The sequence below is a fragment of the Hevea brasiliensis genome, chromosome 4, assembly GCF_030052815.1.
Source record: "Hevea brasiliensis isolate MT/VB/25A 57/8 chromosome 4, ASM3005281v1, whole genome shotgun sequence".
Lineage (NCBI taxonomy): Eukaryota > Viridiplantae > Streptophyta > Magnoliopsida > Malpighiales > Euphorbiaceae > Hevea > Hevea brasiliensis.
The window spans coordinates 15,585,947-15,658,035 of NC_079496.1; the positions used below are offsets into that span (position 1 = coordinate 15,585,947).

General features: G+C 31.7%; 4 protein-coding genes across 6 annotated transcripts; all 4 read right to left on the reverse strand.

Moving 5' to 3' along the window:
* Positions 1 to 22,823: 22,823 nt before the first annotated feature.
* Positions 22,824 to 26,575, reverse strand: LOC110641370 (G-type lectin S-receptor-like serine/threonine-protein kinase At4g27290). Of its 3 annotated transcripts, XM_021793067.2 has the most exons (7): positions 25,300 to 26,575; positions 25,034 to 25,159; positions 24,453 to 24,610; positions 24,148 to 24,358; positions 23,806 to 24,043; positions 23,519 to 23,669; positions 22,824 to 23,245 (listed from the first exon to the last, which is right to left on the reverse strand). In XM_021793067.2, the coding sequence occupies exons 1-7, from the start codon at positions 26,543 to 26,545 to the stop codon at positions 22,940 to 22,942; spliced, it is 2,436 nt and encodes an 811-aa protein (XP_021648759.2). In that variant the 5' UTR covers positions 26,546 to 26,575; the 3' UTR covers positions 22,824 to 22,939. The 3 variants fall into 3 exon arrangements, with proteins under 3 accessions (XP_021648759.2, XP_021648761.2, XP_021648762.2); XM_021793069.2 differs by lacking the exon at positions 25,034 to 25,159; XM_021793070.2 differs by lacking the exon at positions 23,519 to 23,669 and having other exon boundaries at positions 23,165 to 23,245.
* Positions 26,576 to 41,228: 14,653 nt separating this feature from the next.
* On the reverse strand, positions 41,229 to 45,002 carry LOC110641369 (G-type lectin S-receptor-like serine/threonine-protein kinase At4g27290). The gene is made up of 6 exons (XM_058145419.1): positions 43,535 to 45,002; positions 42,741 to 42,898; positions 42,450 to 42,660; positions 42,131 to 42,368; positions 41,899 to 42,049; positions 41,229 to 41,763 (listed from the first exon to the last, which is right to left on the reverse strand). Exons 1-6 carry the CDS (start codon positions 44,799 to 44,801, stop codon positions 41,458 to 41,460), a joined length of 2,331 nt encoding a protein of 776 aa, XP_058001402.1. The 5' UTR covers positions 44,802 to 45,002; the 3' UTR covers positions 41,229 to 41,457.
* Positions 45,003 to 54,775: 9,773 nt separating this feature from the next.
* Positions 54,776 to 58,313, reverse strand: LOC110641367 (G-type lectin S-receptor-like serine/threonine-protein kinase At4g27290). The gene is made up of 7 exons (XM_058146245.1): positions 56,633 to 58,313; positions 56,418 to 56,557; positions 56,182 to 56,307; positions 55,898 to 56,108; positions 55,559 to 55,796; positions 55,334 to 55,484; positions 54,776 to 55,210 (listed from the first exon to the last, which is right to left on the reverse strand). Exons 1-7 carry the CDS (start codon positions 57,888 to 57,890, stop codon positions 54,899 to 54,901), a joined length of 2,436 nt encoding a protein of 811 aa, XP_058002228.1. The 5' UTR covers positions 57,891 to 58,313; the 3' UTR covers positions 54,776 to 54,898.
* Positions 58,314 to 64,868: 6,555 nt separating this feature from the next.
* On the reverse strand, positions 64,869 to 68,255 carry LOC131179229 (G-type lectin S-receptor-like serine/threonine-protein kinase At4g27290). Its single transcript, XM_058145420.1, has 7 exons — positions 66,703 to 68,255; positions 66,486 to 66,596; positions 66,250 to 66,371; positions 65,934 to 66,141; positions 65,560 to 65,797; positions 65,342 to 65,492; positions 64,869 to 65,261 (listed from the first exon to the last, which is right to left on the reverse strand). Exons 1-7 carry the CDS (start codon positions 67,985 to 67,987, stop codon positions 64,950 to 64,952), a joined length of 2,427 nt encoding a protein of 808 aa, XP_058001403.1. The 5' UTR covers positions 67,988 to 68,255; the 3' UTR covers positions 64,869 to 64,949.
* Between the last annotated feature and the right edge of the window lie 3,834 nt (positions 68,256 to 72,089).

Sequence of the window (72,089 nt, forward strand, 5' to 3'; positions counted from 1 at the left end):
GGCATTTCTCTCGATTTTTTATAAATAAAAATGTCATAGAAGCTAAATCAAACCATTGATTCATTTGACTCTAACTCAACCTAATCAAATTGATTACTTTGAATCCCTAAACCCAAACTATGACAAAAATGAGCCAAGAGAGAAGTTTTCCCTTAAAAGCTTTTCATAATAAATGAGAAAGTGGTCTCAAGGGAAAGAAAAGTGCAGAGAGTGATCATTCTTGAGTGAGACTGTAACACCCCAAAAATTTTAAATTTATTATTTTATGAGTAATATTGATATTTTAATTTTATTTAAATTTTAAGAAATTATTTGAGATTTTTCGGATTTTAAAAATCGGGTTCGATTTTCCGAAAATATAAACTTTGATGATTTTTAAAAATAAATTTAAAGACCACGTGACAAAACTAAAAATATATTTGGAGTCTATGAATTTTTTTGAGTTTTCTAAAAATTTTTCAGAATTTTTGGACCTCGTTTTCGGTCCCAAGGCAGAGTAAAAATTCAAAATTTTGTATTCCGAATCGAACCGACCGAATCGAACCGGACCGGATCGGACCGATCGAATCGGACCGGCCCCTTCTTCTTCTTCTCTTTTTCTCCCGCGCGCGTTTCCTCCTTCCTCTCTTTCTCTCCCGTTTTCTCTCTCCTCCCTCCTCCCCTTGCCGCGCCGCCACCCTACCACCCCACCACGGCCAAGACGTCCCCACCGCCCCACTCACCGACCACTGAACGGAAAAAGGCGCCCGAAGTGATGCAACACGCAAGCACACCGCTTCGTCTTCCCGGCTAAAATCCGATCGATCCGGCCACCAATCGGACCGGGTCTTATGTCTAAATCCATCTACTCGTCGAGAGCTTTCCATAGACACCAAGAACACCGAAATCCATTGAGCGGTTTGTCCAATTTTTGCCCGGGAAGTTTTAGCCCATTTTGAATTTTGGGCTAGATTTCTCGCAAACCGTGAACCCCACGAGAAAACCGAGAGTACCAGAGCGCTCCACTCGTCGAGAGCTTCGCGACGATATAAATTTCAAATTTTTTCGACACCGTTTTTCAGTGGGTCCCAGGGAACTTCGCAGTGTTTTTCCGAGTATTAAATGAGCTTAGAAAATTTCGTAAAATTTATGTACTAACCCCCGTATTGTGGGCTTTGTGTAGGTATCTTCAATTCGTGGAAATTCAACAGTTGTCCAGATCTGTGAATTTCTGGCCAGACAAACCGACTATAGGAAAAAGTCTCCGAATTGAATCGAGGTTTTGGCTATCCCACCATTGTCAGACGTCCCGAGCGCGTCCCCGGAGTCGGAATCGGCAAAGGTAAACCCGAACCTTGCTTTTTCGTAATTTTTTAGTGCTTAAATAGGATTAAAAATCCATAAAATATTCGTGGTAGCTCAGAAAATTATGATTCTTTTTGCAATAGCCTAGTAATATTGCTAAGGACCGCGAGGCAAAGTTTTAGAATTTTTAGAGCTTGTTTGGGTAGTTTTTGCAAAAATAATCAATTATAATGACTAAATTGAAATTTTACATAATGTGATGGATGATTGATTTGATGGACCCAGGAGGGGCTGTGTGATGTGATTGAGTTGTGGATATATGGATTGTGAATATAGAAGTGTGTTTTGAGCCCTTTTGCAGGTTGGGTAGGTCCTAGGTCTAGGGGAGACTCTGCCGGATTTTCGGCACGACTTAGGACGTATTTGGTATTTTCATGATTTATATTGAGTCAATTGTATTAAATAATTGTAATATAATTGTCAGGTGAGCTGGGACAACCTTCTTCCTCCGCCCAGTCGCCACAGTGACCGTTGTCAAGTCTGTGAGTAAAATATTAATTTTAATTGTAATTTCACTATTATTATATGTTTAAGCATGCCCATGTATCACTTATATGTATATATCTATGTAGTTAAACTCTAGGCACGATTTATGTTGCATTCACAACTGTTAAAGTGCCATGGATGTTGTTGTGGTAATTTGGAGCAGTGTGCGTGCGTTGGCGTGCGTGTGATGTGGTGTGGGCTATGGATAGGACGGGTAAACACGACTTGAGATCTTCGCTGGGACCCGGTCCTTCGGGGGTAGTCACGGCTTGAGTTCTTCGCTGGGACCCCGATTTGGTATATTAAGCGAAAGTCCGGCTTGAGTTCTTCGCTGGCACAGGTTGGATTTAAGAGAGCTGTATAGGGGATCAGCTCTCATATATTATGATTGATATTATTGGGTGTGTGAGTACTCCAAATTACCTTTTTGCTGTTATAATGTGATAATATTACTGATATTGCATTTCACTCTATATGGTGCATTAGTTTTAGATAGTTATAGAGATTATGATTAAAATTGATATTTTACTCTCTGAGTCGAACGCTCACTCCTGTTCAATATTTTTCCAGGCCATAGGAGGATATTTTTGAGGTTAACTTGCTTTTCTTCTTCACAGGTCGTCTATTCATGTTTGTGTAATTCTATAAACATCTAGAATTTCTGCATGTGTTAGAAACATTTATTTAAATTGGGTCTGTAATATAAATTCTTATTTTGGACCTGTAAACTTATTATTTTATACATGTTTGATGGGTTGGATGAGGGAGCTGAGCTCCCATTTATTTTATGATATTTGAGTATGTGGAGGGTGAGCTGAGCTCCCCAATTGATTATTTATTATGTTTACAGGTCGGGTGAGTCAAAAACTCCCCGTTGAAAGGTTCATTTTATGGTCGGACTCTGTCCGATTGATTTCTTGAAATTGGGCCCAATAGGCCTTTGAGTTGGGTTAAGGAATAGTTAGGCTTACTATGGGCCTCGGGGGCTTTAGGCTGGCCCAGGTCCTAGTGCCAGTCCGGCCCATAGGTTGGGTCGTGACAAATGTGGTATCAGAGCTTAGGCTCCAGATTCTTAGGGAATGTTTGTCTAAAGTATTGGGAAGAGTCTAATAGGAGTCACATGCGAAAAATAGGGTCCACATTCGTCTTGCATTGTCATCTTTGCTTCTAGTTTCTGCTTCATATAATTATGTATAAATCTGAGTCTATAGAGCTGTGTAACATGTTGTTTTGAATATTGTGGGCTAATGCTACTGAATTTCAAGACAATGCGTAGAAGGTGAGAGCCGCCATCGCACTGTAACTAAGTGCTCGACGAGGTGTCAGCACAGGATGAGGCGCCTGCCCCGAGGAGGCAGGGTAGGAGGCCTAGAGCTGCTCAAGTAGAAGAGCAGCTGCCACCAGTACAGGATCAGTCTTTTATGGCACCGGGTCCCATGGACCACATGGCAGCTACTCTAGCTGGGTTACAGAGAACCATCGATTTGATGGTGCAGTATATGGTCCACCCTCCACAGCAGCAGCAGTCCACCGCACCAAGAGGGGAACCTTACAAACAGATCATCAATTTCAAGAAGTTGGTGCCTGGTACTTATGATGTGTCAGATGATGCATATCGGTTTTTGGATTCCTGCATGTGCAGAAAGTAATTGCGATTGGTGATAGAAGACTTATAGAGTGTATGCAGCATGTCATGGGGCCTATGCTTAGACAATGGATGAATGACTACATATTACCTCGAATGGAGGGTTTATCGTGGACTCAGTTTGTGGAACTGTTCATCAACCGGTTTGTACCAGAAAGTTTCAAAGACCTAAAGCAGTGGGCCTTTGAGGCCTTAAGACAGAATGGCAGGTCTGTAGATGAATATGCTACAGAATTTCTGGAATTGAGCAGGTATGCCCCTATAGCAGTAGCTACAGAAACTATGAAGGTGAAGAGATTCCTAAAGGGGCTTGACAGGAGGTATGCAAACCTGACCATGATCAGTCTTTTGATGTGGTAGTTGATCGAGCCAGACAGATTGATATTAGCTATGCTGTGGATGAAAGCGGAAGGGCAAAGAAAAATAGAGCAGAGGGTTCTTCAGGTGTTCCCCACATGGGTACTCCGGATAGTGGTGGCCAGAGTAATTACAGAGGAAGAAGTAGGAATAAGAAAAGTGGTTTTAGACACAAACCTCGAGGGTTCAGACCAGGGTACGAATCTAACAGTGGTCACAGTTCGGGGTACAGCAGTTCTGGGTCTGGTTCAGGATCCTCCTTGGCACCTTGTGCACAATGTGGAAGAGGACATTCAAGACCTTGTATGATGGGTTCAGGAGTATGCTTCAGGTGTGGCCGACCAGGTCACTTTGCTAGGGAATGCCCCGTGTTTAGTAAGCCACAGATGGGGTCACAGGGTTCTGTTGCAAATATTCCTCGTCAGTTGTATCCGGGTGCTTCTAACATGGCAGGCAGTCAGTTCAGTGGCCAACAGGGCCGAAGACAAGGGGGACATGGATTTGGACGTAGATCAGGAGGTAGGAGTCAATATTAGGGTTCTGCCACTCAGGGTAGGGGTCAAGCTCTGATTTTCACCCTGACCCATCAGGATGCTCAGGCTTCAAATGCAGTTGTGGCAAGTATTCTTCTGGTCTGTTCCTATGAGGCTCGTGTTTTAATAGACCCGGGTGCTACACACTCATTTGTCTCCCCTGTGTTTTCCATGAGATTGTGTAGAAGCCCTACAACTTTAGAATGCCCTTTGTCTGTAGCTACCCCACTTAGCGACAACATAGATGTAGATATGGTCTTTCCAGGTAGTCCAGTAGTAGTGGATGGAAAGATCCTCCTAGCAGACTTGGTTCCTCTACCAGTAATGGATTTTGATGTAATTTTGGGGATGGATTGGTTGGCAACTCAATATGCCACTTTAGACTACAGGAACAAAAAGGTGTATTTCCACATACCTGGTGTGGAAGAGTTTAGTTTTGATGGTGACAGGAGCATGGCTCCATATAATTTGGTGTCAGCAATTAGTGCTAGAAAAATATTGAGGCGTGGATGTCAAGGATATTTGGCATTGGTGAGAGATACATCTGTAGAAGGTGTTAACATGGAAAATTTTCCTGTTGTCAGAGAATTCATGGATGTCTTCCCTGATGAGCTTCCAGGGTTGCCACCAGAAAGGGAAATAGAGTTCTGCATTGATATTGTTCTGGGTACAAACCCCATATCAATGCCGCCTTACAGGATGGCACCAGCAGAATTGAAAGAGCTAAAGGAGCAACTACAGGAGCTTTTGGACAAGGGTTTCATACGTCCGAGCACTTCACCCTGGGGTGCTCCTGTTCTATTTGTGAGAAAGAAAGATGGGTCCTTGAGGTTGTGTATTGACTATAGACAGCTGAACAAGGTAACTGTGAAGAATAAGTATCCACTTCCTCGGATCGACGATTTGTTTGGTCAGCTCCAAGGCGTTAGATTCTTTTCCAAGATAGACCTACGATCAGGCTACCATCAGTTGAGAATCAGGAATGAGGACGTGTCCAAAACGGCATTCAGGACAAGATATGATCATTATGAGTTCTTGGTGATATCTTTTGGACTCACTAATGCACCAGCAGCCTTCATGGACTTGATGAAAAGGGTGTTCAAGCCATTTTTGGACAGTTTTGTCATCGTATTCATAGATGACATTTTGGTATACTCTCGGACCGAGGAAGAGCACGTGTGGCACTTGAGGATGGTGTTGCAGACTTTGACGGAGCACCAGCTATATGCCAAAATTTCAAAATGTGAATTTTGGCTAGAAAGCATCTCATTCTTGGGACACGTGGTTTCTAGTGAAGGCATTTAAGTAGATCCCAAGAAAATTGAATCTGTAACTGATTGGCTTAGGCCTACAATAGTCACTGAGGTGTGAAGTTTTCTGGGTCTAGTTGGCTACTATAGGCGTTTTGTGCAAGATTTTTCCAGGATAGCGGCTCCCCTAACTAAGTTGACTAGGAAGAATGTTCCATTCATTTGGACAGATGACTGTGAGGAAATTTTCCAGAAGCTTAAGGAGTGTCTAACCACTGCCCCTGTGTTGACACTAACTATGAGCAGTGAAGGATACACCGTGTACTGTGACGCCTCCAGAGTTGGCCTAGGGAATGTTTTGATGCAGAATGGAAAAGTAGTGGCTTATGTTTCAAGGCAGCTGAAGAGGCATGAGCAGAACTACCCCACCCATGATTTGGAAATGGCGGCTATAATCTTTGCACTAAAAATCTGGAGACACTACCTGTATGGTGAAGTGTGCGAGATATACACCGACCACAAGAGTTTGAAGTACATCTTCCAACAGAGGGATTTAAACTTGAGACAGAGAAGATGGATGGAGCTTCTGAAAGACTATGATTGCACCATCCAGTACCACCCTGGGAAAGCCAATGTAATAGCAGATGCTTTGAGCAGAAAATCTTCTGGCAGTTTGGTGCACATTTCAGTAGAGAAAAGACCGTTGATTCAGGAAGTACATGAGTTGATGGATTAAGGATTAATCCTAGATCTTTCATATGAGGGGGTATTATTGGCTCACTTTCCAATGAGGCCAGACGTGTGAGACAGAGTTAGAGTTTCCCAGGACAGAGACCAACAATTGATGAAGATCATAGAAAGAGTACAGCAGGGTGAAGGTGGTGAGTTTGGATTTGCCAATGATGGCGCCCTAGTGCAAGGTTCCAGGAAATGTGTGCCCAATGTGGACAATCTCATAAATGAAATCATGCAAGAGGCACACTATATACTGTACAGTGTCCACCCAGGCTCCACCAAGATGTACCATGATGTGAAAGATAGCTATTGGTGGAATGGCATGAAGAGAGACATAGCAGACTTTGTGTCCAAGTACTTGACTTGTCAGAAGGTGAAGTTTGAACACCAGAGACCGTCAGGGAAGCTGCAAGAGCTCCCTATCCCAGAATGGAAGTGGGAAATGATTACCATGGATTTTGTGACTGGGTTGCCTCGTACCATGCGAGGATATGATTCGATATGGGTAATTGTAGACCGCCTAACCAAATCAGCTCACTTCTTGCCTGTGAAGACTACATATTCTATGGCATAGTATGCCCGACTCTACATTCGAGAAATAGTCAGATTACATGGAGTTCCTATTTCCATAATATCTGACAGAGGGCCCCAGTTCACTTTTCGATTTTGGAGAAACTTGCAGGAGGCACTTGGCACACAGTTGAACTTTAGTACTGCTTTCCACCCTCAAACAGACGGACAGTCCGAAAGGACAATCCAAACACTGGAAGACATGCTTCGCATGAGTGTTTTGGATTTTGGAGGTCAATGGGATGATCAGCTAGCTTTGGTGGAGTTTGCCTACAACAACAATTACCATTCTAGCATAGGAGTAGCACCCTATGAGGCACTATATGGAAGAAAGTGTAGGTCTCCTCTGTGTTGGACAGAAATGGGAGAAGCGAAGGTGCATGATGTAGATCTAGTGCAGTACACTTCAAAGATAGTTCCTTTGATCAGGGAACGGTTGAAAACAGCTTTCAGTAGGCAGAAGAGTTACACAGACCCCAGAAGGAGGGATGTAGAGTTTGTAGTAGGCGACTATGTATTCCTGAAGGTTTCTCCGATGAAGGGAGTCATGAGATTTGGAAAGAAGGGCAAGTTGGCACCTCGGTATATTGGACCTTTTGCGGTTACTGATAGAGTTGGAGCAGTTGCCTACCGATTGGAGCTACCACCCAACCTTTCACATGTTCATCCCGTGTTTCACATCTCCATGCTCAGGAAATACATTCCTGATCCTTCTCATGTGCTACAGCCGGATGTAATGGAGCTGAAAAAAAACTTGATGTTTGAGGAGCAACCTGTAGCCATAGTGGACTACCAAGTGAGGCAGCTAAGATCAAAGCAGATCCCTATGGTTAAGGTTTTGTGGAGGAGCCAGTCAGTGGAAGAGTGCACCTGGAGTCAGAACGGGACATGCGTAGCAAGTACCCTTATCTGTTCAATGTGTAATCATGCATTTTATTCTGCCTTGTGTAAAATTCGAGGACGAATTTTTTGAAAACGGGGGAAGAATGTAACACCCCAAAAATTTTAAATTTATTATTTTATGAGTAATATTGATATTTTAATTTTATTTAAATTTTAAGAAATTATTTGAGATTTTTCAGATTTTAAAAATCGGGTTCGATTTTCTGAAAATATAAACTTTGATGATTTTTAAAAATTAATTTAAAGACTATGTGTAAAACTAAAAATATATTTGGAGTCTACGAATTTTTTTTGAGTTTTCTGAAAATTTTTCGAAATTTTTGGACCTCGTTTTCGGTCCCAATGCAGAGTAAAAATTTAAAATTTTGTATTTCGAATCGAACCGGTCAATCGAATCGAACCGGTCTAACCGGATCGGCCCCTTCTTCTTCTTCTTCTTCTCTTTTTCTCCCGCGCACGTTTCGTCCTTCCTCTCTTTCTCTCCCGTTTTCTCTCTCCTCCCTCCTTCCCTTGCTGCGCCGCCGCCTCCCTTGCCACCCCAGCCCGCCGGCACACGTCCCCAGCCTCCCCAGCTCACCGGCCGCCGCCTGGAACGCCGGAAAAAGGCGCCCGAAGCGAGGCAATGCGCATGCGTGCCGCTTTGTCTTCCTGGCCAAAATCTGGCTGATCCGGCCACCAATCGGACCGGGTCATGTGTCTAAATCTATCTACTCGTCAAGAGCTTTTTATAGGCACCAAGAACACCGAAATCCATCGAGCGGTTTGTCCAATTTTTATCCAGAAAGTTTGAGCCCATTTTGACTTTTGGGCTAGATTTCTCGCAAACCGTGAACCCCACGAGAAAACCGAGAGTACCAGAGCGCTCCACTCGTCGAGAGCTTTGCGGCGATATAAATTTCAAATTTTTCCGACACTGTTTTTCGGTGGGTCCCATGGAACTTCGCAGTGATTTTTCGAGCATTAAATGAGCTTAGAAAATTTCGTAAAATTTATGTACTAACCCTCGTGTTATAGGCTTCGTGTAGGTATCTTCAATTCGCGGAAATTCGACAGTTGTCCGGGTTTGTGAATTTCCGGCCAGATAGACGAGCTATCGGAAAAAGTCTCCAAATTGAATCGAGGTTTTGGCTACCCCATCGTTGTCAAACGTCCCGAGCGCGTCCCCGGAGTCGAAATCGGCAATGGTAAACCCGAACCTTGCTTTTTCATAATTTTCTAGTGCTTAAATAGGATTAAAAATCCATAAAATATTCGTGATAGCTCAGAAAATTATGATTCTTTGTGCAATAGCCTAGTAATATTGCTAAGGACCGCGGCGCAAAGTCTTAGAATTTTTAGAGCTTGTTTGGGCAGTTTTTGCAAAAATAATTAATTATAAGGACTAAATTCAAATTTTACATAATGTGATGTATGACTGATTTGATGGGCCCAGGAGGGGCTGTGTGATGTGATTGAGTTGGGGATATATGGATTGTGAATATAGAAGTGTGTTTTGAGCCCTTTTGCAGGTTGGGTAGGTCCTAGGTATAGGGAAGACTCTGCCAGATTTTCGGCACGACTTAGGACGTATTTGGTCTTTTCATTATTTGTATTGAGTTAATTGTATTAAATAATTATAATGTAATTGTCAGGTGAGCCGGGATAGCCTTCTTCCTCCGCCCAGCCGCCACAGTGACCGTTGTCAAGTCTGTGAGTAAAATATTAATTTTAATTGTAATTTCACTATTATTATATGTTCAAGCATGCCCATGCATCACTTATATGTATATATCTATGTAGTTAAACTCTAGGCATGATTTATGTTGCATTCAAAACCGTTAAAGTGCCATGGATGTTGTTATGGTAATTTGGAGCAGTGTGCATGCGTGGGCGTGCGTGTGATGTGGTGTGGACTATGGATAGGATGGGTAGACACGGCTTGAGATCTTCGCTGGGACCCGGTCCTTCGGCGGTAGTCACGGCTTGAGTTCTTCGCTGGGACCCCGATTTGGTATATTAAGCAAAAGTCCGGCTTGAGTTCTTCGCTGGCACAGGTTGGATTTAAAAGAGCTGTATAGGGGATCAGCTCTCATATTTTATGATTGATATTATTGGGTGTGTGAGTGCTCTAAATTACCTTTTTGCTGTTATGATGTGATAATATTGCTGACGTTGCATTTCACTCTACAGGGTGCATTAGTTTTAGATAGTTATAGAGATTATGGTTAAAATTGATATTTTACTCTCTGAGTCGAACGCTCACTCCTGTTCAATATTTTTTCAGGCCACAGGAGGATATTTTTGAGGTTAACCTGCTTTTCTCCTTCACAGGTCGTCTATTCATGTTTGTGTAATTCTATAAATATCTAGAATTTCCGCATGTGTTAGAAACATTTATTTAAATTGGGTCTGTAATATAAATTCTTATTTTGGACCTGTAAACTTATAATTTTATGCATGTTTGATGGGTTGGATGAGGGAGCTAAGCTCCCATTTATTTTATGATATTTGAGTATGTGGAGGGTGAGCTGAGCTCCCCAATTGATTATTTATTGTGTTTACAGGTCGGGTGAGTCAAAAACTCCCCGTTGAAAGGTCCATTTTATGGCCGGACTCTGTCCGGTTGATTTCTTGAAATTAGGCCCAATGGGCCTTTGAGTTGGGTTAAGGAATAGTTAGGCATACTACGGGCCTCGGGGGCTTTAGGCTGGCCCAGGTCCTAGTGCCAGTCCGGCCCATAGGTTGGGTCGTGACAGAGACAAGGCCTCTACCATTATTGTGGATACTTGTCTGTGATAATGGGATGAAAGCGAAAAGTGCAGAGCGTGTGGACAGAATATCTGAAGCAACCAAAAATGAGATAATTTTTATATTTGATCAAATAGAGTTTAATAATCTATGATGGGTCTGTTAATTGAATATTTTAATGATAATTTAAGTTTTACATCTGTAATGGTGAACCCTATATATTGCGTTATTAGGCATGCATTATTGTTTTTAGGCTTTCATGGTGCAGGGATTATATTTGGTTGATGGTTATTTATTTGTATTTTGTTTGATTAAGAAAATTACTAGAGTTATTGATATGTTTTGATTGATTGATTATGTTTGTCATAGTTTCCCTGTTCAAGTATTTATGGGTGGTAAATTTAGTGATGGGCCATTGATTAAGTATTTTGGGGGAGTATATATACCAAGTCATTGGATGAACTGTGAGCAATTGGATTGGGAAGGTTTTGTGAATGGGTGCAAGGATTTAGGTTATGTTGAAGTAACAAAGATAGGCTATTTCAAGCCTAAGGGTGAATGGATACATCAAACTCTTGCATTTAATATGCAGATATTAAATAGATGTGGGTGAAGGAACGGAAGCGTGAAAAACACAAGTTTATACCATTGAATTCAAAAATTTTCACCTAGGGTCACATGCATCATGCAAGATTTATTTTTATCTATTTGATTTCAATGATAAACAACATATTAAAACTCTTTTAATATGTTTTTGGATCTGTATTTTCCATTTAAGATTTTAAAATTAATCAGATTAATTTTAGAACCCTAGATTAAATCAAGAACGATTACACTAACCTCTTGATGCACTGCAGCGTGTCTGCGCCTTTGAGATTCATCTTCAGGACACCAGATGTTGTCCCTCTAGCTTGTCCACACCAAGAACATCTATGGCAGCCCTTGAACAGCTTCTAAAGCCTTTTCTATTAATTAGAAATTCAAGTTCTGCCTTTTGAGAGATTAAAGATGTAAACAGGACACTAGAAACAATTTCTAGTGTTCTTAATTCAAGAGATTGATGGCTAATCTCTTTGAATTGATAAGAGATGAAGAAGAAGAGATAAAAAAACCCTCAAAGTGGCGTGACAAAGGAGTGTGGCTACTGGTTGTGTTTTATTTTCTCATAACAACACTTAAATAGCTAGGTTAACACATTAAACCCTTGCCACATGTCACCCTTTGATTAGCTCTAGGTTTAAGTGACCCAATCACATTGTGCCAAGTGTCAAACCTATATTTAATCTTGATTTTAATCATCTTACATAATTAAAAAAACATTTGGCAAGCTTATGTGTTATGCCATGTGTCACCATCTCATGGTGCCACGTGTCACACTGCAAAATGACCAAAATGCCCCTATGTCTTAATTTTGAGTTCTTAACCCAAAATAATTATTTTCTTATTCTAATTAATTTATATCAAATATAAATTAATTAATTAATCTCTATTAATTAATTTCTCATTAATTAAATTCATATTTAAACAGTTTAAATATAAATTTAACTTATATTATACATCCAATAATCTAGATTTGGTTTCAAGTCATGCTAGGGACTTTGCAATCTAATTGCAAACCAAACCTATTTAATTAATCAATTAAACTCTTTAATTAATTAATTAAATCATATTTAAATAGGTGATAACTTGTGTATGTGTGTGACTTACTAGGCTCATCACTAATTGGCAATGAGACATGATATCAACTCTTAATATCATTAGAACTCTTTCTTACCATAAATGATTTCTCTAAATCATTTTATGAACCTCATAGACCATGGTTAACACCTAGCATAGCATACCATGGCCACCCAATTAGTAATAAGGTTTACCTTAAATGAACCTATAATCATATGTTACCATGCACTAGAATCTCTCTGTTACAAAATCCCAACTCAAGCTGGAGTCATGGTTTATGTCAAACTCCATTTGCTATGAATATTATGTTCTCTTTTAATTCCAGTTCTTGATTAAAAGATTTTCTCATCGTAAACTCTTTTACGAATAAATCTATCTGTCTGGCCAGAACTTGAAACATCAAGAACAATTAAATGAACATAGGATTTTATCTCTTTTTACTTAGAGGAACAGATTCCATCTTGATCAAGTCCTACCTCCATATATAACTAGTAGGAGCCAACACATGCCCATATACCCATACAGTACAAGTATGAAAGCGTTATCAAACTCAAACTAAATATATACAAGAAAACTGTGCTATATCAGTCTAAAGATTATATGCACTGATATGATTTATGACAAAACATTGACAAGAGTAAACTCCATGTGCTTGTCATAAGTGTCACTGGTTCGGCCTACTTATCATTTATAAGTGCCTATCACATTTGTTATATGGCATGAGACTCACCATTCCATCTTATTTATATCTCATATAAATAACTTGGGAACAAATATGAATACAATCTTTCTGGATAAGTCATGTCCTTATTATGAAGTATCCTCGATTGTGAACCTATTTATGATACTTTGTGCTAGAAATATTGTCACTCATATTCTTAACAACTTAAGAATAATATTTCTAACAAAATATCAATGGACCTTTTCTATTACACATAAATATATTATATAAACAGAAAAGTGGAAATGCCATTTATTAATAAAATATGTACAAGATACATACTAAATGATATGCTCTAGGGCATACTACTAACAGTGGGAAGAGGGTTCTAAGCATAATTTTTTGAAACTTTTTTATTGAATGTAGGAAGGAGAATACAAAGATAGATGGGACTCCGAATATAGAGAAGGATAAGAATGAGAATACAAATGAGGCTAAGAATGAGAGAGGTGATTTTGGCAAGTTTTATGTAGAGGAAGTAAGAAAGGCTAAAATAGCATAAATGAAGATGTTGGTGTGGAAAATGCATTTGATGTACTAATCATTGAAAGTAATATGAATGCAGAAAATCCTAAAGCTCCAATTGAGTTGCACATCATTGATACACCAATGGAGGACAATGAAGTAGCGATGATGAGGATGTTGAATATGTACCAATGGATGAGAATGAGGAAGAACAATTAATTGATAAGAGTTTAGTTTCTAATTATCAATCATGTCACACCTTACCCCTTCGTAAGGCATAACATGATCCTGTAGTATATCTAATGAATTACTGAATTTGGCCTATCGATAACCCATTAAATATACTACAAGAAATTTTAAACCAATTTCTATTCATTTTAAAGTGTGGGTTAATAATGATCAAGTAATGAAAAAACCTTTAATTGAAATTTAGCTCATAAATTAAATTTTTTATTAGTTTGGGATTTCCGAAAATTTTAAAATTCAATAGAATGCTGGCTAAAAATGGAGAAAACAGTTCTTCCAAAACCTGTTAAAAGCACTTCTAATATACACAAGATCCACATCTCCATTTAAATAACCCAAACCAATCTCAACCAACATAGTTTCAAACAATCTCAACAATATTTCATTCAATTCAACTCAAATATAAAATTTGTAATTCCAGAAAAGAAAACAAAATGTTATTATCATTACAACTTTGATTGTACAACTGCTCGACTAGTTCAATAGATATATATGAACAAAAAATTTACATAAAAAATAATTTACAAAGGTATAAGGTGTTATACCCATACAAGATCCAAAAATAATCTTTTCTTGCAGCTATAGCAGCTCACTCTGCTGCTTTTTCCTTCTCCTATCTACGACAACAAGAAAAGCCAACGTTGCGTAATTTTATTCAGTGGTACACAACTAATATCAATTAAAAATTATCATAAAATAAAATAAATCAATTCATAACAGATCAAGGTTTTCATAAGAATGAAGCATATCCAAATTATAAAATCACTAAGAGTCATTATTTCAAACATAGTTCACATATCTCAAAGAAAAAGTGTTGCCAAGAACACACAGTCTAGACCATGACACAAAATTTCACAATCAATACCGTGTTGTACACCACGATAAAGCAAATCACCTCACTAATCGTTATTAATGAGGGAAGGGCTAGCTAGCTAATGAGTACTCATATAATCTTACCCCACTAACCGTTATTAATGAGAGACATAAGCAATTTTAATTGCCAAACCCCTAATAGCCGTTACTACTGGAGAGTTCCGAACGAGACTGTCATGCTGACTGTGGTTTAAAAACAATTTCATAAAATTTCCATTTAACTAATTGCATTTCAATTCACATAACACAAGTCATTCAAAGAATTTACCCTTATAGGGTTGGCAACACATAATTCATAAAATTTAAGGAGAAAATCATAATTTCAGCCAAAGCATTTATAATTACCATTCATTCAAAACAATTTACAAAATTAAAATCAATTGAATAAAATTAGTTGTGTACAAACCTCTAATGAGTCACCTCTCTGGCTTGACTCATTTTTTCCTTATCCTTCGTAGTCTCTTTTTCTACTGAAACACACAATTTAAAGTATTTCAATATTTATCCAAATTATTTCTAACAATAGTTCTAACAATTGCATTTTACATTTAAAATTTACTTATATAATCCCATAAATTGAGTTCTTTGTGTTCTTGGTTATGGTGATTACTATTTATTTGACTAATTGGGTAAAATTTTGACTTTCTCATACTTAATAGGTATGCTAGTTCTAATTACCCCCACATACCACATTTTGGGTTACAATTGTGTTGACATTGATTGCTAATTGAAATTTCAAACTCCCTAAGAGAAATTTCAAAAATTCAGTTTTGGTTATCCTTGTTCACTGTTCCATTGGACCAATCTACAGTAGAAGTTTAGCTAAACTTCCTTCATCAAAGTTGTTCCTTAATGTGTCTAATTTAATTTTCTTTTTGAATCACTCCATTTGGAGTTTTGTAGCTCAAGTTATGCTACTTTTACTAAAGCTAACCAGATTGGTCAAAACCCAGAAATTCTGGACAAATTTAGGTCTGGTAGATTTGGTGACCTAAGTTTGGTTGGCAATTTGACTAGGTTATGGTTAGAATTTTGGTTTTTGTTCCTCTTGAAAGTTGTTCTACTATATCTAAGCTTTCCATTAGTATAAAAATCAGGTAATTTGGACCTTTTTACACTAAGTTATGATTAATTGGAGCAACAAAATTTTAGTTATAGCGATTTGAGTGGGCAAAGGTCAAGCTGTCCAGATTTGGACATTACCACATTCACACTTCAATTCATTCCATGCATTCAATCACACTCATAAACACACCAATTGACCAATTTAAGCATCAATTATATCAATTGGCATCAATTCACCAAAATCCCCAAATTTTCTCCAATTTCCCAATTGTCAAGAACCCTAATTATGCATTTGCCACAATTCATAAAATCGAAGTGTACAAATCACATTCACCAACTCATTTAAGCTTGTGTACACATTTAATTCTATTAATTACCATCAAACCGTAATTTCCACATTTTGGTCGAATTTCCTAGGTTCTCTAACATGTCGTTTTTTTGTTTTAATTTCAATAAATTCTACTCAAATTAAATATCCAATTATAAATTTAAAGAGAGAAATAAAAGAATTTTCACTAACCTTATATGGAGCTTTTCACTCTTTTTAATTTCCACTTCTTTCTTGATTTTCTTTCTCCAATCCTTCTTACCAAGGTTTAGTTAAGGGTTTTTAATAGAGAAATTATGAAATTTAGGGTTAAGTTTGGGAGTTTGGAAGCTTAGCTTTGGTTGTTAATAGTGGAATTTGAGAGAGAACAAGAGAGAGAGAGTGGATGGCATTTAGGGAAGAAGAAGACCAAAATATTTTCTTTTTAATTAACATTTATCTCCTTTTAACCTATCCCAAAATTTCAAATTTTCAAAATTATAATTTATTATGTCATGCTAGTGTCATCATGATGTTATAATTACTTTCACGTTTTGAATTTCTTTTCTTTTGTTTTCTTTTCTTCCATTCACCTCTTCACTTGTAATCTATTTTTCATAATTTTAATTTCCTATATTTTAATGGACATTTAGGCCAAAAGTCACATCTGAGGGTGAATTGACCATTTTGCCCTTTACCGGTCTGATTCGTTTTTCCAATAGCATTAAATTACTTCTGAAACTCTGGTTCAATTATTTAAGCTGGTTCTCTATTATTTTTTGTGATTTTCACAATACTATTAACTTTCCAATAATCCTTAGGCCTGGGGTGCCATAAGGTCCCACTCGAAAATAGGGCAGCAACTGAACTCGCAATCACTTCCCGGTTCGGTCACCCATCATTGTGGCCTCAGCTCATTTAACCCATTATGCCTTATTTTCTTAATTTCTATTTTACCTTCATTTAATTGTTATAAATTTTTGTTTGTAGTTTTTCTAGGTGACTTAAATATAGTTCTAAGCCCCTTGACTGTCCGGACCGACACTGGTCACCGAAATAGTGAAATGTATAGAACTAATGAATATAGGGGTGTTACAAATCATATGATGAGAAGTTTTTATCTGCAATACAAAAAAAAAGTGCATTTAAGAAAGTTCAAATTGATGAAAGTGGTTATGGGTTAGGTTTTTGATGTTTTAAATCTTGGCAGTGGGTCAACTAACACTATGCAGACTGAGGATATGGTTCATGGATATAATAGTGAGTATGATGATGAAAAAGATAGGTTTCATGCACCTCACAGCAGTGATGAGAATGATTTTGATTCTGTGAGGAAAAAGAAGAAGAGGAACTTGGTGTGTTATCGTTGTCCAATTGGCCTTATTCAAAATATTGATTAATGGTCCAATCCAAAATAGAAAGGAAAGAGGTAAACAGTTAATAGTGGTTTGAAGAAAAAAAAATCTATCGCCTTTTTCTTAAAGTAAAGAATAGTTGAAACCCTATTTTCCTCCATTTTCTTAGCCAATTGGAGCAAATATTATCGTTGATTGCAGCTTTTTATTATGAAAGAAAGGCTTGAGTTTTAATGGAGGGTAAGAGAAAGAAGGGAGAATCTTAATAAGGATAACAATTGTTTTTGAATTCAATCTTATCCATCCTACATTCAAATAAAGGATGGATTATAGACTAGGAAAGAGCGACATTTTTTTTTTCTCTAAGGAGTTTTTCTTCTCTAAAAGCCTAAGTCTCCTTACATCTGTCGAAGTAGTGGCCTACTCTACTCCAATTGGGCAGAGGAGTTCTCCTCCTCCTCTTGCCTGATACTGGATTGATGCATGAATCTGCAAGTATACGGATCGTATCAAGTAATAAAGTGATAAGTCAAGTATCGTTCCCATTAGGATTTGCCGTTTGAGTACCGAACAATGAATGAAGCGATTATTTGGGCTAATGATTAATGAAAGTAAGATGTAAACGTAAATGAACTAGGTAAAATTGATAAATCTACACAAAATGGATAAAGAGCAAGTAAATAAATTATAAATCTAGATGCAATTGAACTAAATTAATAACGGGCAATTGAAATTAAATGTTAATTAATGGTAAAATGATTCCAGAGTTGGGGGTTCATACATAAATTAATTGAAATTTGTCTTGGTTATTCTAATTTTGAGGGAAAATAGAGTTTAAAGTGATTGATCCTTGATTCCTTTCATATCTTTTTTAAGCAAGTCAAAGTGTATTTTAAGAAAACCAAACTTACTTTCGTACGATATTTGATTAACTTAAAACCCATTAAGTTTTGTAACCAATCAATAAATCCTCTTAAAACCCTAGTTTATTTCTAAATCTAAGTGATTTTAAGTTTTAATCCTTGATTATCTATCAATGATCTTCACTTTTCGGTCCTTCAATCAAATATTAACACAATACCTAATAGGTACCAATATTGGGCAAGCAAATTAAGCACACAAGGAAAGAATCAAAACTCATATTTATATAAAATATGGAAATAACCAGTTTAAATCCTCAAATTAATCTAAAACATGTTTTCCAACTCTAAAATCCAAAGATTTTACTCACTCATATTGGTATTTACAAGATAAATCGATGGAAAAGTAAAGAAAAACATGATAAGGGGACTAAAAATAGAAAAACCTAGGTAAAAGAATACAAAATTCTGAGTCTTGGAGCTTCTAGAAATGGCTGCAGTAGCTCCTTTTCTTCAAAATTGACGGCGTCCTCTTGCCTTCTAGTTTTATGATCTTCTTTTCTTTCTTTCTTGTTGTTACTTTTTGTGGTAAAATTAGAAAATAATGCTTTTATATGGTCCCAAAAGTTGCCCTAAAAATGGATAAGAGCCAAGGAGTGGATAGAAAATGAGGTGTAAAAATATTCAGGTCAGCAAAGCTGTTCTCGTTTTGGGCAGTCTGCTTAGGGTACTGCTTACCGTAAGCAACATCTTCAGCAATTTTCGGCCTCTGTATGCACTGTCTGCTTAAGATTAAGCAGACCCTTAGCAAATCTCAACAGGTTTGGGATAAAATGAGTTTTTCTACTCATGTTTGACTTCCTGCTTGACCTGAGTTGCACCTTAAGCACTGTCGCTTACCCTAAGCAGGATCTCAAGCAAGACCCTAGGCAAATCTCGACAAGTTTGTGGATGAAAACTTGAATGTATTGGATTTAAGCTATGTTTGACTTGCGGCTTGCCCCAGGCTTAAAGTTAAGTAATATAACATACCCTGAGCAACATCATAAGCAAAATCTCAAGCAAATTTTGGCCACTTAATCTTCCATGGCTTAATTTCTTCAACTTTCCTCCATGCTTAAGGGGCTCTAAATTTTTTCAAATCACTTCCTAATGCACTCATTGACCTTCAATTTGCCACAAAAACCTATTAAAAATAACAAAATTATAAAAATGAAATATAAAGTAATTAAAGTTAACAAATAAGCTAAAATAAAGCTAAAAACATAAAATAAACTAAAATATAAGGGTAAAATGGATGCAAAGCCACCCTAAAATGCCTATATGAAATGAGTGCAACAAATTCCCCCAAACTCAAACTTTTGCTTGTCCTCAAGCAAATTAAAAACAACTAATGCACTTAGGTGGATTACCGGCATTGCTGCTAATTCTGCTTATAAATCCTTTTCGTAAAAGGCCTTGCACTCTTTCTTTTGGTGGAACAAATAGTAAGGGCATTTAAATAATTTCTTTCTTTTATAGAAAATAAAAGACAAAACTTTCATTAAATAGAGTTAGAATACAAATCTAAAGTACAAAATTTTATACTACTACAATATTGCATAAGAAAATTTAAGATAAACCACTTCTACAAAATATAATAGCAATTATCTTGATTTGAAAGACTTGATCGTGTTGATAAAGCATTTGATTTAGCCATTTGGCGAGAAGTATGCTCTAGTAGATGGTAATCTAATACTGTTTGACTCCATGATCTTTCTACGAGCTCAATCTAAACCTATCAAATTTTGATATCTTCAAGAAGAGAAAATCTATACTTCCTATTCTTGTACTCTTACCTAAATAATAAAGCAAAATACATGATAAAAAAGAAAAATAGATGCTCACAATGGAGGAAATAGTAAATCCCTACAGAGGAAATACCAAATATTCACAAAAGATGAGACACAAATCTTCCCAAGGGAGACAATAAAACTCAAATCTATCAACAAAAATAGACTAAAGACAAACACAGATTTGTTCTAAAATGATACAGATATGAAAATTATTGGGATTGGTAGCCACCGATGAAAATACTCAACCGTGGCCACCCTAAAAAAAACTCACAAGGAGAAAAAAAAAAAAGAGAAAAGAATTAGAGAATTTTAAGAAAGAGGCAACTAAGATTTATTGATGTACACATTTCTTGAAATTTTAAATATGAAAAATATCTGAATTATACTAAATTAAACTTATTTTACTATTTTAACTCGGTTTTGATTCTTTACTTGTAATCGTATTGAAATCCTATAAGACCTATATTGGATCTATTTTATACCTATATTTTTCTATAACCTTTAAATATATCATATATTTCAATATAATTATATATATTTATATATACTATAATTATAAATTATATGCAACTTAATATTTTTCATTTATTTAACTTTTTTTTAATAATTTTAGTTATGAATACAATAAATTACTTTATAATTCTTAAAGTGTATTAATATATCATATAATATACTTATCCTTAATTTTATATATATATATATATATATATATATATATATATATATATATATAATTAGGAAAAGTTAAAATTATAAGATATATTATATAATAACAGCTAATTTTACAATTTAAATGGTAATTTAAATACAATTTTTCATTATGATAATTGCATAAATTTATTTTAAAATTTGAAATTTGAATAAAACTCAATTAAATTAGAACCCAAGTATTGAGAAGCCGAAGCAAATCGATATAGAAATGTAGAAAAATTGAACAAGAATCTCTTGAGCCAGAGTTTTACACACACACACACACACACACACACACACACATATATATATATATATATATATATATATATATATATATATATATATATATAATTGTTTATAGTACATTTAAGAATATGATATAACATAACATAACTTTAATGTCTCAAATAATTGTAATTTTTTAATTTAAATTTTAAATAAAAGTTACAAAATTCTATGTAAATTAGCATATTATAATTTCATGAAATATTGAAAAAAAAATTATAAATTTATTTTATCTATTTTTTACAAACATAAATAGTAAAAGGAGTAAAATCGTAACAAAAGTTACTGAATAACCTAGTTGTAAACATTATGGTTGGAAAATTTTTATACCAGCTATATAAGTCCAAGGAAAAAAAATGTACATAAGATATATATGGTTTGATTATAAAATATATATCTACAGATAAGACATGAGAATACAAAATCTACTATAATAAAAAAAAAGTAGGATATAATCACATAATTATCTAAATCCTAACTTCAATTTATTTTTTAAAAAATAAAGTGTAATATTATTCTTTTAATATTTATAAAAGCTTTGGCAATACATGTTTTCATTTCGAGTATTTTTTTTTTTTTTTACTAAGACTATTATATACTTGTAGAAATTGACTTTTTAGAATGACTTTTAATTTTTATTTCTTTCTAGTTCTAATATTGCCCAAGTTGTTGGTCAAAAATGATCAAAGTCTTATTTTAATTATAAATGGTCAAAGCAAATCACATTAATTTTTTTAAATTTATTTAATTTATTTTCAATTGGAAGTCGAATAGTGAACCACTCCTTCACACAGTTGCTTTGTCATGTTATTATGACTTGTAAAATGATTATTTTTCTCCTTCCTTTCTTTTTCATATTTTTCTTTTGTCAACACCAATACCTTAACATTGTTTGACTGAAATGAAGAAATAAAAACAACGACCATTTCTTTTTTTTTTTTTTTCTTTCAAGTGCCTCTGTTCTAAGTCCAGTCCTTCTGCCTACATGTTTTTGATAAAGCGTGGCCTGAATATGCTAGTTGAGGAACGTAATAGTATGTATAAGAATTAAATAGTTAAAATATAGAGATTAAATAGTAATTTTAATTTTCTCAAGCATAAAAAAAAAATTTTCCCATAAAAGATATAAATAGTAATTTCGTTTTTTTTTAAATGTAGTATGTTAAGGTTCATAGCCAATTGAAGGAACTATAACACTATCTAAAGTCAACATTTACAAACAATACTTAAAATAGTACCAAACTTTGCGACATATAGGACGATTTACCTTGTACATTAGCATCAAAGAAATAATGAACCTTATTTTCCAGAGACATTTGTATTTGAGTTAGAGTGGGTGATATTCGAAATTTTGTTATACACATAAAAGTATCATAAAAAGAGATGAAAATTATAGTTGGTTTTGGATGTGCAGGGACAATGCCCTTATAGTATGGTACAGTAGGGTGGAGGCAGTGCAAGTAGAAGCAATGAGGTACACGGCCTGGTCATGAGATATAAGGAAGACATACGACCTGACCATGTAAGAAGTGCCTTGAATCTAGAAAGTCACACAGCTGGGCGTGTAAAATCCCATAGCCATGTTGACATCTTATCCTTGGAATGGTTCTATCTAGAAGGCCACGCGGCCTTACCATTTTAAACACCAAGACTGCGTTGACATCGATTGATACGAAGGTTGTTATCTAAAATGTTACAAAGAAGTAGCCTTGTGGCAAATTTTCTCATTGTAAAAAATAAATAAATAAATAAAATAAAAAAGCACAGATGGCTTCGTGGACACAGGCAAATTGCTAACCACGTAAAAACTCTATGTTTCTCTCACTATTTTCTCCGTGGACAATACCAAGGCCTTCTATTAATATTTCGTTTAGAAAAAAAACAGATGAAATATCAGAAGTAAACACTAAAAATGCATTGCATAAATACTTGTATTTATAAATATGTTTAAAATCAAAAAGGAACAGCATGGATAAAAGGGGGAAAATAAAATGGAGATTTCAATTTCTATCTAGGATCTATTATGGTAGTGGTGATTTCATTTCCTGAATAATTGCTTTCTTTCCTCGACGAAGATTCTGCTTCATATGGATTTCTCTCAGTGTAAAAACCAGGCTGCTTTGGCTGAGGCAGAAAAGTGTCACTTACCAACATTAAAACCACAGTTGACATATTCGGCCTGTCCTCTGGCAGCTGTTGCACACATAACAAGCCCACCTGGATGCATCGTAGAACCTGAGATGGACCGCACGAGTCATATAATGAATTATCAATTAGTTCTAAAGGCCTCCCTTTCACCCACAGCCTCCATGCCTGAAAAATTTTTAAATTCTATGTTAGTTTGGCTTAATTTGGCCCCAACTTTAAATTTCCTAGTTGCTTGAACTAGATTTGATATCTAAGAGATTCCATGCCCTACACTTGCATGTGCTTGCACAATATTAAAAATTTATATAGGGTGTATGAGTATGACAAACCTATATAATTGAGAACTTAAATATTATGAATGTGATGTATCAATATTCAATTATATCAATATAAAAAAAAAAAATTTCATCTATTCATTAAATGGAAAATTATACTCACATATCCAAGAAGGTTGTGACCAAGACCTCCAAGGGAAAATCCTCGATTTCTCTTTCCACTGACTATTTCTAAAATTATAACACCAAAACTAAAAACATCGGATTTTACTGAGAAGAGACCATCAATGGCATACTCAGGTGGCATATAACCACTGCAAAATAATATTACAAGAAGAAAAAGATTAAAAATTACTTTAATTTAAGCTAAAGCTAGTTTGATATCACATAAAATTGAGGTTTGTTGATAAGTACTTGGAAATTAGGAATATAAAGGCAATGAATACTTACTATGTCCCAACAACTCTATTCGTGTTTGTCGGACTTTGTTCTCTTCCAAATGTTCTTGCCAATCCAAAATCAGAAATTTTTGGATTCATATCACTATCAAGTAAAATATTACTAACTTTCAAATCTCTATGGATGATTCTTAGTCTTGAGTCTTGATGAAGATAGAGAAGTCCACGGGCAATCCCCTCGATAATATGGAAGCGTCTATGCCAATCTAGTAATTTGCATCTTGTTTTATCTATCAATTTGACAATCAGCTATTAGTCTAACTCTATGCTTAAACCTCAACGGAAAGAAATTCAAGAACTAGCTAAAATAAGAATGGGGACAGAGGGACCAAACCAAAAGTAAAGAAGTCCAGGCTTTTGTTGGGCATGTATTCATAGATCAACAATTTTTCCTCTCCTTCAATGCAACAGCCAAGAAGCTTTACAAGATTTCTATGCTGAAGCTTCGCAATCAATTTGACTTCATTTTTGAACTCTTCTCTTCCTTGTCTGGAAGTTTCAGAAAGCCTTTTCACCGCTATTTCTTGCCCGTCCAATAATGTACCCTTGAAAAATCATCATTGCATTTACAAACGTTTGCACAGCTTTCTTTAGAAGACACAAGCACTTCATTTCAAGAAACTCGTCGATATTTTTTACCTTGAATACGGGTCCAAAGCCACCTTCTCCCAGTTTATTATTTCTTGAAAAGTTGTTAGTGGCATTCTTCACAATTACTAAATCAAAGATTGGTAATTCCATCTCTTCCATTGCACTATCTTTATCATAATCCTTCATGTCATCATGGTTCCTCATTCCTGATGAATAATATGTTATAACAGCCACGCAAATCTAATGAATACACACAATCATAAAGTATGATAAAAAAGAAAAAAAAATAACATAGACTGTAAGGTCTATATATATCTATGGGCAAGATAAGAGAAAAAGTTTCATTATGATGAAAAAAGACAAGATAAACTACTCAGAACTCTCAAACCCTAACTCTAGTATATTTCCCAAATATTGGCTCATACCCTAAACTACCACCGCAGATCTCACTTTTTATTCCAATTGGGTCACAGCGGAAACTTTCAGCTGGGGTCACAATTATGATATATAAAGATATATCCAAAATTCAAGTCACATCGAAATAACATAATATTGTGATAAAACCAAATCCAAGAAACAACAAAGGGAGAGAGAAATCAAAAGCAAGGTTTACGCAAAATACTAATCACCTTGTTTTTGCTTTCGCATATAAAAAAGCAATGTTGACATTAGCATTCCCATAATAAAAATGAGACAACTAACTACAACTGCGTCTTTTTTCCTCTCATTTGATTTCTTTTTTGCTTCAATCCAAGCTGAAAGAAAAGACATAATATTAGTGAACATATTTCATATTTTTTTCTTTTCTTTAGATAGTACAACATATGTATGAATATTTTCAGACTTTATTTGCTAGAATTGCATTCCCACAAAAGGGAAGAAGTGAAAAAAGTACCTAATTCTGAAGCAGCCATCCGTATGTAGAGGTCTTGCCCACCTTCAACGAAATGTCTAATGTCAGTCAGCTTATCGAACCAAAGCAGGCAGCCACTTCCGACACCTCTTGCATCTGAATTTGCACACGCTACACATGAACAGTTTCTAAGGCACAATGCCTTGCATTCTTTCAGGCTTAGGCTCTCATTAACCATAGAAGAAGATGTGTCAGGTAATTTTAGCCCTGTGAGCTTCCAAAATCCATCTCCACTATGACAATCGAGTTTAGTCCTCCGAACGCATCCATCTAACCAATCAGCCTGTTTCCAATCTGATGGGGATTTGGGGACAAACCCTTCCAAGCATGCACAAACAGGGTAGCTACCAATGTTGCAGATTGCATTTGCACCACAAAATGCATAGCTGTCACATTGATCTATTGGCACCGTAAAGAAAAGATTCCATATTTGTGTTCTATCTATCCAAACATACCGCTGTAGAATTCCTGTCTCATTCAGCACCACCCTTGACGCAACCGAATTGTTTTGGAGCTCATACGTGTAATAGATCTCATGCTGGTTTGATACAAATTGAAAATTGTATAATGGATTTTGTCTCACCTGAGGAGTTCCGGTAAACTGAAGACCATTCCACGACCCAAGTCGAAACCGTATAGCTGTTCTGCTTGTAATAACCAGCTGGGGAAACCCACGAGGATCGATCCAAAACGAAAACTCACCAGGTGCTGGATTATTTGAGTTCTTCCAAGTTGTTAGAAACCAATTTAATCCCGTGGCAAGGTTTCTTCCAAGTTTCATACCTGGAAGCATGGTATCACTTGGATAATCAAAACTTTGCCATAGCATGTTATCTTTACCATCTCTGACAATAAGATTTCCTGAATCTAGGAGCTTTGCTACCGGATTCTGCTGTGTCCTTGATGTATTGTTGGATGACCAAACTACACCATCCTTGCCATTGCGGAGGATGAGATTTCCTTTGTTATCCAAGCGTAAAGCTCCTGATTTAGTGAGAATTGGAGTTTCTTTATTTGCTACCCACACAATAGTCCTGCTTGATACCTTCTTATACCAAACTCCCAAATATCGGCTTCTTGCATTACCAGGACTGAAAAATCCAAGCTCAAAGCTTCCGTCTGCTGAAATCAGCGTCTCATTATCTCTCATGGATTGACCTGGAGTGATAGTGTTTTGTGTAGCGGCCAATCTTGAGATGAAGAACAGAAAAGAGCAGACAAAAAGCATTGTAGCATTAATTTAGTATTGGTAAGTTTATCTCCGTTTTCTGTCGTTCCAGGAAAATTTCAGTACCTCATATTCATAGAAATTGGAAAGAATGACCCCACAGTGCACATGGCAAGGAAAGGGCACTTGCTACTTTCGGTGTTACAATGATTTCGTACTATTATCAGATGTGCAATGGATTTCAAGTATAGTCCAATAAACATTGGGGTCAACCATTATGAAGAATGTGGAAAACACATAAAGAGAGTAAAAAAGTCGTACCCTATAATTACGTTATTAGGTTCCACACGCACTTGTTGGCTATGCTTTCATATGCTCACCTCTGTGATTCACCATTTACTGTCTAATGAGAAATTATTAGATGCATCCGGTGCACATGTACCATCTTTCATATACCTTCTCTCACAGTTATGTGAGACCCTGCATTGTAGGAATGGCCCACTCTTTGGATATAGTGTGTTTCTATGCAGGGATTCCCAGTTTCTTCGTGGAAATGGCACAAGTCATGCATGACAGTTCCTCAAATGATGGACTAACGGCAGGGGGCCACATCACCAGCCGCACAGGTTTCAAATAAATCCACAAATGGATTTTCTCTCACCATGTCCCAGCATCAGGTAACCCTTTGCCCCGTAGAACACGTTAAACATGAATTAAATAAGTATTTTGAAGTTGAAAAGGTAAGTGCAATTCAAAGAAAGGCTCTTTCATGATAGCTGCATGCCAAATAAATCCACAAGTGCATTTTCTCTCACCATGTCTCAGAATCACGCAGCCCATTGCCCCGTAGAACACGTTAAACATGAATTAAAGACGTATTTTAATTTGAAGTTGAAAAGGTAAGTGCAACTCAAAGAAAGGCTCCTACATGATAGCTGCATGCTAAATAAATCCACAAGTGGATTTTCTCTTACCATGTCTTATAATCAGGTAACCCATTGCCCCGTAGAACACGTTCAACATGAATTAAAGGAGAAATTATCAGCCGAGTTAAAGAAGTTTAAATTTGAAATTGAAAGGGTAAGTTCAATTCAAAGAAAGGCTCTTTCAATTTATATAAAAATTAAAAATTAAAAATAAAAATAAAAATAAAAAACTCTTTCGTGATGGCTGCATGCTATCTTCTTTATTACTCTCTCTCTCTCTCAATAATTCTAAACATGTAATTTTTTAACTGCCAGAAATGGTTTCCAGGTGTAATGTTCATGGCACTTAAGAGTGCCCAAGGCTTGCAGCCAGTAATTAACGTTTTTAATTTAATCCCACCTTATAAGAAAAGACTTACCAATAAGAATGACATGATTTTCAAAAAGCTCAAGATGAGTCCCAACAAAAGTGTGGACAACCGGCAGCCAATCAACCCACGTACTAAGCAATAACAATATTTAGTCTCTATGTGCTGATGCGAAAGGTTGACCAAGGCTGAATACATCCAATACTAAAGACTTACCACTAGGCCACTACGTCACTGATCATTGTAAACATTCTATTTGTTGCACTAATAACCTAACTTAAACTATTGTGTCATAATTTGGATAGGAGAATATTGTGTACTCCCATAACACATACTCCCTCTCTCACAAATTCACTATTTCTTAATTTAGAGAATAATTGTAAGTTCGTATCTATGGGAGCAATATATATATTTTTAGTGCTCCCCAGTGCATGCTATAATTTTCTAATTTAGTAGTCTATACACACACACAATCATGTTTAATTTCTTTTTTTTATTAATTTCTTAAAATTAAAAAAAAATTAAAATTTTTCATTCTAAATATGGAAATTAAAAAAAAATCTATTAAATTAAATTCTTATAAAATTTTAGTTTACAAAGAGAGGGATAATGTTTAAATAGACGAGTAAATACATAAATAGGGCATGCATGTTGCCCAAGCTAACCAACACAACTATAAGAAGACTACTACACAAATTATAGAAAATTCGTTTAAGTAGATCAATATATAGTCTTCCAAAAATATTCAACAACAAGGCCTACGCAAAATTTGCCAATCCATCCATACAAAAATTAATTAATATTTCGTGCCTACAATCAAAAGACCAGAATACTTATACTATAAAAATAAATAGTGAGACACAAATATGAATTCTATGAATATTACTGTTGTACATCGCGGAAGCGTGTAAACTGCAAAGAAATAAAATAAACATACAAAACACCAATATTTACTTGGTTCACCCTTTCAACATAGGGCTACATGCACGGGCATGCCATCTTCCACTATCAATAATAGTTAAATCATCATTACAAGCTCAAAGCTATACTACCCATCAACCCAATTACACTCAAGAGAACCCACACTACATCAAACTGCTCATAGTAAATATATTAGTTAATCCCTCTCAGTCTTCTCTAGACATAACTCAATATATTTACTACTACACCACTACACCACAAAGGGTGTCTTTAACTATATGGGCAAAAGGCCTCTCATCAATGAGCAAAGCCAAATCTGTAGTAATTGGCAAAACCTTTTTCTATAATGGGCAACAACCTCACTCCATGAGCTGAAAGCCACTCTCTTCAATGGGCAAAAGCCACTCTCATCAATGGGCAAAAGCCACTATCTTCAATGGGCAAAAGCCAAATAACCCTTTTCATCATTCTCCTATTTATAGTATTAATTCCCTCAGTCCTTATCTGATTAGGACTCTTACTCAGTTTAGGAATAACACTAAAATAAGAGTTCTACTCATTATAGGAAATATTCCTCCATCCTATTAAGGAATATTTCTCCCATTCAAATTAGGAAAATATCTCTCTCCAAATCTCATTAGGATTTTGAGTCATAATTCTAACAATCTCCACCTTGACTCAAAATTCATTAACCATTGCATACCTCAAATTCTTGGGTGTCATCAAATTATCAAATCTCCATGCTTGAGCTTGAACCCTTCAAATCCGCAATTCTTCAATATTCATCTTGGTTGTAACTTGCTTTATTCTTCAAAAAAAAAAAAATCTTCACGTCATCAACCATTATTGCATGTGCGATTTTCTACCTGTCGCAACAGCTCCACCTTCAACCAAACTCTCCAAGATCATCCCCATGCTCTGATACCAATTTGTTGTGTATCGCGAAAGCGTGTAAACTGCAAAGAAATAAAATAAACACACAAAACACCAATATTTACGTAATTCACCCTCTCAACATAGGGCTACATCCACGGGCATGCCATCTTCCACTATTAATAATAGTTAAATCATCATTACAAGCTCAAAGCTATACTACCCATCAACCCAATTACACCCAAAAGAACCCACACTACATCAAACTGCTCATAGTAAATATATTAATTAGTTCCTCTTAGTCTTCTCTAAACATAATTCAATATATTTACTACTACACCACTACACCACAAAGGGTGTCTTCAACTATATGGGCAAGAGCCCTCTCATCAATGGGCAGAGCCAAATCTGCAGTAATTGGCAAAGCCTTTTTCTACAATGGGCGACAGCCTCACTCCATGAGCTGAAAGCCACTCTCTTCAATGGGCAAAAGCCACTATCTTCAATGGGCAAAAACCAAATAACCCTTTCCATCATTTTCCTATTTATAGTATTAATTTTCTCAGTCGTTATCTAATTAGGAGTCTCACTCAATTTAGGAATAACACTAAAATAAGAGTTCTACTCATTTTAGAAAATATTCCTCCATCCTATTGAGGAATATTTCTCCCATTCAAATTAGGAAAATATCTCTCTCCAAATCCCATTAGTATTTTGAGTCATAATTCTAACAATTACATATGATCCTCACAATAAATTATTCTGCAGATTGATCTAAGAATTTCACTTTTATAGGAAATTAATTGTTCCATATCATTGTCTAACGTCAACAACTAATCATCTATGTGTTGCTTCAACTTGGGTTTGAAACGAAAAGATTAAACTATTGAGCTTGCTTGCTGTTTAAATCTACGTGAAGATAAAACAGAACATCAAATATATCGTTGTGATGTTTTTTTAAGGGAGATCATGGTCTTTAATTTTTGAATTTATTGGATTTGCTGAGCAGAGATATATGGAATTTGGGAATTGACGTGGAAGCAATCTCAAAAAAATTATTTAAATCAATTATATTTAAGAAATCTAATCATATTTAATTTTAACATGATTAAAGTAATTTGATTTGATTTTCTTTTTCTATTTTATCCTCATATTTATTGTTTTGACCTTATTTACGTTTTTCTGTGTACTGCTTTAAAAATTCTTTAGAGCTTATGGCCTAAGCCGTTCATCGATAACATTTTTTAAGAAATTTCAGAGTTAACTTATTTTTTTAGTTCTCATATAGGCTAGTTTATCGTGTTCCAGCTTTGTTAATTTCGTATCAGAACAAGAATGGCCTAAATTTTGTATGACAAGCGAAGCAGGTAACAACAATCTTATTGCCGAAGAGCAGAGGATGCCGACACTTCAATAATATTTCTTAAAGTAATTTCAAATTTAACTTTTACTTTTTTTCTTTTTTCCACTTCTCATACTGTGTATTGTTTTCGAGTCTGAACAAAGATTTAGGCTTGTCAATTGTTTTCTCACTGTATCAGTTTTTGCTATCACAGCAAGAATAGCCTATGTTCCAAGCAGAGCAAAATCAACGGGCTTTTTTCTATACCGTGCATATATATATATATATATATATATATATATATATATATATATATATATATATATAAAGCCATAAAAGAAGTAAATTAGAAAATTTGATAAATTTAAAAAAGTCAAACAACTAGTCGTTATTCATACTAACGATCAACATAAAGGTCTTTTTTACCAACAATTTTTAATATAGTGTTAGTTATACTGGTTGGTGGTATGGTGGATATATTAGTATTTAGAGATTAAGGGAGTTGTTTACTATGAAAAAAAAATAGGATTGGCAACTGATTCAGTAGGTTGCAATGAGTCTTATTGTAATTAGCAACTGAAAATCAAATTGATTGTAATTAGCAACCGACAATCAAATCGATCACTAAATTAATTAAACTAAAAAAAAATTAAAATTTTTAGTAAAAAACTAGCAACCCAAACATAATTAGTTGCAAAAATTTTGGTGTCTTTAATTTAGTAATTTTGAAACCATTTTATAAATCAGTTGCTATTTGCAATTAATTTAACAATCGAAATGTCGGTTCCTAATTTTAAAAAAATTAAATTTCAAATAAAAAAATAAAAATTCCAACAAATAAAATTTTCAAAAATTATTAAAATAATAAATTATTAATAAAAATTAGTACTAAAAATTAATATAAAAATATTATTAAAAAATTACTAACAATAACTATCATAAAAAATATTAACAAAAAATTAAATATAAAAACATATTTAAAAGATAAATTACTAAAAAAAATTACCATATGTGTATTATAACAAAAAAAAATGACGAACTTAATACTACAAATAATTTATTAACAAAAAATATATTTGTACAAAAATTTTTAATTTATATAACAAAAATAAATTAAATAAAAAATATGAGAAAGAAAAAGAAAATGAAGAAAAAAAAAGAAAAAAAAGAAAAAGATGATAAAAAATAGATGAGAAAGAAAAAGATAATAAAAAAGAAAATAGGCGAGACAAAAAAAGATGATAAGAAAAAAAATATTGTAACATTCAAACCAATCAAAACAAAACAACAACTAAGAAAAAAAGGAAGAAAGAAAAGTAAAAAAAAAAAAAGAGATAAAAACAGAATCAAAACAAAGCAAATTGGGTACAGAGCAAAAACAGGGGAAATAAAGCAACAGCAGGGGAATCGAAAACCCTTACCTAAAAACTTAACTCTCCTAATAAAAATTCTGTTAAATTACATCATTTTCGCATGCTATAAGTCCCTATTTACAACGGATCCTTCTCAATATGTCCCTCTCTCATCTTGCAATCTCTATTCCAAGCAAAGGAGAAGAATGGGGAGCAGCAGCCATCCTTTTCAATTCTAGAGTCATGGGTTCTTTCTTGATCAAGGTAGCACTAATAGCTTCCTCCCTCCATGACTTAATAAGTTGTTGATATTCCCTTAGGTTAACAATTAAACTAAGGAGAGACATGGACAATATAGGCAGCCAAACCTCAACTTCTCTATACTAGGATTTTGAAGTTGAATTTTCTTTATTTTAGATTTTTAGGCTATATCATGAGCTACCATAGTTGCTTAATATTATTGAATAACTTGTAGTAAAGTTTGTTCATTGAAGAGTTGAGTAATGAAATTTCATATATATGTCCTAGGATTTGTTGAGTAAACTTAACATTAATTTTAATTCCAATTTAGGTATGTTATTTTAAGAATGAGTTAAGGGATTGAAGTTATTATTATTATGTTGCTAAATTCTATTTTAACGAATAGAATTGGTAGGAATTATAAGGGAAGTGAATGGAAATATTATGAATGAGTAAATTTGGAATGGATGGTCAAGCTACTAATGGTTTGATCATCGTTGGGTATATTAAATCTTAACTAGAAACATGCAAGAAATTTAGCATTTTGTGTACATATATAAAAAAAAAAGAGTTAAATATTATATCTTTAGTATCATTGGAAGTTATAAGCTAGTGGAAAATTTCAAATGTTGTTAGAAATAGGAAAATTTGTGAGTGGAGGGATGGATTTAAGTTTTATATCTTAATTGCTAAGTGGATAATGAAGACTTTAAAGTATGATGTGGTTATTATGGAGCTATTAATGGAGATTAATTGTAATTAAAATAGCAAGAATTTTGATGTAGTGAAGGGGAGAAATTTTAGCATGAAATGCTAAAGGAGAAAGAAGTATATATCAAATGGAGAAAGAGAAATATAAGGAAAAAAATATGGAATTTATTATATTTATTGGTGTAGGACACATATGGACATTTTAAACTATTTATGAATGTGTTGTGGATTGTGAAGAATTGATTGAGTTCTTAGAATTTTGGAAGACGTACGATTTAAACCGAAATGTAGCTGAATTTTTTTTTTTTTTTTGAATTTTAGATAAATAAATCATGCATTTCACCCTCACCTTTTTTATCTTCAGGATTTAAAATTCATTTTCTTAATATATTACTTTTCCCTACACTTTTAGGAGATGACCCAGCTCTTGTTATAGATACTAGGGGTGCTTCAGCAGTCTAGGCTTCATTAGTCTTTAGTATAGGTGAGTGGATAAATATTTAACACTGGTAATTTTTATTCTATGTATATTTATGTATGTTATTTTTCTTATGCAAAAATGGGAATAGATAATGGTAATTATGTGTTTATTTATTAAATGAAATGAGATTTAGAAGCACAGTTGAATAAATTACCTAATACACTCAATATATACACCGAATAGATAGCACATCGATGACAGGTGATATAATTTCAGCTCAGCTTATATTTATACTGTCTTTGGGATGAAGCTTAATATACACATAGCCTTTGGGGCGTATATCAGGTGATCGCCCTTTAGGGGTGGCTCTGCACATGTATATGACCAGCATATTTATTGCTCTTAGGCCATTTGTGTCATCATAGAGCCCAAGATGCCAGAATTGCTCTCAGGTTGTTAGAGTCTATTATATGCACCTGAGATGCCAGTATTATCTATAAGAAGCATATTATAAGTGTATGAGAATATTATTGATTTTATGATTATTAACAAAATTACTTTTAAAATATTTTTTTTATAACATGAAACTTTATTTTATCTCAGTTATGTGAATTTCAGCAAATAATATTTGTTCAGCTGACATATGTTAGTATAGCACCTGGTACTATTAAGTACCAAAACCTTATATATTCCCCCTTTGTTATTTATTTATCTGCTCATTGAGCAGTTATACTCACCTCTTATATTTTTAATATTCCATATTCGTTTTGGTGATCCTTCTATCAGCAGCCCTTATTTGTTAGCATTGTTATTTCTTTTACTTCACTAGCTGCAGAGTCTAGTGGAGGTCAGGCCAACATATTCCTTTTGTAACTTTTGATCATTTTGGATTACTGTATACATTATCTATGTGTTTAGTCTGCTACCCACCTAAGGCATGTGTTTGTATATTTTTTTGGTTCCTACGGAGGGAAAAAATAAATCATGTATCTATGAAGATGATGTATCTATTTGGCATGGAGCCACTTTATGTGTATATGTATATATTTACTTATTCTTCTAGGTTTCAATAGGTTTCATTTGTCCAATTAGATATATTTTAGGGGAAACTCTATCAGTTTTTCCTTATCACATTTGCCTCTACAGGGTGGAAGGCAGGTGTGACAAATATATTAGAAAAAAAAGGTGAAAAAGAAAATAGATGAGAAAAAAATTAAAAAAATAGATGAGAGAAAAAAAAATGAAGAAAATATATTAAAAAAGAAAAGATAATAAATAAAAAAGATGAAAATGAAAAAAAAAATAAAGAAAATGAGAGAAAAGAAAAGAAAGAGAGAGAAAATGAGTAGTGTGAAAGAAAATGAGTAATAGGGAAAGAAAATGAGTAATAGTTTATATAAGTAAATTAGAAATCGATTTTAGCAACAATTGTCGGTTGCTAATTTCTTTTAAAAATTAGGCAAAAATTTTTGGAGGAAAAATTTTGCAACCAATGCGCAATTAGTTGTAAGATCGGTTACTAAAAGTAATCGATTTCAATCCGTTAAAAAAATCAGTTATTAATTTGCAAATCAGTTACTAATTTGCAAATCAGTTGCAAATCAGTTACTAATTTGCAAATCAGTTGCAAATCAAAATAAAAAATAAAAAAAAAGCTCAGGAATTTTTAGGGGGAAAAATCGGTTGCTAATAGTAACCGATTTTAATCAGTTACAAAAATTAGTTGCTGGTAGCAACTAATTCACAAATCAGTTGCAAATCAAAAAAAGAAAATAAAAAAATTGGGCGGGAATTTTTAAGGGAAAAATCAGTTGCAATAATTGATTACTATTAGCAACAAATTTACAAATCAGTTACAAATCAACAAAAGAAAAAAAAGGGGTGCTAATTTTTTGGGAAAAAAAATTTAGCAACTAATTTACAATGGGTTGCAAAAATCGATATCTATTAGTAACCAATAAGGAATCGGTTGCAAATAACAAGCGATTTTTGCAACTATTTGCAAATTGGTTACTAATTCTGCAGCCAATTTAAATATTCTTTAATTTAGCAACCGATTCCCTAAATCGGTTACTGTTAGCAACCAATTTTAAAATCTGTTGCTATTAGCAACATATTTCTTAATCAATTGCTAATAGCAATTGATTTTAAAATCGATTACTAATTGTATATATAAAGTTTTTTCTAATATCGATTAGTAATCAATTTAGCAATAAATTATAAATCGATTTTTATTAGCAACTGATTCTTGAATCGATTACTAATTTTTTTAAAAATTAATTATTTTACTAAAAAAACCGAAATCACAAATCGGTTACAAAATTGATTGATAACAGTAACCGATTTCAGTCAATTGCAATAATCGATTGTAAAACTAATTGTTTTTTTATAGTGGTTCATGAAACTTACCCCTCCTAACTTTTAGAGGTTAAGGAGTGTTTTGTCTAGTGTCAAAAATATGATACCACTATTTTCACATTCAACAATTAATCCAATAGTTATTTTTATTGAATAATTTTTTTTTTTTTGATATTTCACAGGTATCTCTAGTTCAATAAACTAGGACTAGTCCTGTTCGGGCCAGGTCAGCCCACTAAGGGGTAAAGTGCTCCCAAATGGATATCTTCTCCATCTACGAAGATCGAATACTTGTCCTTACTTAAGGAGTAAGAGTGTCGAACTACTTATATCAAACATTCATTCATACCAAACAATTTTACTTTAAGGCTCTGCTTTGCAACACCTTTTAAATTAGAGTTTAATATTTTTATTAGAATCAAAACATTACATCTCTTATTTATACTATTCAATGATATTATATTTATACTAGTGTTTAGAGGTTGAGGAAGTAGTTTATGAAAAATTACCTCTTTTAGAGATTGAGATTAGTGATTGAGAGAGAGTTTTAACTAAAGTCAATAAGATTATATCATTATTTTTACATTTAACAGTTAATCTAATAGTTATTTTTACTAAACACTTCTATTTTAACAATTATATAAATAATTAATCACAAACAGTTAATATCTTATAGCTATCAATTAATAAAATGGTTGACAACTATTAAAACAATTAACAAGTAATATTCCTAAATAGAGTCTAAATCACTATATAAATAACTAATCATCAACAGTCAATGTCTAACTGCTAACAATTAGTAAAATAGCTAAAAGCTAATAGAACAGTTAATATTACTGAAATATTAAAGCAAGGAGAAAAAAAGTCACGACCAGCAATAAGTGCCAAAAAAAAATTAGTGTAAATAATAACCAGACAGGCGCAGTGTTGGAAATTAATATTACATATATAATTAATACGACGTTTCATAGGCAAAAACAACTATGGCTGGTTAATCACAGTGAAACTTCTGAAAGAAACAATAATACGATGTTGTTTAGATGAAATACAAAATCATTATATTTCTAAAATAATCTTAAAAAATATAGATATAAATAAAGTATTACAAAATTTTTAGGCACATGTCTTCAAAAATCAGAACCCAAACTCTACATCTCTCTATAGTTTTCATTGTTTTAAAATAATATTTAATAATTCATGAAACATATAGAGAAAAAATTGATAAAAATTATATAAAAAAAGGACAAATAAAGATGCATTGAATTTTTTTTTTTTTACATTTTCCTTTTTTTATCCCGTGTAAATAAAAAAATATATATATAATAACTACCTGTGCAGTTTTAATTTTTTTATAATTTTTAATTAATATATTAATTAAATAATAATTTATGTTTAAATATATAATTTTAATATTATACAAATGTATTTATGAAATAATTTATAGAACTAATTAAATGAATTTTTTTTAATTAAAGTATTAAATTACTATTTAAGTAATATTAAGATTAATTGAATATATATCTAGATATAAATATCAGTGTCCATTATAGATAATTGCTTAAAATTATAATATATGTATTATCAGTATGTATTATATATGCAATTATCCCTATCAAAGTCGTTGCTGCGTCGTAGTTGACATTACGTAATATAATGGAGACCTTTGAAAACAAGTCTTCCCTATGATTGCAATTAATTAATTAATTAATTATAAAATTTTAATATTTTTATTTTAAAATTACATTTTATTTTTTATATTTCAGAGTGATTTTTTTTTTTACAAAGATAAGTACACAAAAAATTCATCGATGAAAATAAATAAAAATAGACGCCTGTTAAAAATCATGATAATTTTAATAAAACTTTTATTTTTATATAAACTACTCACACACATTTTCTTTAACCAATATAAAAATACTGAAAGACCAACTCATGGATCACGCAAGACCATTTTTAGAGTGAACCTGACTTATAAAACATGCTATCACCCCAAGATTCGATGTTAAAATTAAAAATGGCATACTTTTAATAAAAATAATAAAGAAAAAAAATTAAATAATATTGTTTTCATTAAAGAGACAAAATAAATATTTGATTATTTATTTACTTTGTAAAGTGGTCTGTTATCTATGTCATTAATGTCCACTTGGACTGGAGCAATAAATTATATTTTAAGTTAATTTGGAGATCATGATTTGCATACATTATTATATATGATTTATTGTACGTACGTGTAATGAATATTATATTTGACTCTTGAATACTTATGATAAATAAGTTTGTAGTTGCTTCGAGACAAGTAGCGGGCTGTAGAACATTTAATGAAATATTCAAATATCCAACATTCAAATCCTCAAATATGCGGGAGATATTAAGGTGACAGAGGAATGTGAAATTCCTTTTTCTTTTGACAAGTATTAGGATGAGGTTTACTACACCGTGGTGAACACGGATGTTTCATGGTTGCCGTTTATTCTTTGGGAGGCCTTGATATTTTGATATAGATGCAAAGCATTAATTCAGGCAAAGAAAATACTTTTCAATTACTTAATGAAGGTGTGCAATACAGCCTATTAGGCTATGCGATTTTGGTTTCGGTTTGATTCTTTGTAAGTATTAGAATTAGAATCAAAGTTCAGTTCTTTCATTTTTTAGAACCAAAAAAGAAACTAAAATTTCAATTCTAGTTCTGATTCGCTTCAAGTGCTTTTGCTTCCGGTTTGATTCTAGTTTTGGTTCTAGTTTTGATTCTGATTTTATTTAGTTATTGGTTTCTACACTTAAAATTGTAATTTTATTGTATTCCTGTTAAAAGAATAAAAATAATTACATATTTCTAACATCAAAATATCAAATAAAAATAAAAGCAATAATATTAAAATAACAATATTAATATCAAATAAAATATCAATAAAGTAACATAAATATAATAATTTACTTAAGAGAAATACTAAAATTAAATTTAACAATTCTCACATTAAAATATAAAATAGCACCAAATATCCATAATGTTAGCACTGAGTGGGGATAGCTTAGTAGGCCGGTATCCTACGTAGATCTTTTCGACTCATGGCTCTTATGCTGTTACGCTATAAGATATTAGAGTTGTGCTTCTGCTAAAAATTTAAGCTTTTGGCACAGTGGTTAGTCTCGATCCTACAATTAGTATCACAATCAAGGAAATGAGTTTGAATCCCTAGCAGGTGCTAAGGTGGATTATTGGCATTAAGTAGGGATGGCTCAGTGGGCCAATATCCTGCCCTTATTCTTTCGATCTATAGCGCTTAGGCTGTTACGCTATAAGGAGTTAGAGTTACGCCTTTACTAAAAGTTTAAACTTTCGGTATGATAATAAGCGCTCGATTCTATACATAATAAGTCATATAATATTTCCAGGATAAATTTCAACAATTGTCCCTGAACTTATATAATTGTAACACTACACTCCTTTAATTTTAAAATATAACATAAAACCCCCTAAACTTTCAAATTTTGCACAGTAAAATCCCTCTGACTTTCAATTACTAATTTTTCAGTTAGAAATTGATGTGAATAGGTTCCTCATGATGCTTAATCAATATTTCTCTCTCATCTCTTATGCAAAGTGTAAAATTATTCTCTTTACGCATGAAAAATTATTCTCTCTATAGAGAGAAAAATGATTCAATTTACACATAGCTTGAGAGAGAAAAGAGAAATATTGACTAAACTCCATGCTGGAATTGTTCAGGTCAGCGTCTAACTGGAAAACTGGTAATTGGAGGTTAGAGAGATTTTACTGTACAAAATTTGAAAGACAGTTGTCAAAATTTATCCAATATTTCCATAAAATTATAAAATAACAGCAAATCAATAAATATAATATGAGTTAGGATTAATATAACCTAAACTAAGAGCATAAAACTACGTAATTTTTAGCTTTAGAGAAATTTTTTATTAGATTTTCATTCAACTATTTAAAGTTAAAATTTTATTAGACAATATATAATTTTTACTAATTTAAATTTTAATAAAATAAATATAATTTTAATATAGTAAATGTTGTTTATAAAAATTTTATAAATTATAATTAAAACTTTTTTAAATTAAAAATAAGACAACTGATATAATCTTAACTTTAGTAAATTTAATTATTAAAGCCGACTCTTAAAAATTATTTTAACTCATACTCTCCACTATGACCACATACCACACAAAATATTTTATTTGGAACGCACTAATGACATTTTGAGTGGATCATAATTTTTTATTAATGAAATAACACATACATAAATTAAGTCACTTCATAACATATATATTAATAAATATTCTATTATCTTATATATATTTTTCAATTATATAATTTTTAACACAAAAGTATACTACATGATGAAAATGTGATTTAATAAAATAATTAATGACTATAAGATAATTTAATATATTTATAATTAAAAATAATAAAAATTAATATTTTGTTACATATATATACTAATAATTAATAACAAATTAAGTTATATATATATATATATATATATATATATATATATATATATATATATATATATAATTATCTTAATCGCATATAATATATATAATTTTATTGAAACTATAAAATATATCTAAAATATATAAAAAAATAAATGTGTAAAATCGATTTTTTGGTTCAGTTCGATTTTGATTCCGTTCCAATTCGATTCTTAATGAAGAATAAAACCGAATTAAAATATTAAAATATCTTTGATTTAGTTCCTACAGTAACAATTTTTTTTTAGTTCCTATTCGATTCAATTCGATTATTCAGTTCGGTTCGGATTCCCAATAACCATGCATAGCCTACTATCAAGAAAACCAAAACTCAAAATTGTTCCTACAGTGGAGGGACAAACTTTCTCGACTGTTACTTGCTTTGAGCAGAAGACTGAATCTGATGTCAAAGAATATCAAGAAGTAAGTACGCCTTCGGGGCGGACACCACACCCTCAAATATAAAGCAGGCTTGAGGATAAGTGGAATGTCTCATTCAGTTCAAAACTAGAGATGGGTTGTATGTCTGGATGGTGATGCCTCTCGGTTTAGCAAATGCGTTGGCAAACTTTGTTTGGACGATCAATATCCAGAACTAGATTAATTCTGCACAGACCAACAGTTAAGTACCATTGAAGGTTTGAGACTTTACTGTTCATTTGGTAGGGATATAGCACTGGCCACTTTATTGCTTACATTAATTTGTTATCAATCATGAGCGCAATACGTAATTTAAATGGGAATAGATACCACAGCCATTATCGAAAATATTCCTAATTCACTAGTGTCAGTATAGCAGTGTGCTTCTTATATATCTCAAGGCAGCAGTCCACAAGTTCAAGCACTACCTAAATATCACAGAGATACCATCTGAACAATTTTAATTTCTTACCCTTTTCTTTTTTGAATTTTTGCAAGAAAACCTTCAGTTTTACTATAAGTTCAATTGATGGTCTTCTACCGGGGATCCAACATTGTAACTGTGATTTCATTTGTTGAAGTTGATCTGTAATTGCTTGAAGAAGACTCTGCCTCAGGCGTAAACCTTTCTGTGAAAAACCCAGGCTGCTTTGGCTGGGGCAACGAACTCTCACCACCTAACATTAGCACTACAGTTGACATGTTTGGCCTGTCCTCAGGTCGTTTCTGCACACATAGAAGACCTACATGAATGCACCTTATTATTTCTGAAAAGGCAGCAGACTCCTCTAACATATTATCGATTAATTCTAGTGGCCTTTCTTCCATCCACAGCCTCCATGCCTGAAACGTTTCAAAGTGACAACTCAGCCAGTTGTGCTTAAATGATTATTCTGGTTCTGGTCCATACTAAAGAAAAAGCTCAACATTGCATCACTATCAAGTATCAAGAATTGTCAGAAAAAATCTTATACTTACATGTCCAACAAGGTTATGGAGATGATCATGACTGTGAAATCCTCTATTTTTTCTCCCACTCACTATTTCCAATACTAATACCCCAAAGCTAAAGATGTCAGATTTCACAGAGAAGAGTCCATCAACAGCATATTCAGGAGCCATATAGCCACTGAAAAGCAATGCGTAAAAAATAAAGTGAGTTCACAAAGCAATACAGATAGAATTATACAAAGAATCCGGATGTACTTACAATGTTCCCACAACTCTATTTGTATTAGCCTCAGTTTGATCTCCACCAAATATTCTTGCCATGCCAAAATCTGAAATTTTTGGGTTCATATCTTTATCTAGTAAAACATTGCTAGCTTTTAGATCTCTGTGGATGATCCTGAGTCTTGAGTCTTGATGAAGATATAGAAGCCCCCTAGCAATTCCATCAATAATGTTGATGCGCTTGTTCCAATCCAATAGCTTGCTTCGTGATTGATCTGAACAAGTCCTCATTGATATTATTGTTAATTAACCTAAACTTAAATTATCAAAGGAAAAGTTTATGAATAGGAACAAACCAAATATAAAGAAGTCCAAGCTTTTATTGGGCATGTACTCATAAATTAACATTCTTTCATCTCCTTCAATGCAACAACCAAGAAGCTTCACAAGATTGCGGTGCTGAAGTTTGGCAATTAACAGAACTTCATTTTTAAACTCTTCAAGCCCTTGTCCAGAACTCATTGAAAGCCTCTTTACTGCAATTTCCTGCCCATCTAAAAATATGCCCTGAAATTGCCATTCAATGTTAGTTAACATATTCCTTTTAGCGATAGTTTGTCTCATCTGTCAACATACTTCTACATTACCTTGTACACAGGTCCAAAACCACCTTCTCCCAGCTTGTTTTCACTTGAAAAGTTATCTGAGGCCTTCATTATGGTGATCAAATCAATTATTGGTAACTCCAAGTCTTCATTTCTGCTTTGATCGTTGTAATCCCTTCCAATTACGCTTCTCATCTTCTCTGAAAATTGTTGAAAATTAATTGGAACCTCATAGCTCAACCATTTGAAGTAAAATTTTGCAAAAGCATTTCAATTTGATGTATTTATCCTTGTTAAAGGCACAATGTTGCTATTGCAATGTAGAGCAGAACAGGATTGGTTTCCAATAGACTATACTAATCAATGTCTATCTCAGAAACTAACATCACAAGAAACAAAAATTAGATACAAATGAGTTTACCTCGGAGTTTAATTCTCCTTTTCCTCATATACAAGATCCATCCAAGTACAAGCACTCCTGTGCCTAATATAGTGGTGCAGACAATGATTCCTATTCGCTTCTCCCTCCTGGATTCTCTCTTCTCCCTCCTGGATTCTCTCTTCTTCTTGATCTCATCTTAAGAATTGAAAGTAGAGTTGTGCACAAAAATCGAAAGTATAAGTAGTAGATAGAAATGCTCAAGCACTACCACTTCAACAGCAACATGTTTGAACCTAAATGGAACTATTTACTAAATGCCTCAAATTTGCAAATACAGCAGATTACCATGAAGAAATTTATAAGAAAACAGAGAAATCTTATAACTGTTCAGAAAGAACGCAGTGTCAAAATTTTGCTGATATCAAAATTCAGAAAATAAGAACCATCTGGATACCTAGGTATGAAGTAGCCATTCGTACATAGAGGTCTTGCCCTACATCAGCAAATTCCCTAATGTCAATCAGCTCACTAAACCAAAGCAAGCATCCACTTCCTGCAGTAATATCCGTATTCGCATATGCAACGCAAGAGCAATTCTTCAAGCACAAATCCTCGCATTCCTTGAGGCTCATATTCCTATTGAACCACGACCCAGACGTGTCTGGCATCTTCATTCCTGGATGCTTTACGAAGCCTTCTCCTCTCTTGCAAGCCAAGGCAGTCTTTCGAGCACACCCACTAGTCCAATCTTGGAAACTCCAGTCTCTCTCAGATTTGGGTTCAAACCCTTCTAAGCAATCACACAGGGGTGAGTTATTGATATTGCATTTAGCATTTGCACCACAGAGATTATAAGTGTCACACTGATCTTCACCAACTGCAAAATAACGAGCCCAACTATGTGTTTGATCTATCCATGTCAAGCGCTCTGTAACCCCCGTGGAATTCACCACCAACCTTGACATCACTGAACGGTTTCGAAGGTGAATATTGTAGTAGACCTCTTTTTCATTCAACACAAATTCGTATGTGTACACGGGATTTGGTCTGAGTCTAGCAGCCCCTGTAAAGCGAATACCGTTCCAAGAACCAGCTCTGAATGTTATTTTATTCCCCTTCTTATAAAGCAGCTGCGGATACCCATGAGGATCAATACCGGCAGTATAATCACCTCTAGCAGGGTCATCTAAGCTCTTCCAAGATGATAAAGTCCAGTCCAGACCAGTAACCAAATTTCTTCCAAGTTTCATGCCTGGTAGGTTGGTGTCACCTGGATAATCAAAGCTGTGCCATAGATAATTTTCCGGGTTAGCATCATTTTCATCCTTCACAACAAAATTTCCAGAGTCTAAGAGCTGAGCAATCGGATTCCTTGCAGTTCTTGTTTTATTAGATGACCAGATGACGCCATTTGTCCGATTCAGAAGAAGAAGAATCCCTTGGTCTGTGAAATTTAGAACTCCTGAGCGATCACGAATTGGAGTTTCTCGGTTGGCTACCCAAACAACAGTTCCCGTAGAAATCTTCTTGAACCAAATTCCCACGTATCGTCCCGATGAACTACCAGGGCTGAAGAACCCAAGTTCATAGGTTTGCCCACTTGAAACAATGGTATCCCCATCTCTGATAGACTGACCTGGACTAATGGTATCAACAGCAGTGGAGGTTCTTATGGCTGACAGTAGGCAAAAACAGACAAAGACCTCCACAAAGGTACCCATTGGTCATCTCAAACCTGTCTAGAGTGAGTACTATCAACCAAACTGGATTGTAATAGTAAATCATCAAAGGGCTTAGTGTTGATGGGACCAGAGATTGAACAAGTTCGGTTCTCAGAGGTTTAAATCTATTGCCGCTGCTGATATCAGAAAGTAGAAAAATACATAAATCATGTGGAAACATGTGGTGGGTTTGACGCTGGCTTTGCTCTAATGGAAGATCAAGTCATTACCTGTGATTTGTCATTTATTATGCTTTACGGTGAAGTGCTTTTTGACTCTGGGCGGTCAGCATTTACTATTATCACAAGGATACAACCACCAGACGAAGAAGATATAAATAAAACGCCGTCAATGAAAGCCCGATTCTCTCGAGCAAACCTTTGTTTTGATTTTTTTTTTCTCCACCCTTGAATTTTATGTAAAAAAATGAAACCTTATATTTACTTGTTGAAACCAAAATTTTATAGAAAAAAATTAATTATTAATTCTATAAAGTTTATTAAAAAAATTATAATAATAATTCAAAGCATATAAAAATTACGTGAATGCGTAGAAATTAAATAATTATATTTTTATAAAATTATAATATCAAATATTAATAAAATAAAAAAATAAAGTGTGAAGTTATTTTTTAGGTAAATGTCGAATTAAACTTGGTCGCTCTAATTTAAACTAATTCAAAACTATGAATTTCTTACAATTCAAATTCAAATTTTAATTTTGATTTGATTCTAATTCTAGTTTGATTTAGAGTTCAATCTATATCTAAATTGAACAATCTATAATTTTTAAAATTATTTTTAATTTCTTGAATAATAAAAACATGATTTGCTTTGAAATCATTTAGTTTGATTTCAATTCAATTTCGCTCTTATTCATTTATAATTTAAATAAAAAATAAATTTAATCAATTTTAATTCAATTGTAATTCGATTTAAACCGATCTAATTTCAATTCTAATTCGATTTTAATTTTTAACCGGCACTTGACAGGGTGTATGTCAAACGTTAAAAGATGCATTGGACTTCTTTTTTGAAGATGCAAGCTGTTTACTGATCCATCAAGGTAGAGATTCATTTTCAATGATTGCCGTGAATTCTCCACCAAATACCAAACCCAACTATTTCATACTGTGATCTTTTTAACACATTTTTCAAAATAAAAAGACCAAAAGAAATCAATTATCAATATCATTAATGTCTTCTAGAAACCTTATGGAATGGCAGTTTCTGTAAATGTATATGTGATGAAAATGGTCCTAATAGCTAAAATATAATTAAAAAAAAAACCCATTGAATTACTAGTTTAATGAGAACTTAATTATATATAGATAAATAAAGTAGGGGTATTTTGAATAATTTTTAAAAGAAATTTACATAATTTTAATAATAACTTTAGTTGGTAAGTAAATTTACTATCCATTTTATTAATTAATATTCAAATTTTAAAACTAAATTACAAAGAATGTATTCTTCTTATGTGCGGATCTCTTAATTATTTTGGTATTAATATTTTTTTTGTCAAGTCTAGAAAATGGACTTAATGTGATAATTATAATAAAAATAAATAAATTTTCATTAGGAAAAATTATTATTTAGTTTATAAATTTTAATAAAAATAATTATTTGATCTTTATATTTTAAAATATATATTATTTATTTATTATATTTTATTTTCATTAAACTGATTAGTTCTTCTATCAAATTTTTCGTTAGTGAATACTAATCAAATTATTATTTAATTTTTATATTTTATTGAAATTAATTAGTTGATTCCTATATTTTGAAAAATATTATTATTTAGTTCTTTTATTTTAGTAAAATTAATTAGTTAGTTTCTATATTTTGAAAAATATATTTCTAGATGAAAAATATAAATTTTGTTATGTGAAAACTAAATTTAAATTTACATTTTTTTTAAATTGTTCAAGTATAATTTCATTCAATTTATTAGACATTGTATTTATATTTTCTTTATTTAAAAATAATTTTTTTGGATTATCATCTTAATTATTTAGAGATATAAATCAAGTAATGCTTGATCAATATTGTTTCTCAACAAAAAAATATAAAAATGATGCTCAAAAAATTAAATAAAAATAAATATAATTTAAAAAAAAATATAAATTTAGATTTAGTCTCTTCAAAACAAAATTTTTATTTTTCATCTAATCATATATTTTTTAAAATATAATAATCAACTAATTGACAGAATAACTAAATAATTTAAAGAATTAAAAATAAAAAATTAAATAGTATCTTTTTAAAAAATATAAAAATTAAATAATTAATTTCATTAAAATGTATTTTTTTTATTAAAGGTTCAATTTACATTTAAATGTCTTAATTTTTTCACATAAATATATAATTATTAATAATAAAATTGTTTAAAATATTTTATATTATATGTCTCCTTATTTATAAATTTGTCATAAATCGGAAAAGTAATTTGGTTCTTACTTACCGCATGTTTGCCCCACAGAAGATACATACTCTTCAAAAAAGATATAAATGACTACAACCACTTTTCTAGAACGGGCCATGGGCCGGTTTTGATATAATTACGGTTCAAAATTATTGGTTCGGTTAGTTTTACAGTTTGGACCAATTCTGATTAAAACAGTTTCAATTCATAACGGTTCTAACTCAAAACCGTTCAATATGATTTCAATTTAGTTCATAATTCAGCCATATTCTAAAATGAAAATTTGAAAGGATTTAACATATTTTATTTAAAAAAAAAAAAGAAAAGAAAGAAAGAAAAATGAATTTGTGAATCGGAGCAGTTTCAATTCAAAACCACCTATTCAAATTCTAATTCAGATTCAAGGAGAGAGTACCAAACCAAACCTATTACACTCCAATTTCAAGCCGGTTCATGAACCAAAATTGTTAACTCGGTCCAATCCTAAATTTGATCCTAGCGGATCTCAATGCAGTTCGATTTGAGCCAACTCGCGTTCGGGTCTATTCCTTTTCAATTATTGATATTGTTGATAGTTGGACAACGACTGAAGGGTAGACCCTAAGCTCAATGACTTCCATCCATTTCCAGAGGACAGTATAATAATCGTACAAGAATGGCTCCAGATAGACAAAACAACTCTGCTAATAACATTCTCTAAGCCAACTTCTTATCAATATTTCACAGTAACATATATGCAACTTACGTATATTGCACTTCAATTTTTTTTATTTATAATTAAAATAATTTCAAACTAAATTTAAATAATTTTAAACATGTATTTATCAATTTAATTAATGAATTTAAAAAAAATATATTATACTCGTAATAAATGATTAATAAATCAAAATCACAAACGTGTTAATTTTCCATCTTCACCTCTGTCCCATGAACACAAGCAAAATCTTGCAAATAAATTTTTTCTTTTTTTTTTTTAAATTGAATTAGATATCATTTCAGAGGACCCAAATAAATGTCTCCCTCCTTTCCTCCACCTAATCCAACTACTGACAACATTTTAATTTAATTCATACAGGGCCTACCCACTAAAGGATTTCTCACAAGGCCAGCAAATGGGAAGAGGACAAATCTAGAAGACTTGAAGTCTGAGTTTTCCAATTAACAAGTGATAATTAGATTAAGATTTAACCATTTCTCAGGTTTTGTTGTCACTTTCAACAACTGTAAGGTCCATATTTGATTAGTAATTCAGCCCTCTCTGGGATATAATTCACGCCCATTATGCTATGCCTTCCTTTGCTTATTTTCGAGAAGATAGCTTACCAATTATAGTTTCCTTCTCAAATATTAAAAAATAAAAAAGGAAGAAAATAAAAAAAATAAATAATAAATAAATAAAAGGGGCGCGGGGGAAATAATTTTATGTCAAGTTCTATCTTGGCTTTATCATTGTCGTCGTGATTTTCATTCCTTGACGACAGGCCTCCCTTGCTTAAGAAGAATCAGCTTCAAATGGATTTCTTTCACTGTAAAAAGGAAAAATTATTATCCAATCATTGCATTTCAATAAAATTAATTATTTATTATTCATAATTTAAAAATTATATCATTTAGTTCTTTATTTAATTTATCTATCAAAATTTTTATTAGTCAAATATTTTAATTATAGTCAAAATATTATTTAGTCTTTCTATTTTAATAAAATTAATTAATTAATTTTTATATTTTAAAAAATATATTTATTAGTCCTTATAATTTAGCTCCATTAACTTTTTTTTCCCTTTACACCAATAACCTTCTCTCCACATTTTCTTTTTTTTTTTTAATTAAAAATTGATATAAGCTATATCCGTAAAAAAAAAATCAATTTTATAGATTTTCAAACAATTAAGATATTAAAATAGAAGAATTATTTTTCAATAGAGAAAACATAAAAATGATCCCAAGAAAATTGATTGAAGATATTTAAACAATTTTTTTAAGAATATAAATTTATATTTAGTCATCATATGACAAAATTTTCATTTTTATTTGAGAATGTATTTTTTAAAATATTATATTTTTAAAATATAAAGACTAATTAATTAATTTTATTAAAATAAATAAATTAAATAATATTATTTTTCAAAATATATAAATTATTTCACAAAAATAAAAAGATTAAATAATAATTTGATAGATATTAATAATAAAAAATTTAATGAAAGAAAAATTAAATAATTTAATAAAAATAAAATTAAAATTTAATGACAAAATAATATATCTTTTTAAAATATAAAAATTAAATAATTAATTTCATTAAAATATAAACACTATATATATATATATATATATATATATATATATATATATATATATATATATATATATATATTTTTTTTTTTTTTCCTTATAAACTCTCACTCCCGAACATTACCCACCACAGCTGACATATCTGGCCTGTCTACTGGTAATTGTTGAACACAAAATTAGACACACATGTATACACAGTAACAGTAGCACTATGGATGTTAAAGGATTAGATTTTTATAAGTATTTAAATCCTAATAGAATGAATTTAGATATTATATAATTAGGTTCGAGATAAGTTTTGATTTAAAAAATAATACTTATAGCGAATTTAGATTGGATTCGAATTTTATATATTGAGTATTCATTATCTGAACTCATTTATATAAATACTTAATTAAATATAAAATATATATTTTTATAATAATATTTATAAATTTTTAATAATATAAATTATTAATTAAAATATTTTTTATTTAAAATATTAATTAAAAATATAAAATTAAACGAATTTAAATTTTTTTTAAATAATAATAATTAGATTAATTGAAAATAAATTTTTAATAAGTTTGAAATAAATTTAATTTTTGATAATATTAATTAAATTTAAATTTATATAAATTAATTTTCGCAGTATCACACGGTTGTCATCCCTAAGCAGTTCCGGAAGTGCAGAATGAGAGTATCTCTAAGGGATCCAAATGGCAAAATCCGCAGTTTCTCTCTCCATTAATTATTTCTGGCATTAAAATGTCAAAACTAAAAACGTAATATTTTAGTAAAAGAGACCGTCGTACCATTGCCAAATCTAAAAGAAAAATTTTTCTGGAGTCAATATATTGAAAATAAAAAATTTTAATTAATTTTTAAGTATTAAAAATTTGATATTTAAAAATTTAGTAAAATAAAATTTAGTTAATTTAAATAATATTTTTATGAGAAAATACGAGAATGAATATCATATAAAGCAAGTCATATAAATAAATAATTTATTTTAAAATTTATCAAAAAAAGGATTTAATAATTAAATTTATGAGAGATCAATTTAAAAATACACATATATTTATATAAACATTTTAATAAAAAAAATGAGTTAATAGACCTGTCATTTACTAAGTGAATTTGCCACTAATTAGCAACATACTTAGGTGGCATGTAAGCATTGCAAGAAATTGTTACAAAATTTGTTACAATATAAATCACATATAATTATTGTATATTATAAAGTAAAAGATAAATTTTATAAGACCATGATTAAGTTATATTGTATGAAAGTAAATGTTATGTATTTAAAATATAATATACTCACAAAATAAGTATGGTAAAAATATAAATATTAAAATAAATATTTAATAATAAAATAAAAAATAATATTATGAATGATCATATTCACTAATAAATATATGTAACACATAATGAAGATAAAAATGAAAGATAGCTGCTTAAGATGATTTTATCATCAAATATCTTAATACTTAATTGTAATAATTTAATTTTATGTAACTTTAGCTCCCTCAAAACTTTATTGGCTCCGTTGTTGACTTAGGGATAAGTTTTCAGAAATCACAACGGAGAGATTATGGCAGCCGCGTCAAAGTGGTCCACCCCAAATTTATTTGGTCCACTTCATGAGTCTTACGGCCTTCATCTTGCTTGCGATCGTCGCTTTGCTGGTCTGATTATTGAGAGTAACTGCTTGTCAGTTGTCAATGTCATCAACAAAAGATCCTACGATATTTCTCATTTGGGCGCTGTCATCCAGGACATTGGCCCTACACTTAGCCACCTCTTTTCAATCAGTTGAATTTTCTTTTATTCCCAGTAAAGCCAACAACTTGGCTCATGTTTTTGCTAAATTTGCTTCCTCTAATTCTGTTGATGGTACTAAAGTTGACAATGAATTCAGTATTTTCAGTTTCTCTCTTCGATTTTAATAGGGTAGATTTAGATAGTGAATTATTAAATTTGAGTTGAGTTTGAATTTAATAATTATATATGAAATATTTATTATTTAAATTTATTAATAAAAATTATTAATTAAATATAAAAATATTTTTTTTGTTTATTTATAAATTTGAAATATTATATTTTAAAAATAGAATTTAAATATTTATAATATAATTAAATTTAAAATAATTTATTAATAAAAAATATATTTTAAATAAATTATCAATCATACATATATAATTAAATGGATTTAGGTTGTGTACATATAGTAGTATATGGGTTTGGGATGGGTATATTTAAAAAATAGTGAATTTTGATCCGATTTAGAATGAATTAATGTAATAATAATATTAAATAGGTTTGAGTTGGAATATCTTAAATTTTGTGATACCATATTCATTGTTATTAAAATAAAAACTCATTTTAAATAATATATCGTGGTGTCCCATTCAAAGAAAAATTTTATCTAATTTTATAAAACTATAATAAATTTTAATTAAAAGCTTATATTTCAAGTTAGTCATTTTATTAATACTAACTCATTAAAAATATAGATTCCATTGGGAGCAAACCTGATAGTTGGTGGCGCTGGTATGAGGAGAATCGGTGGAAGTTGGCCCATAAAGCACAAATGGGACATCGAAAAACACCTTCTTGTTTTTTGCTTCTGTGTTTATCATTTTCTACAACGATTGGAAGAGCTTATGTTTGGGCCTTATTTGAACTGCTAGGAAGCCCTTGGATGAGTATGGGAAGAAGGGCTCTTTCCAGTTGGTTTGATGGTTCACATTGCATGGTTACTGGTAGGAGTATGTAGTTTCGATTCAGTTTAAGATTTGTCTAGAAATTTAAATTGAGTTGAAATTTCAGTACGATTCTGATTCAGTTTTTTATTATTTTAATTTTAGTTCAATATATTTCTTGATTTTTTAATTTCGATTCGATTTGGTGTGGATCTGGTTCAGTTCTCGATTCTTAAAATAATTTTACGTAATTATTTTCTTAAAAAGCCATATTCAATTAGCATTTAAGTTTTGAATTCGATTATTAATATATAATATATCATATAATATATCTTTTAACTATTTTTAAATTATATAATCTTTAATTATAAGGTACATATATAATCTAATATTAAATATATTTTATAATATAAAAATATTATATAATATATATTTTAATTATTTATTAAATATAAAATATTTAACTATATGATATAAATATAATTACCTAATATATATTATAAAGTAATTTAATATATTTATAATAAATTATTAAAAAAATATAAAGAAATAAAATATAATATTTAAATTATATTTAATTTATATATATTTATTTAAAAAATATATAATAAAATATATATATATATATATATATATATATATATATATATATATATATATATATATATATATATATATAAATTTAGTTCCCAATTTAACTTCAATTTGAAATAATTTTGATACGATTTCAATTTAATTTATAATAAAAAATTAAAAATAAATTAAAATAATTTCAATTCAATATAATTTTTTAATTTGATTCTGTCCATTGCCCTAGTTCCCAGTTTTAACTTGAGGAAACTCGCTAGTGCTAATATGAGCAGTTGACCTGAGGACGAAAGGCAAATCGGTGTTCGAAGTGGCGCCACGGAGGTTGAATCTTTGGAATGCCGGGCAGGGTCTGGTCGGGTTGGATACCCATTGTGCCCTGGGTCTTCTTTGTGTGCTTGGCGTTTTGGGTTATTCGGCCCATGTTAGTTAAGACTCATGTATTTATTAAGGTAAAATTTGTTTAGATTGGTGGTGGGTTTAAGTCCCTAAGCTGTAACTCAGGGGTCCTCGATGAACCTTTTCAATATAGAGGGCTATAGGCCTTTCTTATGCAATGAACTTACCGTTTGACAAAAAAATAAGCTGTGCAGAGTTAAAAAAAAAAAAAAAAAAAATATATATATATATATATATATATATATATATATATATATATATATAATTTGTTAATTTATTATATCCCAATTTTCATGATCTTTCTTTGGAAAATTCTTTTCCGATTGCATAACTTTCTTGATAAAAATATGTAATCTTTATCACTTATTATTTTAAAAAAATTAATTTCAATTAATGTCTCCCCTTAATTATATACATAAGCATTTCACCTTTGTCAATTGATTAGTGAAAAGATTATGTGCCCTATTTGGCATTAAGTTTAGCGAAATTAAATTACTTTTCGGAATAAAAGTATCATTTTAAATATTATTAAAAAAATAATTTTAAAAAAATATTATTCTAATATTTTTATAATTAAATTTATTAAATTTAATTTTAAATTATTTTTAATACTTTTCAATTAATATATTTTTAAAAAATAATATTCTCAATAATAATTTCAACAATAATATTAGACAAGTTCTATATAATTTTGTTTGTAAATTATAATATTACTCTTTACGATTCCCCTACCAAGCATCACAAATTCTCAAGGCCCAAGTCATGGTAAGCCCAAAGCAAATCCAATGACCCAATAAACTTGCCCAAAACTAAGATTTGGATACAAAAATAAAGGGAAATTTGGACCCACGTTCCAGTACATTAATAAAATTGCTAAAATGTATGATCCCTTTGGTATTCGAGTTTGAGATCCAAATCTTTTTTTTTTTTTAAATTATCATATTAAATGTCATAAAAAATAATTAACAATAAAATTAATTTATTATTTAATATTTCAACTGAGCCGAGTATTTATGGGTATTTGATCTGATTGAATTTTAATAAGACGGACTAGAATAGTATATAATCTTATTTAAAACTAGTTTGAATTTAAAAAATAATATCTATCATGAGTCTGAATTGAGTTCAAATTTTACATATTGAGTACCCGTTATCTAAATTTTTTATATAAATAATTAATTAAATATATAATATATATTTTTTTATGTTATATTATATTTTAAATAAATAAATTTAACTACTTTATAGAGTTCTTAAATTTTTAAAATATAAATTATTAATAAAAAATATTTTTTAGTAGAAATTATTAATTAAAATATATAAAAATAAATGAGTTCGGATATTTTTGGATAATAGTAATAGCTTTGGGATGCTTTCGGATAGTTAAAGAATAAAATTTTAATAGGGTTTAGGATAGATTGGGGTATTAATAATAATAATCGGGTTTAGGTTTACATACTTACCCCTTGCTATCTTAGTTTTAATGGCTAAAATTTATTAAATTTAATTTTAAATTATTTTTAAATATTCTCTAATTATTATATTTAAAATATATATATTTTTCTGAACATTAGCTTCAAAGAATTTTGCCAAACAAACCTTTAATACATCTGACCAATAAAAATTATGTAGGATCCACAATAGTTTCACATATTACATAGGTTAAGTAATTTTTCACGATAATTTATAAAGTGCATATGTTGTTCATTACCTACCATCTAGACTGGTTATAGTTAAATCATTTTCTGTATGGGATTCTTCCACAGGTGTTCCATTCATATTCTCATGGGAGGTGTTTTGACTGGTGAAGAAACCAGGCTGTTTGGGCTGTGGCAGAATAGCTGCCTCATTAGCAAACATGAAAACTACAGAAGACATTGCTGGCCTGTCTTCTGGGAAGTTTTGAACACAGAGTAAACCCACTTGAATGCATCTCTGCACTTGCCATGTAACACATGAATCCCTCAAACATTCGTCCATTAGTTCCAAGGCCTTGCCTTCATTCCACAGCACCCATGCCTGAAACATTAGCATGCGCAATTAATTTCTTTGCCAACTCAATTTGAGACCACCAGTCAAGTCGAAAAAACATTGTACGAGAGACTAGAAAGAAGAAATTGCATTATCTGTTTTTCTACTTACATGTCCTAGAAGATTGTGGTGGTGATCTGTGTGATGGAATCCCTTATTCTTTTTGCCACTTACTATCTCTAACATCAGCACACCTAAGCTGAAAACATCTGATTTCACTGAGATTGTCCCTTCAAATGCATATTCAGGAGACATGTAGCCACTGCAAGAAAGTGCTGCAATGTAATGTGTTCTGTCAAACAATAAGCAAGAGTAATTAAAGATAAAAGAATTTACTATGTTCCAACAACTCCCTGTGTTGTTGCCTTTTTGTTGTCACCTCCCAATATTCTTGCCAAGCCAAAGTCTGAAATTTTAGGATTCAAGTCGCTGTTTAGTAAAATATTGCTTGTTTTGAGATCCCGATGAATGATTTTAAGCTTAGAGTCTTGGTGGAGGTAAAGAAGTCCTCTAGCAATCCCTAAAACAACGTCAAAGCGCTTCTCCCATCTCAGTAATGCCCTTCTTTGATGATCTGCACTTCATTTCCATCACTTATAAAACTCAAAGAAAAATCTGTCTAAATGACATGAAAGTGAATCAAAGAATCAAGTATAGCTATTAGCTTGTGTATACCAAAGATAAAATAGTCTAAGCTTTTGTTGGACATGTACTCATAGATTAACATCTTTTCTTCTCCCTGAACACAACATCCTAAAATCTCCACAAGATTCCTGTGCCGAAGTTTAGCTAGTAAATCTATTTCATTCATGAACTGTTCTCTGCCTTGTCCTGAATTCTTTGACAGCCTCTTCACTGCTACTTCTTCTCCTGTTGAAAGATTTCCCTGCATGTAGTCACAAGAAATTTTATGTTCTGCTTTAGCAAGAATACATAGAGATAACCTGTGGGTGTTATACCTTGTAAACAGGACCAAAGCCACCCTCACCAATAAGATTTGCTAGAGAGAAATTGTCAGTAGCAGCAGCAATTGTAGCCAAATCGAATAAAGGTATTTCTAATGTCCTCGTTTGTGCTTTCCTGGACTGTGCATATATAGATCAAATCATATATGCATATACATTTTGCTTTAGACTAATTAAGTAAATTGAACTGGAACGAGTGAATATGGATATGCCTCTCCTTACCTCCTCTATTTGCACTCTTCTTCCAAATTATGCAAAATAACACCAAGCTCAACAAAAACAGTCCCACTGTGGTCGAAACCACTATAACGATCTTTGGTCTTGATCCTAAAACAATAAACACGAGGACATTTTTCTTCTTCAGATTTTCCTGGCAAAAGATCCTAAAAATTTCATAAATATAATCTTGAAATAAATGAGGTGATGCCATATAATATACTGATACCTGTATTTGAAGGCGGCATTCGGATATAGATAGCTTCTCCGCTGTATACTTCAGCAACCAATCTGATATCGACCAGATCATCGAACCACATCAAGCAGCCACTGCTCTTACTTGCATTTGAATTAGCATAAGCAGTACAAGAGCAGTTCTTAGAGCACTCTGCCTTACATTCGTGAAGGCTTAAACTCTCATTCAATGAGTACTCCAACAAGTCAGGTACCCTGACTCCTGCAAGCATAAGAAACTCTCCACTTTGGCAATCTATTGGCGCACTCCTGGCACACCCACTAGTCCAATTAAGGGACCCCCACTCTTTCTGCGATTTAGGAACGAAACCTGTCAAGCAATTGCAAATAGGTGACTTGCTGACACTGCAAATAGCATTACCACCACACCGCCCATAGATGTCACATGTATCATATGGCATCGAGTATAAAACTTTCCATTCTGCAGTGTTGTTATTCCATATCAGAAGTTCCAGTGAACCAGATTGATTCAGTTTTAACAGCATAACAATATTATCACTGACAGGCCTATACATGTAATACATTTCATCCGGATTAAACACCATGATTGGGTTAAAAACCATGTTGGCCACATTAGGAGTGGCACCAACATAAATTCCATTCAATGGTCCTGTCCGAGACCATTTCATGGAACCTTTATAAATAACCAATTGAGGCAACCCAAGAATGTCAAGATTGTAAGTAAAGTTTCCTGGGGATGGATCATCAGTACTTTTCCATGATGTCAGGTATAGCTGTTGACCAGTCGTTAAGTTCCAACCCAGCTTCATGCCTGCTAACATTGTATCTGAAGGGTAATCAAAGCTCTGCCACAAATAGCTTCCTGAATTTACACTGATATTGTTCCTGAGGACAAGGTTACCAATATCTAAGAGCTGTGCCACTGGATCTTCTGCTACACCAGATATATTTGACGACCAGATAATACTCTGAATTTGGTTGAGGAGAACAAGATTTCCATCTTTGCTGATGGATAGAACTCCAGTGGAATCAATGATTGGATTGTTTCTATTTGCAACCCACACAACTGACTCAGGGCTCCTTTTGAACCATATTCCAAGATATCTGTTCTGGGATTTTCCAGGAGAGAAGAAACCTAGCTCAAAGCTTTGGAATGAAGAAACTATCGTCTGGCCATCGCTGATGGATTGTGTTGGAGTTATGGTATCGCAAGCAAATGAAAAGACAAAAGAAAAGCAAAAGACCAAGAAGAAAGAAAGGTGCCACTCCATTGATCTAATTATGAGAAATTGGATTTGGCTGGCTAGAGATCATATAGTATTTCTTTTATTAGTCTACATAGGCTCTATTTGGAAAGAAATTGCGAAGTAGAATTTTGCAGCAGTCAACATTCATAGATGAATAACCTGATGAATACTGAGAACATCAGAGTTAATTTATTACCTTTCTATATCCATCCAAAATTACGGATTTATATATTTGAGCACCAATCCATCAATCAGAGATTTCCACAATCCATGAATCTGTGAGTACCTGCAAGACTTAGATACTTCCCAGATATTGATTTATAAGCAAGATGCCCATCTGCCTGCATATGGTTCAAGAAATTAACAATATGAAGATTGATATCACTGATAGCGTGGATGGATTCATTAGACTTGTTTAGAATTGCACACATATATTTTTTTTTTCCATCTGATGTCCTGAATAAGACATTTGCCCTTATATTTGTAATCCCAGACATGAGGATGACTTCAATCTTGCAACCCCGGGTCTGTTACGTTTTGGGCAGGGTTTTCTATTCAATCTATAAGCCCCATCAGTTGTTTCCATTTTTTGAATGGTTGGGATTATAAGTTTGAACTTCTTGTGAAAATCAGACCCACACAAAATACCAGCCAACAAGTCCATTAATTCAATGAAATTATAAACTTCTAATTATTTTTCTCCCTCAAAAATTCACTCCCAAATTCCTCGCAAATTAAAGAACACGGCACACACGAAACAATCATGGCATTCTACTCTCATCAACGTGCTTGTGCCTTCACAATGCACACACGTTTCCACTTACCGCATAAATGAATATTGCGCAAACTTAGTCCTTTTATGGAACAAAATTGAATAGTCCAATTTGGACTATTCTTCTATTCCCACCATGATTCGGATTTACCGAATTGCAATGCCTCCAAATTCTTTTCTTTTTTTTTTTAATTTTCTTCCTAAATTAAATTCTAACTAAACTCTTTAAATAATTTTAATTCTTAATTCTAATTAAATTTGTACTCAAACAATCTTCAACTCCAAATCAAATAAAATTAGTCCTCACAACTTCTTAAGTAATACCCTTGATTATTGATGTCTATCTCTACTTGCATTCTTCTAAATGTGTAAATTTTTATTCATAGAGATTTTTACGCACCCTTCATGATAAGAAACACGCCCACTAACTCGTATAACTCCATCATGAATTGAAGATCCAATGCATCCAATTTACCTGTTTTTTTCAAATTTAAAAATATATCTTATTTCATCAAACAATTTCGCAAGATCACTATGCAGTTTAATCTCCACTTTTCCAAGACATTTGACTTTCTTCTTATTCTAATTGGCTAGCTTCACTTTTTCTTCTTTTTTTTTCTTTAATAACATCAAAAACTACTTCTTTGAACAAATATGAAATGGACAACATAATTCATTAACTACTCATCTTGTAATAGATCTTTTGCCTTTTCCTTATCACTATCCACATTCAAACATTCACTGTCAGGATAATCATCAATTGCAATTGCAGTAGTTTCATCATCAGTATTGAATGTGGCCCTTGTCATAACAATAGTAGCATTCCTTTTCTTCAAAATCTACTCGTGGTCTCGAGCCCCATATATTATTTCTTCTCAAATTATTTACACATGGATTACTTCTACAGTGATTAAAACCAGCAACAAAAGCTTCACTTTCATTATTACTATATGTTTTCTTCAACTTCTCAACCTCTTCTATCTTTAAAATCTCCTTTACAACTGTTAGAGCTATTACCAATCTTTTATAAGATTGTGGGAGAGGTTAAAAGACAAAAAGTTTTATCTTTATCATCTCCCTTCACATCAATACTGGCTAATTAAATAATTAATTTATTTAAAATATTAAGATAATCCCTTAGTACCTTCATCCGTTTTGAGTTGGTATAAAATACAAACAATTTTTTAGTGATTTTTAACGTATACAAATTCTTCAATTTCTTCTCTAAAACAATTAGTGAAGTTAGTACCTTCATCCGTTTTGAGTTGGTACAAAATATAAACAATTTGTGAGTGAGTTTAATGTGTACAAATTCTACAATTCTTTCTATAAAATAATTAGTGAAGTCTCTATCAAGACATTTTACTTCACATTAGGAGCTAATGTCAATCTAATCATACTTACTATCCTTTGTTGAAGTTTCTTTCAATCATTATTTTTCATAGTTGTCGATTGCTTTTTGTTCAATGCTTTGATTAATCGTTGTTATATAAAAGAATCATTGACAATGCTTTACCACAAACTAAAATTACACCATTTTGTGTTCACCATTTTAAGTCACATCTTTAATACCAATTATTATAAAAATTACACCCACATAAAAATAAATAACACAAAATCTAACACATAGTTCAATGTATACCTACTCTACCAACAAATCCACTAATCAAAAAGAAAAATAATTACAAACTTCTAACTATTTTTCTCTCTCAAAAATTCACTCACAAATTCCTCGCAAATTAAAGAACATGGCACACGCTAAACAATCATGGCCTTTAACTCTATCAACTTGTTTGTGCTCTCACAATGCACACACGTTTCCACTCACTGCATAAATAAAATATTGCACAAACCTAATCCTTTTAGAACACAAAATTCAAGAGTCCAATTTGGACGATTCTCTCATCCCCGACATGATTCGGTTTTACCGAATTGTAACGCCTCCAATTTTTTTTTTCTCATAATTTTCTTCCTAAATAAAATTCTAATCAAACTTTTAAAATAATTTTAATTCTATATTCTAATTAAACTTACACTCTAACAGAACTCTTAATCTCTTTCACTGTGAGGTAGATACTCATCACTGAATTACTTAACTCTTTAATATAATGTTAAATTTAGTTGCATACAGTGAAAATTGATTGATAACCTTGGGCCTTGCAAGATGCTTCAAGAAATCATATGAACATTGATATTACTGATAGCTCATGACGTAGATGACTCCATTAAACTTGTTTAGAATTCCACATCTATCTGTTTCCCATCTGATGTCCTGAAAAAGACATTTATCTTAACATATGACTGACTTGGATTAGAATTTGAATGACTCAAACCATGCAAGCGCCGGGTCTATCCCGCTTGGTGCATAGCTTGAGACCTGAGATTTCTATTCATTCCAAATGCCTCAGCAGTTGTTTCCACTCTTCAATGTAATGTTAAATTTAATTGCATCAGGCAAAAATGACTGAAACATCAAGATAGACATAACTTGTTAAATTTTTATTTGATGGACTGTCTGCATCTATCGTTATATCATTAATTGTCATTTAATTAATTTTACTTTCTATCCAATTTTCATACAAGAACTACTAAGATTTTTCAATTTGATGATCATCATGTCATTATATATTATAATATATAATAAAACATTGCCCCAAGTCTCTGACAGTGACTAGGAGTAGAGTTTAACTATTATAAAGTTGAATTTCTGGCAGATGTGGTTTTAATTTTGTAAAAAAATTTTTTAAAATATTTACTTTCTGATTTATAAGAGTGCCAATTTACTCATATGTTCTTTCACGACTCCTCCATGCACCCCACCCTCTCAAATATCCTTTTCTTTTAGGAAATTTTTTGTTCAATTTTTAAATTTTAGATCCTTATATTTTTTACCTTGATTTTTTTTTATTTCTTTTAATATAAAAAAAATCACATTATAATTATCATGAATATGAAAACTGTAGAATTTTTTTTATTAAAAAATTATCTCCAATTCTCACTTTAGTTTATTAATTTTTAAAATCAATTTTATAAATGGACGTCCTCACACAGATGGAAATAATTAAAAAATTTTTGTAATAAATTATAAATAATAATTTTATTTTAAATGTATATAAAAATTTCATTTATTAATAATATTGTCAAAATTTTAATAACAAAAAATTATACCTATAACATTATAAACCGTTATTTTTTAAATTATTTTCTAACATATTAAGTATCTATTTGACATTGTTGCTGAAACTGTTATTGAAAAAAATATTTTTTAAATATATTAATTAAAAATTATTAAAAAATAATTTAAAACTAAATTTAATAAATTTTTATTTTCGTAACACTAAATTAGGAAAAAAAAAATTTCAAACTTTCTTTTTAACAATATTATAGTTTTTTTTTTCCTAAAAAATAATTGTGATCTTAAAACTTCAATGCCAAACAGGACAATAACAGTGTATTTGGATAAAGTGAAAGAATGTTTTATAAGATAATAGAAATTAAGATAGTAAAACCTTCCTAACCCACATATTTAATGGATTAAAAAAGTGAGTGTTTTTGAAATTTTAAAAATCTCCAAAAACCTTGTATTTTTTAAAAAACTTCCTTTAAAAAATATTAATACTTTAAAAACTCATTTTTTACCTCCCAAAAATTTCCTTCCAAACATGTTATAAAATGCCATATTGCAAATTTATAAAAATTTAGGATTAAAAAAATAAAATATATTCAAAGAATTTTATTTTATATAATGAGACTCAACAAGCAAAACTAAATAGCTAAAGATGCATAAATGAGAAGACTCCAGCTCCAGATTTGAAAGGTTACCCTGATTGGTAATATTTATTTGTCTTAAATATAAAAAAATAAATACTAATATATTTATGATAACACAATTTATCAATTTTGTTAATTAAAAATAAAAACAAAAGACAAAAATCCAGGCCCAGTTTTTAATTGGGTGCAGTTTGAAGCTGCAGAAATGCTCATAACATAATCAATATTTACATTCCTGTTGAAGTTTGGCATGCTGCATCTGCACGTTCTCTGTTGAAGCGAATTCTTCCTCAGCCTATTCACAGCTGCGCCTTCTTCTGTTATTTTTCAGGTTACAAGGCTTCATAGTCTTTTATTTGAAATTTGATTCCTCCTCCATATTAACCAGGCCTGATCAATTTTCAGTTTGAATCAAAAAATCGAATCTAATCAAGCCATTTTGGTTCAGTTTTTTATTTTGTCGGTGCAATTCGGTTAGAGAATTTTAATATGTTCGATTTTCGATTTGGTTCGGTTTTTTATCGGTTAAAACCGACAAAATCAACAAAACAGAATAATAAATTGCACAAATGATTTTTCAGCCCAGGATGTATAAGTCCCAAGGTTTAGACCCTTGTACAGTCCAATTGTCCGTTCAAGCTCAGAGAATAGAAATTACCTAAAACATTGAATCTTCAATAAACAGTTTTTTTTTTTGTAAACAGGTTTAGGATTGCTATTAATAAATTGTTATATATTAGATGTAAATAGATTCTTTTGTAAAATTCCAATAGTTTCGATTTAATGCAACGGAACCGAATCAAACTATTATTTTTTAGTTCGGTTCAGTTTAATTATTCTTAGGTGATCGATTTGGTTCGGTCCACCTTTTTAAGAGATTCAGTATTTCAGTTTTTGGTGTTCGGTTCCGAATGCTCTCCCTAGTATTAACTCTTTTCTAATTACATTCTTTGAGGAGAAAAACGTAACCAGCATCAATGGTTGATCATGAATATTTTTACCTTTTTTTGCTCTGTTTTTTCTATGTTATAGACCAAAATGCAAGTCTCAGAAGATTATTCCTTAAATTGTTAAAACCACATTGTTGCTTTTGGATCATTATTGGATTCTCAATAACAAGCAGCCACATAGAGAAATTCAAATCCCCAAGGTTAGTAAAATTTGTTCTGCACCTTAGGGTTTTGCTTAGTTTACTTTTAGATCTGCTGTTCGCCTTATTAAATGGGTTCTGATTATAAGGCCAAACCACAATAGAAATCATTTTCTTACATGTGAATTTTTTATTTATATTATTGTTATTTCTTTTTGTGGTATTTCTGCTTAGGTGGTATCCGGGGCTAGCTTTAGATTCCCCCCAACTAATCCACCGCCCCTGAATAGTTCAAAGGTGCACCCCACGCTCAGCCTTGTGCATTCAGGAGTTGCCTCTGGGGTGTTGGCCATTAATTGCAACATGAATGGCCTCATTTGGCTAAGGGTAAATTATTTTTTCGTCACTGGATTATACTGTAATTAACACTTGACTTCCCGTATTTTGGAAAATAGATAAAAATGTCCTAAGTTTTGAGTCTGTCATACCCTTTTGTTATTTCTTCTATTTTCTCAACTATTGCCATTAATGAAAAATGAAAATTCCTTAATACCCTTCAAAATAAGTTATTACTTCAATCCCGAGTTTTATGATTATGAACAATTTCTTCCCTAAGCTTTTACCATTTTAGCACTTTTATTGACCACATTTTAGTACTTTGATGAACAGCTAAATTGATTAAAAATTGCCGGAGAGACAAAAGTGTATAATAAAGCCAAAACTTAAAAACTTTTTCATCTATTTTCCAAAATATAAGGATCCAAATGTTAATTATTACATAACACAATGGCAAAAAAAAGTTACTTACCTTTTAGCTGAACTATAGAAATAATAGGTAGTGTGCCATGCTACTGCCACAAAACAAGCAATTGCTTTTGTTAGAAGATTTCTCTAACCAATTCATAATGGTTGACTCTAGCCAAGGCCTATGGATTGGACTCTTCTTGGATTAGTCCAAGTCAATTTTGGAATGTGGATATAATCACAAATGTATTTTCTAATAGGATTACAATATAAGTGTGGGTTTGAAATATCTCCTATAAGCAAATAATCATAAATGCATTTTCGAAGATTTATTTAAGTACTTTTCTTTGCAAGTTCTTTTTCTCTAGGAAATCATGAAAATTTTCTGTACATCTTTACAGGAATATAATCATGAAAATGCACATAAAGAAATGCAAAAATATGAATATTGTATGAACAGTATATGATTCTTGTATGAACAGTATATGATGGAGAGTGTCTAGTGGCAAGCTCATAACCACAATCAAGAACTCCAATTCTAGGGCCTGAAAGCCTGAGAAAACTTAACATTTGCATAAAATAAACACTCTCAACAACAAAAACCATGTTGGGAAAAAAAACCATAAACAGTAACAAGTCAAATTTGGAATTCATATAGCGGTTTCATAGCTTTACAACTTTAAAGGAGTGAACTACAATGGAATGCCTATCTACCATCTAGCATCGTTATAGTAACTGCATTTTCTGTGTAGATTTCTTTACTTGTTGATGTTGCATTCTCATTGATGGTGGAACTTCTTTCACTGAAGAAACCAGGCTGTTTAGGTTGAGGCAGCATAGCTTCCTCATTTTCCAACATGAAAATCACACACGACATTGTTGGCCTGTCTTCTGGAAAATTTTGAACACATAGTAAACCCACTTGAACACATCTCAATAGTTCCCATGTAACGTATGAATCCTTCAAGCATTCATCCATTAGCTCCAAGGCCCTGCCTTCACTCCACATCAACCATGCCTGAAACATTGGCATATGTGTCCTAGTCATTCAATATTAGAGGGAGCAGGAAGTGCAAAGTTAATAGTTTTTATACTTACATGTCCTAGAAGATTATGATAACGATCTGTGTGACAAAATCCTCTGTTCTTTTTGCCACTTACAATCTCTAACAATAACACGCCTAAGCTAAAAACGTCTGATTTTATTGAAATTGTCCCATCAATTGCATACTCAGGAGACATGTAGCCGCTGCATAAAAAGAATCACAAGTTTTTCAAATGATAAGACATACATGACTAAGCTGAAAAGATCTTACAATGTTCCAACAACCCTCTTTGTTGTTGCTTCTCTGTCATCATCTCCGAAAATTCTTGCCAAGCCAAAGTCTGAAATTTTAGGGTTAAGATCTCTGTCTAATAAAATATTACTTGCTTTGAGATCTAGATGGATGATTTGAAATTTAGAATCCTGGTGGAGGTAAAGAAGTCCTCTAGCAATCCCCAAAACAATGTCATAGCGCTTTTGCCATCTCAGTAATGCACTTCTTTGATGATCTGCACGTCATTTCCATCCTTTTAAATTGTGCAACTACATTTTATCATTTAACCCTTCAGGTCAAACAAAGAATTAAGTCTGGAAGGCTGAATAGCATGGGGCATGATAAAGTTATCTAAATGACTAAATACATACCAAAGATAAAATAATCTAGGCTTTTGTTGGGCATGTACTCATAGATTAATATCCTTTCTTGTTCTTGAATACAACATCCCAAAAGCCCAATAAGATTCCTGTGTTGAAGTTTAGCAATTAAATCGACTTCATTCTTGAACTGTTCCACACCCTGTCCTGAATTCTTTGACAGCCTCTTAACTGCTACTTCTTCTGTTGAAAGATTACCCTGCAAAATCTCATATGGAATAGTATTTTTTTTTTTTAATTTTCCGGTTACCAGATCTATACTGGCACCATATATCTTTCAATAACAGACAAAGATAACTTGTGTTACCTTGTAAACTGGACCAAAGCCACCCTCACCAATAATATTTTCTTGACAGAAATTGTTTGTAGCAGCAGCGATTGCAGCCAAATCATATAAAGGCAATTCTATGTTCTCTGCGCTTTCCTGGCCTGTGAAACAACATAGGAAATTGCTTTTCAAAATTTTTTATTTTTCTTGGATTGTGGTTTTAGCTAATGAATTATGAAATAATATTCCGTCTTAAGATACTTAGATGTGCTCACCTCCTCTTCTATTTGCTCTTTGCTTCCAGAATATACAATATACCACCATGCTCAACAAAAGCAATCCCAAAATTGTTGAAGCTATGATAATAATAATCTTGCCTCTTGATTCTAGAATAATGAATATAAGTTTGTTCATTCATAAACTGATAGCATGTTCAATCATGAAATAGTCTAGTAAGTAGAAGTAGTGTTGTAAATCACAAAACACACGTACCTGTATTTGTAGCTGGCATTCGAATATAGACATCTCGTCCCCTGTATTCTTCAGCAACCAATCTGATATCAACCACATTGCCATACCACATCAAGCAGCCGCTGCCTCCCTGGCTTATATTTGAATTAGAATAAGCCATACAAGAGCAATTCTTTGAGCACTCTGCCTCACAGTCTGTTAAGTTCATGCTTTTATTCACCTGAAATTCCAGCAGATCTGGTAGTTTCACCCCTACAAGTTTCATAAACCCTTTGCTCTTCTGGCAATCCAATTGGGAACTCCTCATACATCCACCAGTCCAATTGTGGGCTTCCCACTCTTTCTGTGATTTAGGAACAAAACCCTCCAAGCACTCACAAATAGGTTTCTTGCTAACACTGCAAATACCATTAGCACCGCACTGACCATAAATGTCACATGGATCGTATGGCATTGAGTATAAAGCAGCCCATCCTGAATTTTTATCATTCCATAACAAACGTTCTAGCGAACCCGAATGATCCAGTACTAATCTCATGATAACATTGTTGCTGACAGGTTCATACATATAATAGTACTCATCTTCATTAAAAACCATAGTAGTTTTGAAAATGATGTTGGACACCATAGGAATGCCACCAAAATAAATCCCATTCCAAGGTCCAGTTCTGGACCTTTTCACTGATCCTCTACGAATAACTAACTGAGGTAACCCAAGAATGTCAAGTTTGTAGTTGAAGTCTCCTGGGGATGGATCATCACTACTTCTCCATGATGTCAAGTATCGTTGTAGGCCAGTCCTCAAGTTCCATCCTAATTCCATCCCTGGTAACATTGTATCCGTAGGGTAATCAAAACTCTGCCACGTATATCTTTCAGGAATAGCACTCATGTTGTTCCTGAGAACAAGGTTACCAGTATCCAAGAGCTGTGCCGCTGGATTTTCTGTTACACGTGATATATTTGAGGACCAGATAATACTCATTGTTTGATTGAGAATAACAAGATTCCCATCCTTGCTGATGGATAAAACTCCAGAATGATCAGTAATTGGATTGTTTCGGTTCGCAACCCACACAACTGTCCTGGGTTTATCTTTGTACCATATTCCTAGGTACCTGTTCTTGGAGTTTCCAGGAGAGAAGAAACCTAGTTCAAAGAACTGGGATGAGGAAACTAATGTCTCACCATCTCTGATGGGCTGTATTGGAGTTATGATATCAGCAGCAAATGACAACAACCTTAAAGATATGGATGAAATAAAGAAAAAGCAAAAGAGGGTACTGAAGAAAGAAAGGAACTCCATTGACAAAACTTTAAGAAGCTTGAATTACATGTAGACAGTTCAAGAAAGTTTTATAATGATCCCTCAGAAGTTTTTTGTCGCTCTTTGCTCTATTTGAATAGAGTGGCATGGAGTGAGACCAAAATGATTATCTTGTGAAGGTAGGAGGAAACAGAAGAGAAGGAAAAACAATAACTTTTTCACTGGTAACCTCTTAACTCTAAGCAATGAAATTTGATTTCATGTAATTGATAATTTTCCACCAGACCGAGACACTACTCTAATTTGAATTATGCCCTCCGCACTGGTTTCTAGTTTTCACTTATCTTTTATAAAATTATATGTCAAGCTATTATCAGGAAATAACATACGCCAATGTCACCTCAATGTAATAAATTACAAGGTTTACTACTTGCTAGTTGCAAGACCAAGTCCATGAGAGCAGAGTTGATTACTTGTCTGGTAGCATCAGAACCATCACAATCTCTTAAAATTGTGTTCCTTTGGAGGCTTGGATATGCCAAGTTTTGATGTTTCTAGCATTAGTTGGTAGTTATCCTAACAAGAAATATATCTAACAAGCTTGTAGAAAGTCGCTTAACTGTCATTAATTTCACTGGACTTTTGCAATTCGCCTTGTGCTTTGGTTTAAATAGACCAACATGGTTTCTTTGATTTCTGTAATTCAAGGGATAGACTAAGAGGGCAATGGGGCAGGTATTCCAGTTGCCTATGTTGATGTGGATTATGCTTTGTCTCATCTGCTTGACTAAAAAACAGCTATTGTTAAATGGTTTCACTGGACTTTTGCAATTCCGCGTATGTCCAATCTTCTATCAATTAAGAGGGAAGGAATACCTTTCTCTCCTAGACTATGGTGTGCTGGGTGGCCCCATATATGTTGATTATTGAGGGCGACTTTGCTTGATTGACTTCAAATTCTGCGTGGAGGTCATGGAACCCTTGTTTAAGTTATTTTGGTGAAAAATATTTTTTTATATTTTTCTACGTTTTGGACATTTAAAAAAATAAGTTAATAAAAAATATTTTTTAATTAAAAAAAATATTTTTAAGGAAAATGATTTCCTCTCTTAATTTTTATTCTTTTCTGGTGCACCCGCTTTATATCTCTAACATGTGAGGAAGGATGCGGTGGGAAGGAAGCAGAAGTAGTCATAAGAGTTTAGAAGATCGTTCTTATTTATTTAAGTGATTTTCTAAAAGAGGAAATATTTTTCTTTTATTAAAATATAAAAATATTTATGTATATATAAAATAAATATATATTATTAATTTAATATTATAATTAAATAATAAAAATATTTTTATAGTAAATATTTTTAAAAAAACTTTTCACTAAAAATATTTTTTATATATAAATTATTTTTTATGAAATTAAATAAGATTTAAGCAACTTAAAAATTTTTAAGATGTATCTAATTGGCATAGGATCCTCGTCACTGCCAATAGATTTTACATTATTATATTATTATTATATGTAACTAAAAGAGGTGTCACTTTTAGTATTCTTAAAAATAGTAAAAGGACCTTTACACCCTTATCTTTTTTTTTTTTAATTTCTATTTTAAATTACTTTTGTGCTTAAGTATTTGTAACGCGGCGACATAGTAAAACAGTAAAAGCCAACAATTAATTAAAGTTAAATAAGATTTCTATTTTCCTCATTGGTTCTTTCTCAATACTATTCACCTAAATACAACATTAATTCTAGGTGCTTAAGAAAAAGCCTTAATTCTAGGTCTTAGATTTTTTTGCTTTTTTTAATTTTTTAAATCAAAGATATTTAATATTATGAATTTTTATTATCTATAATATCATAAAAATTATAAAATAAATATAAAAAATTATATAATTTTATAGTTTTTATATTTTATTAATAAATAATAAAAATAAAAAAATAATTATATACTTCATAATTTGAATTAAATATATTATAATTCAAATTATTTTTCTCTTTTTAATTTTTAATTTTTGTTTTAATTACATTAAAATATTTAATTATTATTATTATTATTATTATTATTATTATTATTATTATTATTATTATTATTATTATTATTATTATTATTATTATTATCATTGAATAGTTTTGAAACATTTTATAGGAAAGTGTAATTCATTGTTTTACCTATAGTATTGTGATCATTTTACTTATATTTTCACTTTTTTGTAATTAATTAAAATTTCAGAATTTAAAAAATGCAAGCCCTATTTAAACTTTTATTTAGTTGTTTATTTTATTAATAAAATTTTAAAATTTTTATTTATTTATTTTAATTTTATACCACCTAAGTTTTCACATGAATTTCAAAATTTTTTTTTTTGTTATTTTATTTTTCTATTATTATCTTTTTAATTATTTTTCAATCATTTAAATATTTAGTGAAATTTGCATTAATTAATATTGTCTTTTTTAAATTTGATTTAAGATCATTTTATTTTATGATAAAATGAATTTCACTTTAATATACATTATTTTATAAACTAAATCTATTATTATAAAAATTAGGCTTTTCTTTTAAAAAAATTAAATAATTTACCTTTTTAACCAATATTATCAAAGAAGCTATACTCTACAATCAAATATTTCCTATTATCAAATAATTTTTTATCTAATATATTATAATAATAAATAATAAATATTATATTATTAATATTAATTGGTCTTAAAGTAAATAATATACACATAACTAATATGAAATATAGTAAAAAAATTAAAATTTTATTTCAATTGAATACACTAAATAATTTTAATAATTATTAATAAATAATAATTTTATTTATATAATAATAATTTATTTATTACACAATAAATTTAATAAATTTTTCATTATAAATACTTTTTATATATTAACCATGTTAATATATTAAATATAAAAAAATAATAATAATAAAAACCGCAACATCGTGCGGATGGGTTATAGAGCTTGCATATTACTAAAAGAGGTAGGGGTGTGCAAACGGTCGGTTCGATTTCGAATCAAATCAAACCGAAAAAATAAAAAATCTAAAATTAAAAAATTTAAAAATCGAATCGAACTGATTGATAAGAGAAAACCGAACTGAATCAAACTGATAAATTTTGGTTCGGTTCGGTTTTAAACCGATCAAACTGAAATTTATAAAATTTCATATTTTTAACATTAAATTTAAATAATAAAAACATAAAAACAAAAAAATTAGAAATCAAAACTCAAAAATCTAAAGGTTCGGTTCGGTTTTCTTTGATTTCGGTTCGGTTCGATTCGATTTGATTCAATTTGATTCAATTTTTTTTGATTTCCTATATATATTAATAATTTCGGTTCGATTCGGTTTTTTTGATTTTTTTTATGAAAATAACCGAACCAAACCGATTAACCAAAATTATCAAAATTAAAAATCAAACCGAATCGATTAAATTTTAAAACCGAACCGATTGAACCAAGTTAATCGATTCGATTTTTCAATTTAAACCGAAAACTACTCTCTCCTAAAAAGAGGTGCGCCCTTTACTGTTTTTAGAACAGTAAGAAGTCCTCTTCACCCATACCCTCTTTCTTTTAAATTACCTTATTGTCCTTTTACTTAACTTGCGTCACTCTTCTTCTGTAGGGTCAAGATAGAAAATCAAAAATATAATGGCCTGATCCGCATAAGCTCCCATGGGTCCCATTGTTTCTACTAAAAGTCATTCTTCATTGCTACCGTAACTTAAAAATTAGACCTGGAGGTTTTATTAAGTGTTTCGGGAATATATACTTTTTCTATTATAATGAAATTGAATATATATTTCATAATTTGTGAAATAATTAATTTTTTATAAATATATAGTAAACTAAACTATATAACAAGCCCAAGTGTATATATATATATATATATTCTCATTTTAATTTTTTTAAATTATTTAATTGTTATTATTTTTTATTAAAATAATTTTATTTAAATTTCACTGTTGAATAACAGTGTTATTATCATTTTATTTTGTTACAGTTTCTTATGTTTGATGTTTTTATTTGTAATTTTTTTTATTTTTATTATTTAGAATAAAGATTTTTCTTTAATTTTTACATGATATATTTTAGAATCTCTTGACATACCACTCTTTTTTTTTTAATTACTT

Bases quoted from the DNA above. Each gene is read 5' to 3' on its own strand.
- LOC110641369 (XM_058145419.1), bottom strand. From the start codon at position 44,801: ATGGGTACCTTTGTGGAGGTCTTTGTCTGTTTTTGCCTACTGTCAGCC. The intron at 42,661-42,740 runs GTAATGTAGAAG...TGGCAATTTCAG, and splicing joins GTTTTGGACCTGTGTACAAG to GGCATATTTTTAGATGGGCA. The intron at 41,764-41,898 runs GTAAGTATAAGA...GAAACGTTTCAG, and splicing joins TCCATAACCTTGTTGGACAT to GCATGGAGGCTGTGGATGGA.
- LOC110641367 (XM_058146245.1), bottom strand. From the start codon at position 57,890: ATGGAGTGGCACCTTTCTTTCTTCTTGGTCTTTTGCTTTTCTTTTGTC. The intron at 56,109-56,181 runs GTATAACACCCA...GACTACATGCAG, and splicing joins GCTTTGGTCCTGTTTACAAG to GGAAATCTTTCAACAGGAGA. The intron at 55,797-55,897 runs GTATACACAAGC...AATGAAGTGCAG, and splicing joins CTTAGACTATTTTATCTTTG to ATCATCAAAGAAGGGCATTA.
- LOC110641370 (XM_021793067.2), bottom strand. From the start codon at position 26,545: ATGCTTTTTGTCTGCTCTTTTCTGTTCTTCATCTCAAGATTGGCCGCT. The intron at 25,160-25,299 runs GTACTTTTTTCA...CTTTTCTTTCAG, and splicing joins GATGGCTGCTTCAGAATTAG to CTTGGATTGAAGCAAAAAAG. The intron at 23,670-23,805 runs GTAAGTATTCAT...ATTATTTTGCAG, and splicing joins AATAGAGTTGTTGGGACATA to TGGTTATATGCCACCTGAGT.
- LOC131179229 (XM_058145420.1), bottom strand. From the start codon at position 67,987: ATGGAGTTCCTTTCTTTCTTCAGTACCCTCTTTTGCTTTTTCTTTATT. The intron at 66,597-66,702 runs GTACGTGTGTTT...TCATTATTCTAG, and splicing joins AATGCCAGCTACAAATACAG to AATCAAGAGGCAAGATTATT. The intron at 65,798-65,933 runs GTATGTATTTAG...AATGACGTGCAG, and splicing joins CCTAGATTATTTTATCTTTG to ATCATCAAAGAAGTGCATTA.